Source organism: Rosa rugosa, chromosome 1 (genome assembly GCF_958449725.1).
Source record: "Rosa rugosa chromosome 1, drRosRugo1.1, whole genome shotgun sequence".
Taxonomy (NCBI): domain Eukaryota; kingdom Viridiplantae; phylum Streptophyta; class Magnoliopsida; order Rosales; family Rosaceae; genus Rosa; species Rosa rugosa.
In genome coordinates, this window is record NC_084820.1 from 22559622 (window position 1) to 22630494 (window position 70873).

The 70873-nt window shown below is 38.8% G+C and overlaps 5 protein-coding genes, 1 non-coding gene and 1 pseudogene across 11 annotated transcripts; 5 read left to right on the forward strand and 2 right to left on the reverse strand.

Moving 5' to 3' along the window:
- Nucleotides 1-3836, forward strand: part of LOC133724677 (linamarin synthase 2-like) — a 17519-nt pseudogene extending 13683 nt beyond the window's left edge.
- A 13739-nt stretch (nucleotides 3837-17575) lies between these two features.
- LOC133724691 (linamarin synthase 2-like) lies at nucleotides 17576-19523 on the forward strand (the record flags this gene model as incomplete). The annotated part of the gene is made up of 2 exons (XM_062151491.1): nucleotides 17576-18143; nucleotides 18390-19523. Coding segments are annotated over 2 exons (1494 nt in total), but the record flags the coding sequence as incomplete, so codon positions are not given.
- A 7918-nt stretch (nucleotides 19524-27441) lies between these two features.
- TRNAY-GUA (transfer RNA tyrosine (anticodon GUA)) lies at nucleotides 27442-27532 on the forward strand. The gene is given in 2 exon segments: nucleotides 27442-27478; nucleotides 27497-27532. It is a non-coding gene; the product is annotated as a tRNA-Tyr (tRNA).
- A 114-nt stretch (nucleotides 27533-27646) lies between these two features.
- Nucleotides 27647-29662, forward strand: LOC133711293 (wall-associated receptor kinase-like 20). The gene is made up of 2 exons (XM_062137642.1): nucleotides 27647-28604; nucleotides 29185-29662. The coding sequence occupies exons 1-2, from the start codon at nucleotides 27707-27709 to the stop codon at nucleotides 29238-29240; spliced, it is 954 nt and encodes a 317-aa protein (XP_061993626.1). The 5' UTR covers nucleotides 27647-27706; the 3' UTR covers nucleotides 29241-29662.
- A 1410-nt stretch (nucleotides 29663-31072) lies between these two features.
- Nucleotides 31073-33652, reverse strand: LOC133712013 (uncharacterized). Its single transcript, XM_062138396.1, has 4 exons — nucleotides 32888-33652; nucleotides 31810-31902; nucleotides 31595-31662; nucleotides 31073-31479 (listed from the first exon to the last, which is right to left on the reverse strand). The coding sequence occupies exons 1-4, from the start codon at nucleotides 33512-33514 to the stop codon at nucleotides 31317-31319; spliced, it is 951 nt and encodes a 316-aa protein (XP_061994380.1). The 5' UTR covers nucleotides 33515-33652; the 3' UTR covers nucleotides 31073-31316.
- Nucleotides 33653-38733: 5081 nt separating this feature from the next.
- LOC133723966 (pentatricopeptide repeat-containing protein At4g39952, mitochondrial-like) lies at nucleotides 38734-44145 on the reverse strand. 2 transcript variants are annotated; one of them, XM_062150834.1, is made up of 2 exons: nucleotides 41507-44145; nucleotides 38734-39372 (listed from the first exon to the last, which is right to left on the reverse strand). In XM_062150834.1, exon 1 carries the CDS (start codon nucleotides 44003-44005, stop codon nucleotides 41672-41674), a length of 2334 nt encoding a protein of 777 aa, XP_062006818.1. In that variant the 5' UTR covers nucleotides 44006-44145; the 3' UTR covers nucleotides 38734-39372; nucleotides 41507-41671. The 2 variants fall into 2 exon arrangements, with proteins under 2 accessions (XP_062006818.1, XP_062006822.1); XM_062150838.1 differs by lacking the exon at nucleotides 38734-39372 and adding an exon at nucleotides 40203-40912.
- Nucleotides 44146-50252: 6107 nt separating this feature from the next.
- Nucleotides 50253-58369, forward strand: LOC133723983 (probable LRR receptor-like serine/threonine-protein kinase At5g10290). Of its 5 annotated transcripts, none has more exons than XM_062150856.1 (13): nucleotides 50255-50470; nucleotides 51322-51458; nucleotides 51857-51989; nucleotides 52127-52198; nucleotides 53612-53755; nucleotides 53887-53958; nucleotides 54139-54204; nucleotides 54356-54426; nucleotides 54522-54662; nucleotides 55393-55734; nucleotides 56100-56494; nucleotides 57056-57371; nucleotides 57820-58369. In XM_062150856.1, exons 2-12 carry the CDS (start codon nucleotides 51374-51376, stop codon nucleotides 57368-57370), a joined length of 1836 nt encoding a protein of 611 aa, XP_062006840.1. In that variant the 5' UTR covers nucleotides 50255-50470; nucleotides 51322-51373; the 3' UTR covers nucleotide 57371; nucleotides 57820-58369. The 5 variants fall into 5 exon arrangements, with proteins under 5 accessions (XP_062006842.1, XP_062006840.1, XP_062006841.1 ...); XM_062150853.1 differs by having other exon boundaries at nucleotides 50257-50438; nucleotides 57829-58369; XM_062150848.1 differs by having other exon boundaries at nucleotides 50258-50470; nucleotides 57829-58369.
- Nucleotides 58370-70873: the final 12504 nt, after the last annotated feature.

A 70873-nucleotide genomic window follows, 5' to 3' on the forward strand; every position in this document is an offset into this window, starting at 1 on the left:
AATGTGAATGTGTGTTTTAGAATGAGAGGAGAAGGTGTTTATATAGGGAAGAAAAAGAAGAGTGAAATGATGAGTGGAAGAAAAATAATGAAAGTGGAGTATGAAAGTGATTTGTAAAATATGGAAAAGATAGAGAAATGATGAAATGAAAGCAAAGCATGAAGGTGTAGAAACATGGAAGTGATGATGATCTATTAAAGAGATTGTAGTAGAAAAATATATCCAAGGAAAAAAAGAAAAGCATCTAGCTTTCTTCATGTGGGTAGGAAACATGAACATGTGAATATTGAGCTGGTTTTAGGTCAGTTTCTGCCCCTTTATTCCTTCAATTATTTCTCCAACAAGAATTCCGATTTTGACCGTGACCTCTTCATAACAAATGTTCCACTATGAGTGTAGATCACCCTGGTCAAATTTCAGAGCTTTTCATATAGTGGTTGGGCCGGAAACGCTGCTGGACCTCTTACAGGTCCAGTTTTCCAGTTTTGCTTCTGCAAAAGATTGGACTGATTGTTTGAAGGCCTTCCACTCAAAAATATCTCTGGCACTCTTCATAATAAATGATCCTTGGGCTGTCTAGAATGGATCTGCAGAGTTTCAGCTCATTTCAAGTTCATTTGGTCAGTCTGCCGCCCCTCTTTCCTTGTTTAGCTCGGTTTCTCCTAGCCGAAGTAGGAAAATGTGCTAAAGTTAACTTTTCATGCTTCCATGCTTCCATAGTAGGCTTTATTTAGCCTCTAAATATATATTTCGAGCTTGTCGACAATATATAGCTTGAGCCACTGACATTGGCTCAATTTCTCCAACACATGCCTTGTCAGGCCAAAATGTTCATTTTGGGTCCAAACAAATGGTATTAAAAAAAATTAAAAAACAAAAAAAAAATTAAAATGGGGTATTAGGGAAGACCTTCGTAGAGTGTTTTGGGTAAGAGAGAATTAAAAAAACTTAATGGGGTAAGTGGGAAAAAAATCTCTAAAAATGGTGTAAATGGACAAAAACCCTTTTTTTTTTATTGTTAAAGTTCTATAATTAATGTTACGAATTGACAAATAAAAATAATTTTAAAGGAAGATGGAGGTCTCAGGCAAGGAGACCCTCTTTCTCCCTATCTGTTCCTTTTATGTACTGAAGGGTTTTCCTCACTCATTCAAAGGATGCACAATAATGGCTCTCTAGTGGGGATTAAGATATGCAAAAGAGCTCCGGTTCTTCACCATCTCTTATTGCAGATGATAGTTTTCTCTTTGCCAAGGCTACTCCTGCCAGTTGTATTCAGATCAAGGAATTTCTTGAAGTGTATGCTACAGCTTCAGGTCAGCTGATTAATTTTGGGAAGAGTAGTGTTTGTTTTAGTCGTAATTTATCACTAGAAGGGCAGCATGATTTAGCGGATTTATTGGGAGTTGATTTGGTGCCGTACCATGAAAAATATCTTGGGTTGCCTACTCTTGTGGGGCGCTCCAAGAAGAATACTTTCTCATATTTAAAGGATAGATTGAGGAAGAGGCTAGCGGGGTGGAAAGGAAAATTTTTAAGTGGTGCGGGAAAGGAGTTATTGCTGAAAGTGGTGGCTCAATCTCTTCCAAACTACGCTATGAGTTTCTTTTTATTACCTCAAACTTTTTGTAATGAGCTGCAGCAAATGTGTGCCAATTTTTGGTGGGGTGACTCAGAGAATGGGAGAAAAATTCATTGGAGCTCTTGGAATAATATGTGTGCCCCAAAGGACCGAGGAGGGTTGGGTTTTCATAATTTTTATGCTTTTAATCTAGCCATGTTGGCCAAACAAGCTTGGAGAATTATAGAAAATCCAAACTCACTTGTGGGAAGGCTCTACAAGGCACGGTATTTTCATTCTAAAACTTATTGGGAGGCTTCTTTGGGGGGAGCTCCTTCTTATTCTTGGAGAAGCATTTTAGCTGCTAGGCAAGTGGTTGAGCTAGGCTCAAGATGGCAAGTTGGAAATGGTGCTACTATTGCTATTTGGGAGGACAGATGGATGCCTAGGCCTCATGGGTTTCGGCACTTACTACCACTTAGGAGCCCTACCACTTTGAGGTATGTTCATCAGCTTATATATTAATGTGGCTAATGGTTGTTGGAATGTCCCTTTATTGGAGAGTTTATTCCCTAGTGAGGATGTGGAGGTTATTAGCTCAATTCCTTTGAGTTTTAGATGTCTTGAGGATAAACTGATTTGGCATTATGATAGTAAGGGAGTTTTTTCAGTGAGTAGTGCTTATGTTGTGGCTAGAGACAGTTTGGTCCTCCCAGTCATGGTTACTTCTAGCTCCTCTCCTCATCAGTTTATTGATACTTTTTGGAAGAAGTTTTGGAAGTGCAAGGTGCCAAGTAAAGTGAAACTTTGCTTATGGAAAGCTTGTCAAGATTTTCTCCCTACTAGATCTAATCTAGTTAAGAAGAAGGTGGAAGTGGAGCTTTTTTTCCCTTTATGTGAAAATGAGGAAGAAACCCCTCTTCATATTTTTCGTTATTGTCCTATTGCAAAGCAGATGACTCATCATTTGTCTGGTATGTTGGGTTTTTCTCCCTCGCTTTCTCTTAAGGAATGGTTGCAACATTGTATGGAGAAATTACCTCAATCATCATTTTGCCGTCTTTTGGTGAAGCTATGGTTTTTGTGGAAAGCAAGGAATGATAAAGTGTGGGAGAATAGAAATTGTGAGCCTCAATCTCTCCTACTTAGTGCTCAAGTTTGGCATGCCAATTATCTTCAAGCAAATATTTCACCCCCCAAGGTCCCACGTAATAAGCATGCCTGGAAGAAGCCTCCTGTTGGTTGGTTCAGTGTTTGCATGGATGGAGCTTTTGATGTGCACTCTCATTCTGGTGGTGCAGGAAATGTGGTACGTGATGCAAATGGTTCTTTTATTTGTGGGATGGCCATTAGTTTTGATCAGGTTTTATCTCCTGCTCAAGTGGAGGCACTAGCTGGTAGAGTAGCTTGCAGGCTGGTTCTTGACCAGGGTTTGGGTCCAGTTCGTCTAGAATCGGACTCCTTATTGTTAGTACAAGCTATGCATTCTATCCAAGATTCTTTTATTCAGCTCCGGGTTGTTTATGAGGATGTTTTGGCTCTCTTTTCTCAGCTGCCTGAAAGTACTTTCTCACACTTGTATCGGGAAGGGAATACTGCTGCTCATTCTCTTGCTCGTTGGGCATTATGTAATAGGTCATGCAATGTTGTTTTTACTTCTACACCTCCCTTTCTAGAGGAGATTATTTCTAGAGAATGTACTTAATCTCTTTGCATCAATAAAATTGTCGTTTCTTCTAAAAAAAAAAGGAAGATGGAGGGATTGATCTTCCTCATCTTCCCATGGAGGAGGCAGTATTGAAACATATTCCTATTGCCAAGCCTACAATTCGCTGAACAAATGAGGCCTTAGGATCTCAATGAATTTCCAGTCATGGGATGGGATTTAAACACCAAGGCCTCCCTATGAATAAAAGTATAAAACTTTATAGTTGAAGGATCTTTTTAAATTAATGTCTTTTAGTCTTATATATATATATATATATATATATATATATATATATATGCCCCCACACCTGCTTCATAATAATTATGTATAACCCCACAATTTCACCTTCCTTGCAATTATTCAGATGAATTCATGCATGATGGTACACTGGATACACAAATTGACTGGATCCCAGGCATGAAAAATGTCAGGCTCAAGGACATTCCTAGTTTCATCAGAGTTACTGATGTCAATGATATAATGTTCGATTTCATGGGATCCGAAGCACAAAACTGTTTGACATCTTCAGCAATCATCTTCAACACATTCGATTGCATTTTTAATTAATTTTTAATTACACATTCGTTCATATCAAGTACACTTGATATGAACTCATATGTAAACTGTTTGCCTTTACATATGAGTTCCTATCTTAATTTCATTTTTAATTAATTTTGATGTATTATCGTTTTTTCTTTTGGAAATGATGTATCATCGTTTTATGAATAAATCAATATTTCCCTTCATCATTTCATCGATTCTCTCTTTTTTTTTCTTTTTTTTTTGAGAGAAGGAGGTAAGCCCTTTATTGAAGAAAATGTAGATTACACCACTGGAACTTCAGCTGCAATAGCAGCTGCCACGAAACTAGGAACTGAAACGTAAAAACAATCCTGCATCATACAACTCCCATGAGCAGCCAGTGGCGTAGCCAAAAGTTTAGTTAAGAGGGGTCAAATTTATATAGCTAGTCGATTAAGTTTAAAAAAAAAAAAGTGGTTTTAAAATACTCTATAATAATCTACAAATAATCACCTATGAAAGTTTTTTAGCCCCAAACTATTTTCCTAAGATGAAAAAAAAATAAAAAGAAATCTGTACATAAGGATAAAAAAACTTAGGTGATTATTTTAGAATAAGGTGTCATAAGCTAGCTAAAAGTAATTATTTTAAACTAACATCAAGGAGAGGAATATATATAAAAAAAGAAACACATTTATTTTTTAGAATAAGGTGTCATAAGCTAGCTAAAAGTAATTATTTTATTGTTTTAAAAGGGGCAAATTGAGTCAAGTAGCTCATATTTCTCTTACATAAACGCAAACACTCAAGACATGATGGAGTTTATCAAGATGGTGAGCAGGGTCAAGTGACCCTTCTGATGTCCATGTAGCTACGCCCTTGTGAGCAGCTAACATATGGGCCACTACATTGGCCTTCCTACTAACATAGCGAACTTGCAAACTATTATAAGAAGCCAGAGTTAAGCTCAGGTCCTCATATAATCGTCCCAACGCTGAAGTATTAACGCTCGCTTGGGCAGCGAGCTGACATTGCACCTCTTGTGCATCAGTTTCCAAAATAGCTGGAGTGAAACCATGATCAATTGCAAAATTAACTGCAGACCTGCACGCCAAAACCTCGGCATGCTCAGATGAAATCAATCCCCGTAAAGGGCCTGCGCCCCCAGCTACCATTGCACCACTGGAATCTCTGATTACAAAACCGAAACCACCTGTTCTAGTGGTATGATGAAAGGAGCCATCAACATTGATTTTTAAGACACCTGCTGATGGAGCCCCCCATGCTTGCACTCTTCTTCTACGAGCAGCCCCCAGAGTAGAGTTTGTATTATGAACACGAAACTCACGTAGGCGAGAATCAGCTCGAAGAAAAACATCACAGGCCAATACACTCTTTCCTTCCCATACTCTTGAATTTCTTTCCTTCCAAATGCTCCACAATAGAAAAATCAAAACCCCCAGGTCTGTAATAGATAAAGTCCTCACACAATATCCAAACCATGTCAACAAGTCACAATCTACAACCTGTGGATCTACACACGTCCTCTTTAGGATCACATGTCCGTGCAATACCTGCCTCGTAAAGGGGCAATCTCTACACAAATGTAAAGTAGACTCACCACTACCTCCACACAAAACACAACCCAGAGATTCTACTTGAACATGCCTTGTAGCTAGTCTGTCCAGAGATGGTATAATGTCGTGACAAACCCTCCATGCAAATATTTTTGCTGCATTAGGAACTAGCACTTTCCAAATCCTTTTCCAAAAATTCCCACTCACCGCCAGAGGAAAAGGGCTACGACAAGAAGAGTGTAAAAAAGCAAATCGGTAAGTAGTTTTAACAGAAAACTCACCCTTCTTTTCCAACTTCCATACCAACCTATCAGGTATATTTCGGTGGCTAAGAGGAATGTTTAAAATAATTTCTGCCTCCTCCCTCCCAAACAGCCTTCGAATCAAAGCCTCATTCCAAACTCCCATATACGTAGCTGACAACAACTCACTAACTTTGCTAACTTCCGCCATTGCTAAAACATTGGTACTCGGCCTCCCCTCATGCAAAGCAGGAGCCCAACAATCTGACCATATAGTAACCTCCTCCCCATTACCAATCTGCCAACATGAGCTTTTCTACAAAAGATCCCTAGTAGAGCTAATACTTCTCCAGGATTACGAGGGAGAAGTATGGATCGGAGCCTCCCAAAAAGAAGTCTCTGGAAAGTACTTTGCTTTATAAATTCTTGCAATAAGAGACTCTGGTTGATGAATCACCCGCCAAGCCTGTTTTGCCAACATTGCCGAGTTGAAATTCGTAAGGCTCCGAAATCCCAAACCGCCTTCCTCCCTTGGATTACACAGAGCATTCCAAGTCTTCCAATGTATTTTCTGCTTATCCAATGTAGATCCCCACCAAAATCTGGCACACATCTGTTCCAAATCCTCACAAAAATTCTTCGTCAATTGGAACACACTCATTGCATTGGCTGGTAAAGCTTGAGCAACTACCCGAATCAGGATATCCTTCCCCGCACCACTTAACATCTTCCCCTGCCAACCATCTATCTTCTTGGCCAAGTTATCTTTAATATATTGGAATGTAGCGGTCTTCTTCCTCCCCACATAAGTAGGAAGCCCAAGGTATTTCTCATGTGACGCCACCACTTCAACTCCCATTAAACTAGAGACCTCCTCTCTCATCTCCTCCGAAACATTCCTACCAAACACAACAGAACTTTTACTAAAATTAACCAACTGACCTGAAGCTCGCCCATATGTCTCAATAACATCCTGAATCTCATAACAGGCCTCCAAAGACACATTGGCATAAAGCATACTATCATCTGCAAACAAAAGATGATTAACAGGGGGAGCATTGTCACATACTGCGATTCCCGGCAAAAGACCAGTATCTTGTTTCCTTTGCAGTAAAGCCGAAAAACCTTTGGCTCCAAGCAAAAATAAATAAGGAGATAAGGGATCACCCTGTCTCAAACCTCTGCTCGGACAAACAAAGCCCCGCGGCTTCCCCCGAATCAAGAAAGAATATCTCACCAAACTGACACACTCCATCACCATGTCAATCCAGTTTTGTGCAAACCCAAAACGAACCAACACCCTTCGAAGAAAAGACCATTCCATCCTATCGTAGGCTTTACCAAGGTCAAGCTTCAATGCCAAATAACCTTCACTCCCTTCTCTTTTGTTATGAACATAATGAGCAATCTCATTAGCCACCAGAATATTATCAGTAATTAATCTCCCTAGCACAAACGGACTTTGAAAAGGAGAAATCAACTCAGGTAAAATCAGTTTGAGCCGGTTAGCCACCACTTTGGAGCAGATTTTATACAACACATTACACAAAGGAATAGGCCGCAAATATGACATCTGTTCGGGGTCATTCTTCTTTGGAATAATACAAATATGTGTGAAATTGATTTGTCTTAATAACTGACCTGTATGTAGGAAACTTTGCACCGCCAAGGTTATATCCTCCCCAATTGTATCCCAATAATGTTGGAAAAACAAAGGTGGCATCTCTTCCGGGCAGGGAGACTTCGTAGGGTACATCTGAAACAAAGCATTACGGACTTCCTCATGAGAGTAAGTGGCACACAACTGCTCGTTCATAACCGGGGTAACACAAGGTTGAATAGCTTCAAGAGTTGTATTGACCGCATCCATATCTATAGCTTGGGCTTCAAACATCTTTGTGAAATAGGTAGTAACAATGTTTTCCACCCCTGCATCATCCTCAAACCACACACCATTCTCATCATAGAGACCCTGAATTCGATTTTTACGTCTCCTATTAGAAGCTTTACGATGGAAAAAGCTCGTATTCCTATCCCCCTCTTGAAGCCAAGTAACTTTTGAACGCTGACGCCAAAAAGTCTCTTCCTGAGAAAGAAGGACTTGGAGTTGGTCTTGCAGATTCTTTTTCTCCAATTGAACTGCTACTGAGATAGGCACATCCATTAACGCTTCTAATCGGGAACGAATACCAAGCATATTCAATTGCCTCGCCCTAAAGGCCTGCTTTTGCCATTTATCTAACTTCACTCTAGTGTGCTTAATTTTCTGCGAAGCACAGTACATAGGAGTACCCGTAACATCCGTTAGCCATGCCTCCTGTACCACCCCAGCACACTCTGCGTGTTGCAGCCAATAAGCTTCGAATTTAAAACGATGATGGCGTGGTCTGTGAGCCAAATGCACCAAACTAGCCTGAAGCAGAATAGGGATGTGATCGGGGTCACTTGGAGGAAGATGACGCAACCTTGCATAACCAAAAATATCACACCACAAAGGTGTACACACTGCCTTATCCAAGCGCAACTGCGTTTCCGAGTTCCACCAAGTACACAATGGTCCCAAAAACCCTAGGTCAAGCAAATCGCCATAACCAAGGGCTTCACGAAAGCCTCTCATCTGACGCTCGGCCCGGACCGGTCCATCAATCTTCTCACTACTATTCAGAATCTCATTGAAATCACCTATGACTACCCAAGGTAGAGAGTCAAGATCGCTAAGATCCTTTAGAAGCTGCCACGACCGATCCCTATCTCCCGTACGAGCAAAGCCATAGAAACCTGTCAAACGCCAAGAAGGTTCCCCTGGGCCGCCTACAATAACTAGATCTATATGATACGCAGACGAAGTTCGTTCCTGCACCACCACATCTCCATTCCAGAACATCCCTAGTCCTCCCGAGTTTCCATCACTCAGAACCTCCTTGAAGTGTTGAAAGCCCAAGGCGGTATAAAGATTAAGGAAGTCTGCCATTCGACTAATTTTCGTCTCACAAAGAAAGACAATTTGGGGACGATTCTGGGATATCAAATCCTTCAGAACCCTCTTAGTTGCATCATTGCAGATTCCCCTACAATTCCAACTGAGTATATCCATGTTCATGGTAGAAGATGGTCAGCAATCTAGATATCTAGACGCAAACCCTAGGTGTGTTTGTCTAGTCGTGTTTATTATTTTTTTAGTGGGAATATAGAACAACAAAATTTTCCCAATTTTCACTTTATGCAGAGCTAATTAATAAATGGAGCAACTCTTCTCTTTATTTCGTAACGCTAAGTTGTCAACAATTTTCTCTTTGTTTTCTTTCTTCCTCCTATTTTCTATCAGTTTAAATGGACTCATGGAATATAAAAGAATAATGCATCTTTTTTAATAGAAGGTGATTCTTATTCAATAATCAACAGCCAATTAGCCATACCTTACAAAACTTACATAAGAATTCTGGCAAGAAAATTCGGTAAAACCTATCCAAGCTAAAGCAAACTAATAAACATCATTGCGAAGCTTACAGTTAAGCAAGCCTATTCAAGAATGACAAAGTTTCGCCTCTTATATAAAGAAATCATTGAACTAGCCCTCCCTTGCCAATCACGCAATTGTGGTACAAAAAACAAACTAGAATCATCATAGAAACTGGCTTAACCCTAGCCAGAACGATTAAACAATAAGTAGCTCATTCCCATTCGAGTTTGAGCATAAATCCACACCTGCATTATTATCTTCCGCTTTCTCAGGAGATAATATGCGTTTAGCCCCGCGTCCAGACCGACGACCCCTCTTCTTTGGAGCTGGCCCCATTGAAATCGGAACATCCACCAACTCGCTAAGTTAGAATTCCCGAGGTATAATTGTCAAACTAAGTTTAAACATCTTCTTTCTCACAACTAATCCCAATTTTGAGTTTTTTTTTTTTTTTTTCCATGGCAAGCCTAGCAGACCCCACGATCGCTACAAAGGAAGCCTGCGGTCTAAATGCCAATTCCAAACCCTCACAGCTCGATTCCAGATCATGACGGAATTACCACCGTAGATTCTCAACATACATGCGGGTGCGTGTTGAGAATATATATATATATATATATATATATATATATATATATATACATATATATATATATACATATGGACCTTGCTTGTGGGTTTATAAGGGTTTCGGTCACTTCATCCATTGCCAGTTGGTTTTGGATGTGAACCCCAAATCTACTCATACTTTATACAATGCATAAAGCTTTCACAAGAACTGTAACTTACCTCTTGCCTGGGTAATTTTCCAAACATGCATGGTTGAAAGTTGAAACTGAAGCCAGAACACAACCCCATGTGGTTTCTGCATATTAGCCCCATGATGCAACTGGCCAATTAAGTTTAAGAGGCTTCTACATAATGTGATGCACACCCAATCATGATGTGATGCATACCCGAATACCTTATCTATGATCGATCTAAGAACCGAGCTAGGTAGGCAGGCACATTTTCTATAAGATGCCGCAAGAGGAAGCTACTAATATTGGACGGTCATCAAATAATAATTTGCCTGCCACCAGTATGGTTAAGGACTTATACATTGGTTAAGGACAGGCTCTCAAATATGGTGGGTGACTATTAAAATCAAACACAGGTTTGGGTCACTTTTAAGACACGTCGAGTGTGTTAAGTTATCGATGTTCTCTAAATATACATTTCTTTTATCTTGTATCTCATACAATATTCAATATTGCTTGGCTAATGAATAAAACTATAGTTTCTTAATTTTATCATTGTCTTCGACTTTCCCTTTAACTGCATATTAATTAGGGGCTTAACTAAAGCAAAATCTTCCATCTTTTTCTTTATTTCTTGGTAACATTAGAGGGGATCGAAGATCTGGATTTTCGGACAAACCCTAGCAAAGCCCGGCTCTGAGAAACCAAAGCATTGGCGTACACACGGCGGCCTGAGACGGCATGGCTTTTCGGGTTTTGGCCTGGAATTGCCGGGGCATTGTAGGGAATTACCGGCGTAGGGCTCTGATCGATATCATCAGACAGGAGAAGCCACGAATCCTATTTCTTTTTTAGACTCTTTGCGATGCCACAAATCCTATTCTTTGTGTGGGAGAGTTTTTGGCATATGTATCCCTCTTTCATCTTGCATTAATTTTTTCTTATTTTAATAAAATAAAATACAGAAAGGGGAACTGAGTTCTCAAGTATAGTTCATCCCTCTATTATAAGGAGGATAATTGCCTTGCGTAATAACTGTTCACTACGACTAATATCGCTCAATTTTTTATTTAAATTATAAAGAATTATTTTATGAATAGATCAATACTTCCTTTCATCATCTGTAAGACCCCGGAAATTCGTTATTAATTTCTAATGGTTTCCGGGAATTAATGAAGTGTTCGTTTGTACGAGTTCGTGGTTCAAGGGTGGAGTGGAAGTGTTTCGGACAAATTTTTATTCGGAAAGTATGACTTTAGGAGGGGCGCAAAGGTTGACTTTTTATACGTTGGGTTTCTCCGAAAACTTCCTTCACAAAAGTTGTAGAGCGAGTCGATACGAGTTCGTGGACATGTGGAACGCGAGAATCGGAGTCCGTATGAGAAAGTTATGAGCAATTGAAAATTGGGAAAATTCTATAAATATAAGAAAATTTGAGAAATTTGCAAAGAAGGACAGAATTTCCAGAACTCCAGAAATCCCTCCCCATTTCGCTCCCGAGCCCAGTTTCGCCCAGCCGACTTCGCCGGCTTCGTTCTCCGCCGTCCGGCCACCATAGGCCGAGATTCTTGTCCCTATCTCTTCGCCTCTGTCTCAAATTCATCTCCGTGAAGTTTCATGGTGTGGGTAGACCTGTGCACGACGCTACAAGGCCGAGAAGTTGCACGGTGGAGCTGCAACAAATCACCCAAATTCAGGGCTCACCTTTGTCCGGCCATATCTTCTTCCACAGGCCTCCAATCGAGTTGATTCCAAAAGGGATTTTTCTCGGCTTGATCTCGATTACAACTTTGTAGAAGACATCGATGGGAAATAACCAACGTGGTAGCCGGTACTAGTCGAAGAACATGGTGCAGTCGAGCTGGAAATCACCTCCTTTCCCCACCGTCGTTCTCCCTCCTCCGGCCACCTTTTGCCGTGATTCTTGAGGGGATTCTGCACTTCTGGGGATGTAGATCATTTCCCCTAAGCTGGGTTGCAACGATTGGATCTGAGGTGATCGAATTTTGGAGCTTTTGAAACTAGGGTTCATCCGATCTGAAAATTTTGTGAGGTAAAATTCGACTCTTTTGCCTTATATTCTGACTTTGTGCTAGTTATGAATGTTTCAATTGGAGTTGAGATGAAGAACTTTTGTGTTGAAAGTTTTGTCAAATTTTGACTTTGGGCCGGTGGCGGTGCCGCCACTGTGGTGGTGTTTTCCGGCGGTTTCCGGCCACCTCAGGGATGGTTTCTGTTCCTGATTTCGATCTACTCGTCGATACGAGCATTTCGATATATAGTTTGTAATTTTTGGAAATCGTATGAGCATGTTATGAATTTTCCAAGTTTTAGGGTTTTCGGTTCGATCGGTTTTCTATCCGTGAGGATTTGGCCGTCCGATCGACTTGTAGTTTTGATTTGTTGATCGTAGAAGTGTTCCGAAGACGTTGGATGGTCTCGGATGAGGATCCGACTGTTGGATCGTCGTATAATTGTGTTTTGTGAATTGTGTGCTTTGTTTTGTATTGAGTGTGGCCTTGATTTGGTTAGGTGATTGATGGTTTGAGTTGGCGGACGATTGTGAATTGTATCTTGGCTGTTAGAGAAGACGCAGCAGGATTTGGAGGTGAGTAAATCTCACGGTGTTTCGGTTGATAAATTAGTTATGTTTTATTTTAGTATATTTTATTGTTAGCATGCAAAATCATTTATCAAAATAAATTATTTGTTTTAAAATATATGAACTTGATCGACAACGGTTCATGGGTAAGTTAAAACAATATTTTGTTATAAAATGATTTTCGAGTAGTTAATTTATAAAACTATAGTTGGTATTAGTGGTCATTCTTGCGTGAATGACTACGTATATATATATTTACGTGGAATATATATATAGATGGAGTGGCGTTGTGATATGTTTATGTTTGATGGTTATATTGTTGAAAGAGTGAATTGAAAATGTGATGTGACATTGTGAGTCGTGTGGGATTTCCTTAAAAGGTTTTGTTCTGAGGGCCAAGTGGTCCGAGGTCCGACGGTTACAGTGGTAACCTGTTAGGGGGGTTTGTTCTGAGGACCAGGTGGTCCGAAGTCCGATGGTTACAGTGGTAACCTGTTGTTAAGTCATCGGATGCTTCCACTTTGGTCAAGGGGGCATGTTACGATACAGTTATCGGATGCTTGTACGTTGGTCAAGGGGGCAGGTTACGATACAGTTAGGGTGTAAGTCATTGGATGCTTGCACCTTGGTCAAGGGGGCAGGTTACGGTTCAGTTATCGGATGCTTGTACCTTGGTCAAGGGGGCAGGTTACGATGCAATTGGTTGTTGTGAGATGATTTTGTTGGGAGTTGATGGGTGATCATCTACTTTAGTCAAAGTCGATGGGTGAACATCGACTATCGACTTTAGTTTGGAGTTGATGGGTGATCATTGACTTTAGTTTGAGTTGTTTGACTTCTTCATTTATTTTCCTTTTCCTTCTAATTGTTGAATTTTATGTAATCTCCTGAACTAAGTTATATGCAGGGATTACTGTCTTTTGAATTGTTTGTTTTAATGTAAATTCCTGAACTAAACTCTATGCAGGGATTTATATGATTTCTATTGTTTATTTTTAATGTGATTTCCTGAACTAAACTCTATGCAGGGATTTATATGATTTCTATTGTTTGTTTTTAATGTGATCTCCTGAACTAAGTTTCCATGCAGGGATTACTGATTTTACTTAATTCAATTGTAAGTGCGGTTGTGGTTTGAGACTTGTAGTGAGTTGTGAATGAGTTGTGAGGTCATCGTTTTGACAAATGCTTTATGTTGAAGGGAAGTGAGTGTGATTTGTCGTTGTGATGATATGATATGATATGATATGAACTTGATGTTTGGTTGTGTTTTGTGGAATTAAATATTGTTGCTTTAATTATCTCACGAGCTGAGAAATTATAAGCATGAGTGTCGTGAGTCATTTTAATTGAGTTTACTCATACGGGCTGAAAAGCTTACCAGGTTTGTTTTGTTCATTCCCAGTGCACTATTCTATGGTGTAGGGGTTTTTGTGCAGGTTTGTTTATCGAGTGATCATTATCAAAGCTGAGGTGAACGTTCGATGGCGTGGACGTGGAAGGGTGCTCTTAGTTTTAAGTCTTCCGCTGGGTAGTGAGTTGTGGTGGGTGTGTTTACTTATTGAATTGTCATTCAGTTTGATTTGTAAACTATCTGTAGTGTAATATGTGACTCTAAAGAACGAGTCGGTATTGACATTGTGAGTTCAGTTTGTTTGTTGCTTAGTTTAAATGAAAATTTTTCTATATGTGTTTTCTTGTGTTTGTTATCGCGTTTCGGATTTGAATTTATTTATTCAAAATTTGGAGCGTGACATCATCATTGTCATCTATTCTCCAAATGCGGTGGGAGTGTGGAACACCAAATATTGACAATGTACCAGTTTGAGTTATTAAAGAGCTAAATACAGCAATTCTTCTCTCTTTTTCTTCTTGTTGACTTGTGCTAATGATAACCCAAACCTCAGTGCCAAAGTCGCCAACAATTTTCTCTGTTTTCTTCCAAAGAGAAGATGTGTACGAACGAGATATCCTTCCTCTTATATATCTTCTCTCTGTTTTCATCAAAAATAGACCCATGGGATAAAAAGGATGCAGCATTCCACAGAGGTTTATATATTACTAAAAGAAAAACATAGGCGGATAAAACTTGGTGTATAATGGGACAGAGATAAGGCTATTTCCAGTAGGAGAGAGCTATATTGGGGTCAGGGCTAGCCCCCAGAAATATTATTCTCTATTCATGAATAAGTGAACCATCTCCAATAAGGCAGGGCTAAATTTTAGCCATTTCAATTTTTTTATGATTTTACATTTTGTTTTTCAATATTATAATTTTATGTTATTATAATAATATGGGGCCGTGACCACTTACCCAATAATATTTTAGTTTAGACTAAAATTAATTTTTGAGACAAGAGATAAGAGTCACTATTAGCAGCCATATTTAATTAAGCTTCAGGGCTATTTAATTAATTTTTATGATGTTCGTTTTCTGTGAGTTCCACAAGAGCCAAAGAGCCACCTTCAGGACTATTTTCAACCCTCCCCACCCCCTTTAAACATAGCCCCATTTATAGGTCTTTGGACCTTTTGTTGTTGGAGATTATAATTTAGAAAAAAGAGCTAAATATCTCATTTTGGCTCCTCTTATTAGAGATGGTCTAAGATTGCTACGCTATGAAAGAAAAACGGTAAGATCACTAAGGCAAAAATACTAGAACATCTATAAATAATCACCAGTAAAATTTATAACAAATTACATATGAGTTATTGACAAAAGATGACTTAACAAATATATCCTCTAAAGATTGAATTAAACATATAAGGACTAAATCTTACAAATAAAGACAATGTGCTCTCCACTTGCCACATGTCATGAGTTAATTTACTTTTTTATCCTTAACTACTTCTTTTAACTTCTAATCAATTTATAAGGATCAAATCTTACAAATAAAGATAATCTACTCTCCACTTGCCACATGTCATGAGTTAATTTACTTTTTAAGCCTTAACTACTTCTTTTGACTTCTAATCCCCTTATGTTACTTTTTTTTTTTTAGAATAATCCTTTTATGTTATTTTTTTTTCTGAGAATAATCCGTTAATGTTACTCTTTTTTTTTTTTCCTTGAGAATAATCCATTTATGTTACTTCACAAAACCTCACTCTCCTACTACTCTCATCTCATCATCTAATCCTGCTATTGCACTCACACTCGTCCAGTTCTGCTACTCGTTTTCTGCTACTGCACTTGTCATCGCCTAATCCTGCTACTGCACTCTTCCAACCTTCTACTGCACTCATACTCGTCCAGTTCTGCTACTCATGTTCTGCTACTGCACTCGTCATCGCCTAATCCTGCTACTGCACTCATACTCATCCAGTTCTGCTACTACACTTGTACTCGTGTTCTGCTACTGCACTCGCTGCACTCATACTCGTTCAGTTCTGCTCCTACACTTGTACTCGTGTTCTGCTACTGCACTCGTCATCACCTAATCTTGCTACTGCACTCGTCCAATCCCGCTACTGCACTCGCTGCACTCATACTCGTCCAGTTCTGCTACAGCACTTGTACTCGTGTTCTACTACTACACTTGTCATCGTTTAATCCTGCTACTGCACTCTTCATCATCTAATCCTGCTACTGCACTCATACTCGTCTAGTTCTGCTATTGCACTCGTACTGATCTTGATTAAAGAGTTTGATAATAAAGGACGCGACAATACGAGTTTGTGGGAATTTTTAGGGAATTTTTCGGATACCCGAACTAATTTTTATGAATTTTAGCCGTTTTAGTATTAAAGAAATTATTTCAGAAAATAAAAAAAATTCTGGCCCAATCTGGTCCGTGTGTTTTATCCATTGCTTGATATCAACCGTTGAGATCAAGAATATAGTGGCTGGAATAGGGCCGAGTACACCAGATTTTACCAGAAGCTTCAAGCTTCTTCGACCCCGATCGACGACCCGCGACCCGAATCAAGATCCGACCGGAATTCTTCGCTCCGACCACCTCCGGCCGGGAAACCTGGCGCGTTCGGTTATTCACACCGTCGCAGTCACGTCTGTAGTTGTGCTTCATCTGATTGTGCACCGTGGACGGAGTACGATCGCCAGAAAGCGTATAGCAGCTCCGGCAGGTTTTGCATTTTCCAGAGCTTCGAGTTGGACTCGCCTAAATCTGACGTGAGATCAACCACCGGCACCGGAGCTGTGGCAGTGTCCGGAGTTGGACGAGGCGACATTGAACAAGAATTGGAGATCTCTTCCTCGAAACCTTTCATGAACGAGTCTATTGCCGAAACGGGATCGAAATCGTCGAGGAAGTCCAGTAGGTCTTCTCTAAGTCGCTTAACTTCGACCGAGTCTCCGAGTCGAACTCGTAGCTCCCAACTTGCTTCTTGATATTCATGTCTTCCATTAGAAATCGAAGAAAATCTGATGAAAGATGAGAGATGATAATGGCAGTAATCTGAAGTTTTGGTTTGATAATGGCAGTGCAGTAATTTTAATGAAAAATTGTATTAATTCGTAATTACACATGAAATTTCAGAGGTTAAGTCTACTCCATTCTCTTTGGGTTTGGACTTTGTGTCCTTAATTGTATAAATCTAATACAAGATGGGGTTTCTATTTTTGTAAATTTGGTCTGTTACTTGTATGTAAGTTTCTATAAAATTTACCTTTTAAAAGTTGCTTATTTGTATTTTACATATTCGATGCATGAAAGCTTTCATAACAACTGTAATTTAGTCGTGGCCTTGTTAATTTTTCAAGAATAATGTAATGTATACCACCTAAAATTTACCTAGATAATGTGGCGGAAAGAAAGCCTCTTTTCGTCTTTTGGGAATTTTCTGTTTTCTGTGGCGGAAAGACCCGTAATCCGTAAGAACGATGCATATCATTCCACCTTGCCCATTGCCATTGGCCTAAGTTGGTTACAGAGGTTTATCTCTTACAAAAAGTTAATAGAATAGAAACAAGATAGGGACAAGATCACCAAGCTATCAGAACAAAAATGATAGGATCACAAAGAAGAAGGTATCAGAACAATAATGACTCATCACTGGCATGGTGAAGGTTTCGTTTATTAAATTGCTCATTCCATTCATTGGACCGAAGTTATACCTTATAGAATCCATTAAGCTTTCACAAAAACTGTAATATATATATATATATATATATATATATATATATATATATATATATGATAAACGTTCAATCCATCAGCTTGCGTCTTTTACTTTTGCCTTGTTAACCTCCCAAACATGGTTGAAACTGAAACCAAAACACAACCTCATGTGGTTTGTGTTCCATACCCATCACAAGGCCATATTAGCCCTATGATGCAATTAGCCAAGCTCCTAAACTCAAGAGGCTTCCACATAACCTTTGTCAACACTGAGTTTAATCACAAGCGCTTAATCAGGTCCAGAGGGCACACATCATCCCTTTGCCGCCTGCCGGATTTTCGGTTCGAAACCATACCAGATGGACTGCCACCATGTGACAAAGATGCAACCCAAGATGTTCCAGCACTGAGTGATTCCACCAGAACAAACTGTCTTGGTCCATTCAAAGAGCTACTAATCAAGCTTAACCAGTTGTCCGAACTGCCCCCGGTTAGTTTCGTAATCTCAGATGGGGTTATGGGTTTTGGGAGGGAAGCTGCTGTGGAATTGGGTATTCCAGAGGTTCAGTTTTGGACTGCCTCTGCTTCTGGCTTCATGGGTTACTTGCAGTATGGTGAACTCCTGAAAAGAGGAATGGCTCCATTCAAAGGTATTATTATTTTCTAGGATCCTTTTTCTTTAATATATTCTCATCTTGATAAATGGATCGACATGCATTAGTAACCATTATGCAGTAAAAGTTACACTGACTTGTGTAGTATATTGTCTTAATGAATGAATACAAGTATTCAGAAGCAATAGTACTGCATGCCTTCCATCAATTAGTTGAAATTCTGCAGTGCTACCCCTACTAATAATTACTCTGATTACAATTTCATTATCAATGTGTTTTCAGATAAAGAATATAACAGCGATGATCCGGTACTCAACACACCAATTGATTTCCCAGGCGTGAAAAATGCTACTCTCAAAGACATCCCTTACCATCCGAATGAAATAATGTTCGATTTCATGGGATCAGAAGCACAGAACTGCTTGAAATCTTCTGCAATTATCTTCAACACCTTCGACGAATTTGAACATGAAGTGCTAGACGCAATCTCATCTACTTTCCCCAACATTTACACAGTAGGTCCACTTTCTTTGCTATGCAGACATATACCAACTGAAACCCCAATCAAGTCACTCAACCCGAGCTTATGGAAAGAAGACCCAAAATTACTTGAATGGCTTGATAGATGGGAACCAAACTCAGTTGTGTATGTGAACTATGGCAGTGTGACTGTGATGACAGACCAGCATTTACAAGAATTTGCTTGGGGCTTAGCAAATAGCAAGCACCCATTTTTGTGGGTAGTAAGGCCTGATGTGGTAAAGAGTGAATCTGTAATTTTACCAGATGAATTTCTAGAGGAGGTCAAGGATAGGGGATATATAGCAAGTTGGGTACCACAAGAACAAGTGTTGGGGCATAAATCAGTTGGGGTTTTTCTGACTCATTGTGGTTGGAATTCTATGTTGGAAAGTGTAGGTGAGGGTGTGCCTGTGATTTGCTGGCCTTTCTTTGCTGATCAACAAACCAATTGTGGATTTGCTTGTGGACGTTGGGGCATTGGATTGGAGGTCAAGCATGATGTGAAGAGATGTAAAATTGAAGGAGTTGTTAAGGAAATGATGGAAGGGGAGAAGGGGAAGGAGTTGAAGCAAAATGCATTGAAATGGAGGAAGAAGGCAATTGAAGCTACTGATATTGGTGGAGCGTCTTATGGTAATTTTGATAGAATGATGGAGCATCTTATTAAAAAGGTGGAGATTGGTTGAAAGAGTGACATACCTTAAGAAAGACCCCATTGCTCTGAGAAGCCAATGAGGCGGTAATTCACACCAACCCTCGCCCTTTTAGCCCCCAACACGTTCGGATTACAAGCTCCCGTGAGTCGTGACAGAGCTCGGCAAACTAAACTCCAAAGTCTTGTATTACTAGTCTTCTTCATAGTAACTTTGCGTGTGATAGCTTTTTTTTTTCTTTTTTTTTTTAAGAAAAGAAAAAAAAAAATGAAATAAAACAGTTATTGCAAAAAAAAAATAGTGGGAGATAAGTCGGGATTGTAGAATCATTTCTTTTTAATTGTCATATTTACTCTTGTGATTTAATTTGTTCTTAAAGTTTTTTAATCCTTCAGAGTTAAGTCTGTCAAAAATTTTAGTTTTGGCTAACAAAACCTCTTCTCTAAATAACAGTACTAGCAGTGTGCCTGCGTTTTTCACCGGTGATATTTTAAGGTTAATGAAAAATTGGTTGACTAAAGAATAGTGGTTTTTTTTGGCTTTTCGGGACATAGAATAGTGGTGGTTGTTAAAGGAAAAACATATTGTGTGCCTTCATCAAAGCAACTGACGGAGAGGGAATCAAGGAATCAGTGATTACCATCAATCAGCACAATTACGGATCAATCAGCATTTAGTATCATTAATGTAATCGATATTTCCGTTGTAATTCTATCCCTATATAAAGGGACTATGAAATGAAATGAGTAGACCAATTCCAATTGTCATTTTACTTTAACACGTTATCAGCACGCTCAGAGCAAATATCCAAAAGAAAAAAAAAAACTAATTTTCTAGTTTATTTCTTCTCTCCGTCGAAAACAAAAAACCAAAACCCTAGAAGAAAAAAAACTTTTTCTTCTTATTCTGCCGCCACCCTAAACAAAAACAAAAAACAAAAAAACAAAAAAACAAAAAATAAATAAAAAAATCCCGTGCAGCAACCTCCACCCTCGGCCTCTCCGGCCGAGCCCAGCAGCCAAGTCACAGCACCATTACACCCCCGGTCTGCAAACCGGCCTCACAAACCACCTGCGCATATCCCACACTGAGCCCAGCAACCCAAACCGGCCTCTTCCCCTGCGCACAACCGGCCTGCAGCAGCCCACCTTGCAGCAGCACCCCGCCTCCGATCAAGGCCAGCCCGCGCACCAGCGCAGCCAAGCCCCCCTCCTCGCATCAGCCCCGCCTACGCCGATCCCAGCAGCCCTCTGCATTGCCGCCTGCAATACACCGGCCTGCAGCACACCACCGAGCCTCTAGCATGCGCCGATCCCGCCTGCAGCAGCCCGAGCGACTGCCCAGCCCCGGCGATCCGTCGCAGACCAGCGTGACAAGCAGCCACCTTCACCGATCTGCTCCCACCGATCACCTATCCCAGCAGCCCACCGATCACTGCTCACCTGCTGCTGCACCCAGCGCGCCTCCTCTGCAAACTAGAAGAAGACTCGAAGAAGACTCGAAGGACTGAAGGAGGAAGAAGAGAAAGGAAAAAGAAAAAAAAACCCGGCCTAAAGAAAAGGGACCCGGCCAAGAAAAAAAAGAAAAAGAAGGGCCTAAGTATACACCCGGCCCAAATCAAATCAAAAAAAAAAAAAAAAAAAGCAGGCCCTGCAGGACCAGAAACGAAAAAAAAAACAGAGACAGAAAAGAAAAAAAAGGAGAAGGTCCAAAGTAAAGATCAGGCCCAGAAAGAAAAAAAAGTGCTAATTCTCAGCCCAACAAATCAGCAGGCCCAGCAGAACCCGAAAAAAAAAACATCACTACGCACGCCTGCATCAACACGCGCGTGCGCTAGGATCGTTTTATTTACTCAAAATCAAGTATGTTTTCTTTTATTTATTTAATTTCATACTATGGTATATTTAATTAGGATTTTTGAGCATGCCTTATTATTTATGTTTTATATGATTATATTTACGCATGATTTACAATTATGTTTAAGCATGCTTTATATTTTATTGTTTATATTTTATTATGAAATTTTGAGCATGTTTTTTATTTACGCTTATATAAATTATGCCTACGCATGCTTTGTATTATGCTATTGTTTACATTTTTTTTTATGCATGATATATTCTTGCTATTATTATGTGTAGTATATAATTTGTTGTATATTTGTGAAATTTGAGCCTGCCATGTAGTTTATTTTTATATATGCTATGTTTAAATATGCTATGATTAATTTTTAGAATGCAACATATAAAATCCGTTTTGCCATGATAATGAAAATTCATGCGCATTATCCATACACACTTACTGTGATAAAGTGTGACCATTACGAATCTTGGTCTTGAAATCTAATTCATACGTTTGGAAAATAATTCGTGTGGATGTCTTTATGACTGCGTAATTTATTTCTTCTCTCTTGTTTATGTAGATGGCTGATCCAACTCGACCTGAATTTGACATCTTGGACTCAGAAGGACTTGAGTACCATCGTTGGGTTTCCGATATGGAAACTGCCTTTGTGGCAAAAGACTACACTGCCACCATTACCGACCCCAAAGATGATGAACTATCTAACAAGGTGAAAGCAAATGCCTTAATGTTTCTTAGGCGACATATTGGTCCTAGCCTACGCTGGGAGTACCTTCAGTTGAAGACACCCAAAGAACTGTGGGATGCCCTTAAAGGACGTTTTGGGAACATTCATGACACTTTGCTCCCAGAACTGGCTGTTCAATGGAATGGAATCCGCTTGCTTGACTACAAAAAGGTCAATGACTTCAACAAGGACATGTTGCTCCTAAAGGCACGTCTCAATTTCTGTGGAAGGGAAATCACAGAAGATGATATGATCTACAAGACTCTTTCTACCTTTCCTACTTCAGCGCTTATACTAGCGGACCAGTATAGGCTGGAGTATGACAACAAAAGAATCACAACCTTCAATAAGTTGATCAGCCTACTGCAAGTGGCTGAGAGACATAAAGAGGTTCTCTTGAACAACAATGCCAGGCCCACTGGGACAAAAAACATTCCTGAGGCTAATTATGGAAAAATGAAAGGTGGTAAGAACTCCAATGCAAAGGGGTTTAGACGTACTGATCCTTACCCACGTGGCAACAATGCACCACGTGGAAAGGGACATGGGGATCGTGGAAACAAGATGCAAAAGGAAAGAGTTGACAATGAACCATGCTATAGGTGTGGATTCATTGGGCATTGGTACAAGAACTGCCAAGCAAGTAACAGAGTAGCAGCCAATTACAAGAGGTATAGAGAGTCTAAAGAACAAGAGGCTCACTATATGGAAGAAGGAGGTCATGACCTAGACGTCAACCTTACAATTGCAGACTTCAATGGCAAAGAGGAACTTGCTAAGTCAATGGATGCTCTCAATCTTGACTGATCTGCTTTATTCATTTTATTTTCCAAAGACAGTTGTGAAGGCATAATGCCTCATTTTTAATTAGACTACTACTTGGTCTTAAAGTTTATTTCAATACTGGTTTGATGAATTAGAACAAGACCTTGATTTGATTATCGTTGGCTTATTAATAAATTTTGAAATTTATTCTGAAGCACTGAATTTATTCAAAATTATTTACTACACATATTTACATGGTTCGAAATAGCATTATAAAGATGTAAAGCAATACATCTAGAGAAAAATTATTAGAATGAAAAGATTATCATTCTACTAAAATAGAAAGACTCTAAAGAATATGAGATATATTTAAAGACGCTCTGTATGCACCAAGAGCTAATCGAACCTTGTTAAGTATCAAAGATATTCATGCCAATGATTATCATGTAAAAACACACTGTGAGAATGGAACTGAATACCTTTATATTACCTCTAATGAATGTGGAAGGAAACGCATTTTAGAGAAACTTATGAGTTAATCTAGTGGACTGTACCTCACTACAATTCGGATCATTGAATCCTATGTTGTCACCAACAATGAAATATGGGACTCTGACTCATACAGGCTTTGGCATGACCGCCTAGGGCACCTCGGTCGTGACATGATGATCCGTATTTTAAAGAACTCATATGGACATCCCTTCTTTCGAGTGAAAAATAAAATGGGACAAAAATCCGTCACACTGCAAGATGTCGGTCCTAGTACTGCTCAAATACAGTCATTGCCTTCTGAAGTACCAGAAGCACTACCTACCTCCCATTATGCCTCATTGACTATTTCAAAGGCACATCACTCGTTTTTGCAAAGCCTGCCCTTTAGCAAAAACAGGATAGAGACCTTCCTATGCTAAAGATACAAAACAAAATATTCCATTCTTACAAAGGATACAAGGAGATATCTGTGGACCTATCCATCCAGAATGCGGACCATTTTAAGTACTTTATGGTTCTGGTGGATACTTCGACACACTGGTCACATGTCGCTTTAGTGTCCACAAGAAATGCTGCAAAACTCCTAGCACAGACTATACATTTAAGGGCTCACCACCCTGATCACCCTATCAAGTCTATAAGGCTTGATAACGCTGGAGAGTTTACATCAAAAGCATTTGATGAATGTTGCATGTCTATTGGGATCGATATAGAGCATCTTGTACCCCATGTGCATACACAAAATGGTCTCGCAGAAGCCACCATCAAAAGGCTACAGATGGTGGCAAGGGCATTGGTTATGAGCACCAACCTGCCTATATCTGCATGGGGTTATGCAATATTGCACGCAGCTTTACTTATTCGTTTCAGACCCACACCTAGCCAACCATTTTCTGCGTACCAGTTGATAACTGGATATGAGCCTGACATTTCACACTTACGCATATTTGGTTGAGCAGTATATGTGCCTATTGTGCCCCCACAGCGCACCAAAATGGGTCATCAGAGACGATTAAGTATTTATGTTGGATACGAATCCCCAACAATTATCCGCTATTTGGGAACCCTTGACAGGCGATCTCTTTACCGCTAGATTTGCGGATTGTCACTTTGATGAGACAGTCTTCCCGTCGTTAGGGGGAGATAGGAAAAAGGATTTTCCAAGGGAACGACAGGAATTGTCGTGGTTTGTCCCCACTCTGTCTCATTTTGATCCCCGCACTTCACAATGTGAAAGTGAAGTGAAAAGAATAATCGATCTTCAGAACGTAGCAGATTCGATGCCTGATGCGTTTACTGATATCGCAAAAGTGACGAGATCACATATACCAGCTGCAAATGTGCCTGCAAGGTTAGAAGTCCCCAACAAGGGGCACGGTGCCGCAGATAGAGGCACTGCAACCGCACTTAGTGGAGGTGTGGTTAAGGTCGTGGCTCCCCAAGGAAGAGGGGGAGGTCACTTGGTTCGATTGACACACACCCAAGGAAGAAGAGGGCGAGTAAGGCACAAACCAATCATCAATGTATAGAATCCCTCTCATGAGATTGTCTCTGATTATAGTTGTGTCCATGAATCAATACTGGAGGACGCTCCGATGTTTAAAATGATTCCAGAGAACAAAGAAATCTCAAAGGATTGTGAGAGTGCGTATGAGTTGATAGAAAGATCTTCCATACACATTGATGATATATACTGTCGCTCAAGGAATCATAGAGCACAATGATATCGAACCACGCTCTGTTGCAAAATGTCAACAAAGAGCAGATTGGCCTAAATGGAATGAAACAATCCAGGCAGAATTAGATTCTCTGACAAAGAGACAGGTATTTGGTCCGGTAGTGCTAACCCCACCAAGTGTAAAGCCTGTAGGACATAAATGGGTCTTTGTCAGAAAGCGTAATGAGAAGAATGAAGTCCTGAGGTACAAGGCTCGCCTTGTGGCGCAAGGTTTCTCACAACGCCCTGGAATTGACTACGAGGAGACATACTCTCCCGTAATGGACGTTATAACGTTCCGCTACTTAGTTAGCATAGTAATTTCCGAAGGACTGGAAATGCAGCTCATGGATGTGGTTACTACATATCTCTATGGGGATCTAGATTCAGAGATATATATGAAAGTGCCTGATGGCCTTACATTACCCAAGTCAAGTGACTCTAAACCACGGAGTGCGTTTGAAATTAAGTTGAAACGTTCACTTTACGGAATGAAACAATCCGGGCGGATGTGGTATACCCGTCTAAGTGACTACTTGATTGGGAAGGGATATAAGAACGATGAAGCATGCCCCTGCGTATTCATAAAGAAAACAAGTTCCGGATTTGCAACTGTAGCTGTATATGTCGATGATATGAACATAATAGGTACTCTTGATGAAATAAGAGAAACCGCGAGCTATTTGAAATCCGAAATTGAGATGAAGAATCTTGGGAAAACTCGATTCTATCTAGGCCTTGAACTAGAACACCGAGTTTGTGGAATACTAATCCACCAGTCTGCGTATGTCCAAAAGTCAGGCGATATAACATGGACAAAGCGCATCCTGCTAGCACTCCCATGATCGGTCGAAGCTTGGATGCAAGGAAAGATCCATTTCGTCCAAAGGAAGATGACGAAGAGGTGTTGGGAGCTGAAATTCCCTATCTAAGTGCAATAGGCGCATTATTGTACCTAGCCTAATGTACTCGACCAGACATTGCATTCTCAGTGAACTTGTTAGCTAGATTTAGCTCAGCGCCAACGCAGCGTCACTGGAATGGTATCAAGAACATCTTCGATACCTAAAAGGAACCATTGACTTGGGACTGTTCTTTCCCTACAGAGAGACAAGAGGGACCGCAGATGGAACTGCAATCCCTAAAGGAAATGTTGATGGCGAAAGCGCCACTCCCTACACCGAAACGCCAAATGACGTTTTGGTTGGTTTTGCTGATACTGGGTATCTCTCTGACCCACATAAAGGTCGTTCCCAAACTGGTTATGTATTTACCAGTGGGAACACGACGATATCTTGGAGATCAACCAAGCAAACCCTTGTGGCTACCTCCTCGAACCACTCAGAGATCATTACTCTACATGAGGCGGTTCGTGAGTGTGTATGGTTAAGAGCTATCATCACACATATTCGAGGGACTAGTAGTTTGAGTTCTACCACTGAAGAGCCTACTTGCATTAATAAAGATAATGCAGCTTGCATCGAACAGATGAAGCTAGGGCATATCAAGGGTGATAATACAAAACACATATCACCAAAGTTTTTCTACAATCAGCAACAACAGGCCCTCCTCAAGATTCAAGTGAATCAAGTAAGATCTGAGGAGAATGTGGCAGATTTGTTCACCAAATCATTGCCTAAGGCCATATTTGAGAAACATGTGAAAAGCATAGGAATGCGAAGACTTTCCAAGCTCCCCTGATTAATGTAAGTATCAGGGGGAGGTGTAGACGTCAGGGGGAGTCTAACACACACATGTCATCCTCAAATGTAAAAGGTGCGTTGTGCTCTTTTCCTTCGACCAAGGCGTATTTTTTGTCCCACAGGGTTTTTATTGTTACTTGGCAAGGTTTTTAGTGAGGCAACAACTCATGCACCATTTCGCTTTGACTTGGCACAAGGGGGAGTGTTAAAGGAAAAACATATTGTGTGCCTTCATCAAAGCAACTGACGGAGAGGGAATCAAGGAATCAGTGATTACCATCAATCAGCACAATTACGGATCAATCAGCATTTAGTATCATTAATGTAATCGATATTTCCGTTGTAATTCTATCCCTATATAAAGGGACTATGAAATGAAATGAGTAGACCAATTCCAATTGTCATTTTACTTTAACAGTGGTTTGGTTATTTTTTTAATTTTACACTTTTGTCTATTTAAATTTTATTGGCTAACTTTAATAATTATGTTAAGAAATGATATTATGAGAACTTTAAAATTTGGTAAAACTCTTTGACACTAAAAGAGAGCCTGCATTTATAGTAGTAGAGATAGATAAAGTATGCCACTTATGTAGAGTTTTGCAATGTAAGATCAAAGGCATAAAATATTCTAGCCAGCATGTACATAAAACGTAAAAATCCATGTTTTATCCACCGAGATTGGAGTTTGATATATATCGATGGTTATTATTGATTTATTTCTTGAAGATTCCCCCTCCTTAACTACTTCTTTCGTAAGATGCTCTAATCTGCTTTACTAAAGCAAGCGAGTTGCCCAGTATAATTACAGCGGAAGGGAGAAAAGAAATATCGAACAGCAAAGCAAATTTGTATATTAGATAAATAAGAAGCCGTGCAACAAACGAGCAGGCATCCGACCTTAGCTCAGTTGGTAGAGCGGAGGACTGTAGTGGGTTAAACCGTCAGATATCCTTAGGTCGCTGGTTCGAATCCGGCAGGTCGGACTTTTTTTTCTCTTTCTCAAATTACTTGAATTTTTCATTTCTTTTTTCTTAATAAATATTGTTATTTGACCAAAAAAATAATGATAATGACATTTCTCTTGCAATTTGAACGTTATTAGATGATGCATGTAGCTCATAAAATTCATAACACCAAAACAGAGAGAGAAAAAGCCAATGGAACCACAGCGAGCATCATTAGCTCTTTCACTCATCATCTTCAACCTCCTCCTCACCACCACAACTCAATACCCTTCATGCCAATCCACCTGCGGCTCCCTCCACCTTAGCTACCCCTTCGGCTCCGGCCCCGGCTGCGGCTCCCCAACCTTCCAACCCTACATAACTTGCACAACAACCACCAAGCAGCTCCTTCTGACCACTCACACCGGATCATACCCCATCACCTCCATCTCCTACTCCACCAACACCCTAACCCTAACACCACCCTCCATGTCCACCTGCACCTCCATGCAACCCTGCCCCTCCAACCTGGGCCTCGACTGGGCCAGCCCGTTCCAGCTCGGCCCATCAACTTTCATCCTCCTCTCCTGCCGACCCCCTACCTCCTCTCTCACCCTCAAAGACTCCTCCTCCCCAATCTGCGACCCCTCCTACTCCCACCTCTGCGCGGCCATCTACACGTGTCCCTCCGTCACCGGCCTCAACCTCCCTCTCTTGCCTCCCACCAACACTTGCTGTGTCTACTCCCCGGGAAACCTAGACGCCAAGAGCGAGCTAGACCTCCGGGGGCTCAAGTGTAAGGGATACACCTCCGTCGTGTCGCTCGGGGATTACCCAACCGACCCGAACAAGTGGGAGTATGGGGTGGCTCTGAAGTATAACCACGGAGGCGAGTTGGATGGTGGCATTGTGGAGACGAAGTGCAAGAGTTGTGAAATGAGTGGTGGCGTTTGTGGTTATGCTACTTCTGATAATTCGTTTCTTTGTGTTTGTAAAAATGGCGGCTACAACACCACTTTGGATTGTTCTTCTGATAATTACAGTGGCGTTCAAGAACAAGGTGTCATATGGAGTCCGGAATCTGGCTCTGATTTACCAGCTTCTTCAGCTTGTAAGTTCTTCTTCCTCTCAAATTTTTAGTTTGATTTAAAAATTAAAAAATACTAAAACACAAAAGCTATTGTTCTATAGGAACCTGATGCGTTAACTTTATTTTAGTGCAATCCAGTTTTACAGAACTATTTATGTCCGTGTCTTAGACTTGCAACGTGATTTTCTTTTTTGGAGAATAAAGCTAACTTTAATTGTGTTACCAAAAAAGACGTTACTTAAGCCTTCAGGTCGAAATTGCAAGACGCACACAGTAATTTAGCTCCTTTCATGTAACGAATCATTAACGAATTGCGGTCTTTATACGAAAGTACTTATCACGTTTCAGTAGTTGCTCATTATCCCTATGCAGTACTGGACTCTGCACCATAGTAGACACTATAAAATTGTCTATCACTACATGGAGTTAGTGTGCCATTGCATCAAACTAATCTTACTCTTCTTACATAATCACAGAATAAAAACATTGATATATTAAGGCGTACCTAAACGAAGCTCACCTTTAAAAAGTTGTGAATGTTAAGGACTTTTTCCTTGGTGAGCTATTTTAATGCTAAATATCAGTCTTTTCAATTTTGTAGGGAAAATATGGATTGGGCTCTTGGCTCTGGCTGAGCTGATCATTTTAACAGCTTGAGAGAGATGGCTTTGGTTGGGAAATTGGATTATTCCTCTGCTTGTTTTTATCTTTGTAAGCTGTACTATAATAGGACTTTGAAGGACTTCAAAGCAGTGAATTATTTGTGAAGGAAAAAGCAGGGAAAGTAATAATGAAATTGTCAAATGGAAAGAGAAGTGGAATAAAGGTGTGAGCAAAAGAACCAGCATCTTGTGCACATATAGGATGTGACATCCTCCACTTTAAAGTTGCATTAAGTTGGGTGGTTTAGATTCATTGAGTATAACCAAATTTTAGGAATCCTCGGTTCATTCTTTACATTAGGATTTTTGCAGAGAGCAATATTGGTTATGCACTGTCATCAATTGCAACTGTTCAATGGTGATGATCGAAGCAGAGCTCAAATCTTCTGCGTTGTACACACCTTTTCGTTTTAAATATATACATGGGCTAAAGTCTGTTTAGTCCATGTACTATGCCTCTCTCATCGTTTCAGTCCCTGACATTACAATTTAATCTGAAAAGTCCCTAAGGTCTCAATTTCCGTCTAATAGGTCATTTCCGCGGGAAATTAGGAATTGACCTTAGATAAAATGTCTAATATACCCCTCAGTTATTTCTTTTTTTTTTTTTTTCCTTTTTAATTTATTTTTTTCCTTTTTTTCTTTTTCCTTTTTAATTTCTTTTTTCATTTTTCCTTTTTAATTTATTTTTTTTTCATTTTTTTTCCTTTTTAATTTCTTTTTTCTTTTTCATTTCTTTTTTTCTTTTTAATTTCTTTTTTTCCTTTTTTATTTTTCCTTTTTAATTTCTTTTTTGCTATTTCTTCTTTTTTTCTTGTTCCTTTTTAATTTTTTTTCCTTTTTAAGTTCTTTTTTCTTTTTCGTTTTGCCTACTTTCTACTTCCTCAACCCACCAATCTCATTCCGATCAAACTCCAAAACCCATCTGTTTCCCAATTAGCTCGGAAATTCGCCGCTAAACCACTCCCCTCTTGTTTTCACAGCCTACTTCTCTCTCTCCCACTCAAATCCCACTCTCTCCACATCAAGCCTCAATTTGGAAACTTTTTTTTAACTTTTCACTGAAAACTACCATTTTTTCAAACTCTGAGGTTTTTGGGTCTTGCTCAAAATGGTGATTTGGATTTTGGGTTTGGTTGAAATGGTGATTTTTGATGGCCAAGTTGACAAAAACCAGAAGTGAAGAAGAAGAATAGTGATGGAAAAGAAAAATGGCCGCTGGCGTGGAGAACAAGAATTGGGGTTTCGGGTCGATCTGGATTGGTTCGCCAACGTGGCGCTACTGATGCAGCAGAATACGATGGTCATTAAAAAGGAAAAAGAAAAAAGAAAAAAAATTAAAAAGGAAAAAGAAAAAAGAAAAAAAATTAAAAAGGAAAAAAGAAATTAAAAAGAAAAAAGAAATTAAAATGGAAAAAGGAAAAAAAGAAAAATAAAAGGAAAAAGAAAAAAGAAACAAGAAAAAAAAGAAATTAAAAAGGAAAAAGAAAAAAAAATGAAAATGGAAAAAGGAAAAAAATAAAAATAAAAGGAAAAAGAAAAAAAAGAAATTAAAAAGGAAAAAGAAAAAAAATAAATTAAAAAGGAAAAAGAAAAAAGAAAAACATTAAAATGGAAAAAGGAAAAAAATAAAAATAAAAAAAGGAAAAATGAAATTAAAAAGGAAAAACAAAAAAGAAAAAAAAGAAATTAAAAAGGAAAAAGAAAAAAAGGAAAAAAATAAATTAAAAAGGAAAAAAAATAAAAAAGAAATAACTGAGGGGTATATTGGACATTTCACCCAAGGTCAATTCCTAATTTCCTGCGGAAATGACCTATTAGACGGAAATTGAGACCTCAGGGACTTTTCAGATTAAATTGGAATGTCAGGGACTGAAACGATAAGAGAGGCATAGTACAGGGACTAAACAGACTTTAGCCCTATATACAATATGACTACTGATACAAAACCAATCAACTTGGCCATATAATGCACAATGCAAACCCACATGTCTCCAATACAGTACTGTAAGGTTTAATTGATCGAAAATCAACAACTCGTCTCTATTTTGTCACCTTTTTCTTTCACATTTCAATCCACCTTGTGGCCATTGCTTTGCTTTTCTTGTTTAGGCTGAGGGAGTGGATCAAGGAGGAACGACTTCATGTACTTCTGCATCTCTTTTGGTTTCTCTACATTTATAGCATGTCCTGCATCCTTTATGGTCACTAGTTCTGCACTCTCACCTATTTGCCTGCACAAGATGGTCAGGACAAGAACAGTAAGACCAAGAAGCGTATGAATCAGAAAGAAATTGACACATTACTCGTTAGTGATGTTATCCAACTAATTAAACCCTTCTGAATTACCTTTTTAATCGATGTGCCAATTCCATTGGAAATACCAGGTCATGCTCCCCCCAGATTATTAGTGTAGGCTGCATAAACAAGAAATTAGGTACTCTGACAAAACCAAAAGCCTAAGCATAATGACCCCTTGATGGATTGAGAAGTTAAGAACTACTGAGGCGGATACCGGACTCTACAAAAAAATGCTGTTGTGATAAGATAGATTAGAAAATTACATGATTTATCTTGGGAAGATCAGACATTTGTCTGTCCTTATGTAATGCTTGAATAAGTTCCCTCCTCTCTTGAACGTGATCTGTGCACATTACCTGCCAGTAAAACCAAACTCAACGGTGAGACTGATAGAGAGTATCTCTCATCAAATCTTCGGAAAGCGAAATATTGAGCAACAATATAAAATTCGTATGTCCAAACACGAAGAGAACTGCAGTTCAGGACTATAAAAAAATATAGCTCTTAAAGACCTACATCCTGACAGCTCTGTGAAATATGGTAAACAAAAATAAATGAAAATTTTTGCAGTCTGCAGCCCCTAGCCTCAAGATTTTCCATTGACAACTATGCATGATTGATACATATCCCTGAATAACCGGGGGAATTTCTGTGTCTGAAATACTATATAGTTTGATGTGAGACAAAACATAGTCCAATACAGATGGAAACTACTAGAAAAGATGCAACTGAGGATAGTCATAGAGCACTAAACACTAATTAGTAAAAAGATGAAAGTGATTTCTGTGGAGGGATCAATCTAGATCCATATCTGCTATGCTGTTCATCCTAGAAATTGGAGCAAAAAGTAAAACCCTTTGAGCCCCATCAACAACCTAATGATTGTTTAATAAGTAAGACAAAAAAGTAGCATCTTTTCGTAATTTGAGTCAGCATCCGCCAACACCCTCAAGTCTTCGCTATAGTGTTCTTTCTTTGAGCGTGCTTCAGGCGTTGTAGTACCTCTTATGATAAGCCTACTAGCCGCTCTAGCCTGCCTAGTACTATTATTCTAATTCCCAACACACAATTATCGCTTCCAGTGTTTAGTTATTTCTATAATCAGCCAATATATTAGAATCGATTTGGATTTGTGAAGATGTTTAATGATCTAAATCCGTTTCGCTTCGTTGTTCTTTTAAAATCACATTTCCTTTGTGCAAGAAAGAATACTACTTTGAATAGTTCTCACCGAACCAAACTACTTCGAATATTCAAACATGGTCTGAATTTTGTTTTAGTCAAATCTTGAATTATCACCACAAACTAAATCAATCTGAACGAAGGAATTATGAATATTACCTCAATAAAATCGTTGAGAAAACAAGAGGGCACATTGGTCGCCGGCTTGTAAAACGAGATCTTCATCAACTGCCTCACCTGCGCCGCCCTCTGCGGCAGCAATATACTCACTGCCTCCTCCACACTCTTCACCTGAAACATCCCCTTCTCCATATCCTTCTCCTCGGCACAAACTCCAGCGCAACACAACACCAACCTCTCAATCCTCTCCCCATACTGAGCCGCCATGCTATAGGCCACGAACCCGCCGTAGCTGATCCCGGCTACGTGCATTTTTCCCCTGACGCCATGGGCCTCCATGAGGCTCATGACGCACTGGGCCTGGAAAGTCTCGGAGCGTTCACTCCGGGACGAATAGGAGTCCCCGAAGAAAATGAGGTCGGGGACGTAGAGGTTGAAGCGGGAAGTGAGAGGGGTGATGAACTCGTGCCACTGCCACATTGCGTTGGCGCCGATGCCGTGTATGAGGAGGAGGGTGGGTTTGGATGGGGAGGGGTGTTTGGGGACCCAGCTGTGGATGATGGTGCCTTCGCCGAGATCGGTGGTGGTGGACTTGAGGCCGGCGGAGGAGAAAGAGTAGCGGAAGCAGGAGTCGCGCGAGGCGATCAAGCTGAAGCACATCGGCATTTTTGAGACGGAGAAGAATGAGAGTATGTGGAAGGAAGAAGAAAACAAAGAAGGACAAAGGGAGTAAGTTTGAGGTTTGAGAATGGAGAATGGAGAATGGAGAATGGAGACAGGAATTAATGGGGAAATGGCGGAGCTGCCAATTACATAGCGACAAATAAGGTTTTTTATTTATGGGTCGGTAAAGGCGGGATATTAAAAAATTGTAAGTAAAAATCAAAGAGTGAATTGCTCACTTTTTGAGTACATGATTTCTCACTGTTTTTGTCTCATGAAAATTCTTCTATGTATCTGCCGTATTTATATGCAACTTTTTTTTTTTTTAATTATCAAAAAATATACTTGATATTATCTAACCGTTCGTTCCTATTAAATATTAATGCACATCACTTTGTTAGGTCTCAACTCTCGATATTCTCCTTCATCACTTGGACTAATCAGAAGGATTAGCGCTTAAAACCCTAGGCGACGCTCTGACGCCCCAAACCCTAAAACACTTCCTTGGTTCGAAAGCGATCACCATGACTACGATCGACGACGTTGCTGCTAGCTTCGCATCATCGCTGGCTCTTCTATGTGATGATGTGGTAGACATCTCCAAGTTACTAAGAGCCGATACCTGGCGTGGTTCTCAGGTTTACCTTCTTGCGCATTCACTGACTTCGAAGCAATTCACCACGCCAGATCTGCAACGCCATTTCAGGCGCATCTGTGTCCTGAACGCAACCTTCAAGGTGCAGGAGAGAGCGCAAAGGCTCTTTGTCATCTCTTTCGACCAGCGCAAGGACTGGAACAAAGTTCTTCGTGGCGGACCATGGTACTTTCAGTGTGCATTGGTCATTATTCAAGAATATGATGGCCTGAAATCTCTGGTTGCCATCCCGTTGAATGAGTTGTTCTTCTGGGTGAAACTGCGTATAATATACCACCGATGTTGGAAGTGAAGAATACTATCGTCAACATCGCTTCGATCGCTGGCAGGTTTCTGGAAATGGATGACAAGCTTTTCAAAGCCACTGGTGATATCCGAGTTCATGTTGCACACGACATTGCAAAACCCTTCTTGCTGACCAAAACCCTAAAAATGGCACCGGGGATCATTGAGGAGATCTCATACTTTTTTCAGAATTTGGTGGGACGCTGCAATGTTTGCAACCTTATATTTCATGTGGATGGGGTATGCCCTCTTGCTGCTCGGCAAACTGAACCACATCTGATCTAAAGCAAGGAGAACACCGAGTGGCACTACCTGCTTCTTTTGCAGGTTTTGCGCAGTGTAACTTCACCGGGGGAGCTTTCCGCTTCCAAGGTGTGCAGACCCCCATCCTCCCCCCCATTTCCAAAAACCTATTTGGCCCTAGCTCTTCCTCAAAGCTCCAAAAATCCATGGTGATTTGAAATGCAAATTTGCAAGCACTGACTGATGCAGATAAGTGGCTTGCATTGGTACCTGAAGCAGAAAAGTCGCCTCTAAAACGAGGACGGCCGGGTTCTCCGTTTGCCTCCCCTAAGAAACTAAAACTTACGCTTGGATACTTAATTAGTAGTGGGAGCCAATGGCTCACCGGCACCTCTAAAGAAGGCAAAAATACCTGCAGCTCCAGTCAAATTCTCAGCAAAATCGTTGGGACTGATTGAGACACCGAGGGGAATGCTTGTCCCAGCTGAGGTACGTGATGCAACCTAGGGGAGCATTTTCAACTGACTCTAGTGTGAAGAAGAAGAAAGGGAGGCCATTGGGGTCGAAAAACAAAAATCCCTCCCAAAAGAAGAAGCAAGTCTCTGCAGAGGATGTACTTTCCTATCTACACTCAGGAAAGCCGGCTAGCCCTAGCGGAAAGGCAAGGAAAAGATTTAGTTTTTTTTACTTTATTTTGCATATTACTATGCTTTGTTTCATAGTTGAATAGGCTCGCTGAAATAAGTGAGCATGACATGTCAAATGAATTGTCATATCCTATGTATCACCGTGATGTTTACTTGCATCACAACTTCTTGACTATCTGTACATGGTAGCGGAATGATATGTAATGGTCATTCTGGCCTTACCTTCTTTAATGAAATCAATATGATTATTTGTCAAAAAAAGAAAGTATTAATGCATGTCAATGCACTTCATACTCTTTCATGATATAATTATAAGAAGTGAGAATTTTTACTTTTTTGGGATAATGATCTATTCTTAACCTCCTCTGGGAGAAAGGATAATATATTTTACGGTAATTGTTCTTGTGCCTTGTTGAAGTTCTAACTAAGAATTAGTTAAGGTAAATAAGGTTTTCAACCAGGTAAGATATGCTATCATTTAACTAACTAAGTCCTCAAGTACTCCTCATTGTGGTAATGGTATATATCTCATGTATGTTAGTAAGGTTAGAAAAATCTTTACAGAATAATTGAATACTATAGTGAAAAGGATCACTATATCAATGACATTCTGAATCTAAACAAAAAAAAAATGTCTCAAACCTCAACAACTATTATAGTAGAAAATGACAATTATACTAAAAAATTATTGCAGCCAAACAAGTTTCTAAATATATATTGTCAAAATGGAATATGATCCACTTTGATATAAAACTATAAAAGAGGATTTTCAAATACATGGGTTGTTCCAACTTACAACGTGGTCATTAGGTGATACATTTTCTTCTTCTTTTTTTAAAAGAAAAATTACTTATAATGGAATCTCAATCAAAGAAGATCAAATGTGGTTCATAACCTATTAAAATTAGTCCACCAAACCCCAAAAGAAACCCATGAATGGTCGCAAGATCTAGAGCATGCATAGGCTCGTGATGTTTTCTCTCTATTTTTTCTTTTATAAATAGTTTTTTATTCATTAATGGGTAAAACAAATAGAACTAGAACAAAACAATTTTTTTCTGCATGTTTTTGAATCTGGTTGCCAAACTGAAGCTTCCATCCAACTATATATTGACTTGACCATAAGTGTTCGTAGAAAGAAAAAAAAAACACCCAATTTGCTCATATATTTTCATTATTTTGTCAAATTGCATCTAAAAGTTTTTGCACGCCGTTGATAATAAAACAAAAATCATGAGGAAACTTCAATATTATATGATCAAGCTCGTTAGATGTGATTGACCGTTGGAGAAAATGGGCACAAAACCGCAGCCTCAAAGATTCAATTTTAATCTTAAATGGTATAACTGAAGCAACGGTCTCATATGGTCACTATTGTATTTGTTCTTCAATTCTCTAGTCTGAGTTTTAATTTGGCCGGTCGTATCGTCATATATTCACATTGTTTGTACCAAACCCACTTTGTTTATCAATGGCAGGCCAAGATGTCAAAGATGCTCTACATGAACCAAAACGTTTTTCTAGTGCTTAACTAACTAAAATAAACGTTGAATAGAAGTTACCAAAGACCCTTTTAAATCACTAAAACAACCATTTTAGTTTTGATTGGGTAGAGAACGGTGATTTTGGATTACGAATACTAGTAGTCAAGAGTTTTGTGGAGATTAGAGTCCCTAATACGAGCCGCTAAAGAAATTTCTAGCAAAAGTAGTAATGAGCAAAAATAATTTGACGCAAAGCATTCTCAAACACAACCCTATTTGCAAAAATCATTTGAGATTTCAATGAAACTTCTAAGTTCTAATCGTGCTTCTAGTTCCCAGTTAAAGACGCTTCTTGAAAAAACATTTATAGGTACTCAGTTCAAAGTACAACAACGTACAAACGTAATCGATTTTTAATTTATCTGATTCTAACAATATAAAACGCCTAGTAAGTACAAAAGCGCTTCAATTCAAGCCGCCGGATTGCTTCAATTACCAACTTCTTATTAGTTTTCTCCTGGACAACTTCGTTGTCAGCTCCGGTATTAGTTTGATCTGCAGATATAATATTAAGTTGGAGACATGATTATTAGTAATAAAAAATTACACATTACACAAGAAGAAGACCTAATCACTTACCAAGACCACGCCAACGACCAAAAAGTGGTCAGAGTTAATCAGCTCAACTTGCCAGGTAAGGTTGTGGCCTGTGGTGTGGGTGTGTCCCCATCCAAATCAAAGATGCACATTTTTTCCATAGACTACTTGTTTTGACTGAAGGTTAGTCACCTGTTAATGATATATAATTAGTTTGTTAACCAAACTAGGATTCTTTCACTTTGTGATTGTTAAGTCACCTAACCTGAGTTTGTCCCTGTACCAGAAGGCTCTTCTGGCTAGGGTTGTCATCTTCTGGATTCTTCAAGTTAGGTTTAGGGCTTATATTCTCAACACTTATTAATATGCAGGTGAGATGCATGGTTTTTTTTTTTTAGTTTTTTCATTACTCTGAAGAAATACAAGTGGGTCTGATCCTATTCCTCACTCTCTGCATAAACAAGTCGGAGAGTCTTGTGAATTTTCACTGCTTGGTTATAAGTCTGTTATTACAGATAGTTGTACTGAACAAACTAATTTAAACTTCGCTTTTGTTCTGCCTTTCCCCTTTGGTTTTGGGTGAGTTATTTGGTTTGCTATCTTGCTATCATGTACTCTTAAGCTTTTGGTAGATAAAACGGGATATTACAGAAGAACCTGCGACGTTAAGTAGTTGAAGAGGCTAATCTATGATGAAGTGACGAGAGTACCAATAGTCCGAATAAACAGTAGTAGTGATATGTCATATCCTAATCAGTGTTGGATACAGGGGAAAGCTAGGCAATAGATTTCAACATGAAAACCATAGATCCATGACAGTAAGAAGCACCAGAAAATTTCAACTACGATATTGGATATTGTCAACATCACTAGTAAGAAGAAGGAAAGAGTGAAGGTGGGTTGCAGTACCCTTCATGTTGTCCCATGACCTATACGTAGATCAATGCCACCTTCGCTGCTCTGATAAGCCAGCAAGGCTCACGTTGCAGATACCCTAAACCCTAAACAGTAGTAGTGATATGTCATAGTGTTGGATACAGGGGAAAGCTAGGCAATAGATTTCAACATGAAAACCATAGATCCATGACAGTAAGAAGCACCAGAAAATTTCAACTACGATATTGGATATTGTCAACATCACTAGTAAGAAGAAGGAAAGAGTGAAGGTGGGTTGCAGTACCCTTCATGTTGTCCCATGACCTATACGTAGATCAATGCCACCTTCGCTGCTCTGATAAGCCAGCAAGGCTCACGTTGCAGATACCCTAAACCCTAAACAGTAGTAGTGATATGTCATAGTGTTGGATACAGGGGAAAGCTAGGCAATAGATTTCAACATGAAAACCATAGATCCATGACAGTAAGAAGCACCAGAAAATTTCAACTACGATATTGGATATTGTCAACATCACTAGTAAGAAGAAGGAAAGAGTGAAGGTGGGTTGCAGTACCCTTCATGTTGTCCCATGACCTATACGTAGATCAATGCCACCCTCGCTGCTCTGATAAGCCAGCAAGGCTCACGTTGCAGATACCCCCAGACCTCCCTGCACGTTATTGCCCCCATCACGTTGCCCCCATCAGAAGCTCCCGTGGCAGAGCTCAGCATACCAAACCATAAGACTCGGTAACATTAGGTTAGTCACCTATGCAGAATTTCCCGATGTGGGATTCCAGAATAGCTCAAAGAAAAAAGTGAAGGTTGGTTGATGACTGAGCACGTTCCGGACATCAGTATAAAGCTCTCAACAACCCCCAGATATCCCTGAACCTTGTTTCCCCCAACACGTTTGGGTCACAAACTACCGTTACAATACTTGGCATGCTAAACACCAAGACTTATTAGTATTAACTATGTCACTTAATGCAGTTATGCAGGGTTCTCCGGTGGGATTACAATTTAGCTTGAAGAAAAAACTGAAGGTTGAAGAGAGTAGCCAAGACAGCTATCTGAACAGCATCACAAACCCTCCTCATCAATATATAACTGTAAAGTAACAGCCAAAATAATATAAATTTAACTAGCAAAATGTGATGAAGATGGTCAGGTTTGCAGCAAAACCCGATAGAACAGAGAAATAAAAGCACAGAAACGTCCAACATAAAATTTTGTGGGAATGCTGAATGCAGCATTGCACACAATTTACTCTAGGTTTTTCTACTTTGCCATCACCAGTTTCATTTACAAAGCAAGAATAGAAGTCACATTTATATAGAATTCAGAGGAAATCTAATTAAATAGCTAGTTACTTCCCTGTGGAAGATTTAAGGTGGTCACTGGCTGTTGCAGGCGATGCAAGAAGCTAATATGACAGAAGTTGCAAAAGATGCATGTGTTCAGAAGGATCGTACCAGAATTGCAGTTCAGGAGACAAATTTACCATGTACAAAATACTTTGATCGTACTGATGGAAGTTTCCTAGCATGTCAAAAGTGTCGTAGCTGTATTATAAGGAAGGCATAAAACTCAGAGGTCAAAGAAGATGAAAAGATAAAAGCGGCCAGCTTCACGGAAATCAATTTCAGTATGCCATAATGTGGTTCTGCTGACAGATAATTAAATCATTCTATATGGATTAATGTTTCTGCAGTATGTCCAACATTCTGTACACAACAATGAACAAAAATGTACTGAACAAACGTCTCCCTGCTCAGTTATATATATGCGAACAAGATTACAATCCTGTTATTCCTGTGATGGTAGTTGAATTAACACACACACACACACAATATAATATATATATATATATATATATATATATATATATATATATATATATATATATATATTAACCAAAGGCCGAATCTATCTTGTTTTCGAAAATGATTCGAAAATGGCAAAGAACAAAGAATTTTCAAAAGTGAAGGTTGGTTCAAGAGTGCTTTTATTGCATTTTCTGGACCTTAACATCACTAGCAACCTTCGCTGCTATAATAAACCAAAGAGGCAGTCCTCGAACCTTATTACCCCTATCACATTTGGTTCACAAGCTGCGGTGACGAGCTCAGCATGCTAAGACTTGCAATATTAAGTAGTTCACTTATGCAGAGTTTTCCGATGTGGGATCCCAATTAGTGAAGGTTGGTTGAAGAGTGAGCACTTTCTGGACTTTAAACATCACTATAAAGCTCTCAGATCTCCCTGCACCTTATTTCCCCGAACACGTTTGGGTCACAAACTCCTGTGACAGAATCGATTGGCATGCTAAATCCTAAGACTTGGTGATATTAATTATGTCACTTGTGCAATATGTGGAATTCCAATATAGCTTTCGACCTTTCGTTGAAGAGAGTAGCTAAGACAGCTATCTGCATATCAGCACCAAGCCACCAACCCCGCGAACACGTTTGGGTCACAAACTCCAGTGACAGAGTCGATTGGCATGCTAAATCCTAAGACTTGGTGATATTAATTATGTCACTTGTGCAATATGTGGAATTCCAATATAGCTTTTGACCTTTCGTTGAAGAGAGTAGCCAAGACAGCCATCTGCATATCAGCACCAAGCCACCAACCCCTCCCCATCAATAAAGTAACAGCCAAAATAAAATAAATTTAACTAGCAAAATGTGATGAAGTTGGTCACTTTTGCAGCAAAGTCTGATAGTATTGAGAAATAAAAGCACAGAAAGGTCTAACTTAAATGTTGTAGGAATGCAGCAATGCACACAATTTTCTCTAGTTTTTTCTACTTTGCCATCGCCTGTTTCATTTCCAAACCAAAATAAGAAGATACACTTGGATAGAATTCAGAGAAAATCTAATTAGTTAGTTACTGCCCTGTGGAGAGTTCAAGGTGGTTACTGGCTGTTGGGGGCAATGCAAGAAGCTAACATAACTAGCAAAAAATGCATGTGTTCAGACACAGGAACCTCACCATACCAGCATTGCAGTTCAAGAGACAAATTTACCACGTACAATAGAGTTTGATCATAGTAATGAAAGTTTCCTAACATGTCAAAAGTGCCGTAGCTGTATCCTAAGGAAAGCATAAAAATCAGAGACCAAAGAAGATGAAAAGATAAAAGCATGGCTAGCTTGTGCAGTCCAACATTCCATATACACCAATAAACAAATATGTACCTCCGGTGCAATTAGTTGACTAGCCGTTATAGCCTCATTTTGGCTGGTGGGGCAAATTGCAGGACAAAGGAGGATCAACTTCTTCAGCTTCTATCAGCGCATATGAGGTAGGTCCTGGTTATCCCCTAGTAAACTTATCACGTCCATGGGTGAGTACAACCCAAGTTACACCACACTCCATGCATTTGTCTTTCCCACACCCTTCTCCTGCATCATTTTTCTCACACTTATAGCATCATCCCACCTTCCAATGGAACTATACAGGTTGGAAAGCATTATATAATAGCCGTCATTTTCTGGATCAGATTCTATAGCATGCTTAGCAACCCTTGCACCCATTTCAATTTCATTGTGAATCTTACAGGCAGCTAACAGAGATCCCCATACACCACCATCAGGAGTAATGGGCATTGACAGAACCAAATCTTTAGCTTCTTGCAGTTTACCAGACCTTCCAAGAATATCTACCATACAAGCATAGTGCTTCAAATTGGGCTTTACAGAAAATTCCTGCATTCTACCAAACAGATACTTCCCTTGTTCAACAAGCCCTGAATGATTACAGGCTGAAAGAAGAGAAAGGAATGTTATTTCATTTGGTTTAACATTTGAAGTTTCCATGTTGTGGAAAATTTCTATTGCAGATTCTGCATGTCCGTGCATAGCATAACCTGAGATCATGACATTCCAAGAAATAGCATCCCTCTCATTCATTGAGTTGAACAGTTCTCTAGATTTCTCGAGCTCCCCACATTTTGCATACATATCAACCAATGCAGCGGCAACGGACAAATTGATCTCTATCCCTCTTTCCTTAATGTGACAGTGAACTTGCTCTCCTTCTTTAAGAGATGCGAGATGAGAGCAAGCAGAAAGCACCGTTACAAATGTTGCCGAGTTGGGCTTCACCTTCTCTACGATCATTTTATGAAATAGGACTATGGCCTCAGCAAAATTTCCATTGTGAGTGTAAGATGACATCAATGTGTTCCATGTTACAATGTCTCTATGTGTCCCACGAAAAATTCTCAATGCAATGTTCAAATAACCACTTTTTCCATACATATCTATGAGTGAATTGGCTACCGAGACATTGTCATCCATCGAAATCTTAATCATGTAGCCATGAACTGATTGGCCAAGATGGATCGCCCCCAACTGGAAGCATGAACAAATCACAGACACCAAGCTACTAGAATCAGCTTCAATGCCTAAATATTGCATCTTCCCAAAAATTTCTATACATTTTGCAGGCAGTCCCACCTTAGCATAGCCACAAATCATATTATTACAACACTCTTTGTCCCAATGCTGCATTTCACTAAGAAGCTTCTCTGCAAGAGTCAATAACCCAAACTTGCAGTACATGGATACCAGTTCACTATAAACCATCTGAGTTGATCCATAGTTTTGCCTTGTCACTATTCCAAGGAATGCTTTTCCTTCCCTGATATTTGTCAAATTTCTAAACCCTGAAAGCATGCAACTGACAACAATTTCATCCGCAACAATATCACTACCCTGCATTTCCCAAAATAAACACAAGCATTCTGCCACTAACCCAGATCTAGCATAAGCACCAATAACCGACGTCCATGATAGAAGATCTCTATTTCTTAATTCACGAAACAAAACCAAGGATTCACCAGGTGTCCCACATCTGGAATACATAGACAAAATCAAAGACTTAACAGCTTCTGAACATCCAATTCCACTTTTCACAACAAAACCATGTAAACATCTACCTTCTCCTATAGCTCCCATACCCACACAAGCTTGAAACCCAACTTCCAGTGTCCTAAAATTTGGCCTCTCACCATCTCCACCAATCCTATGCATCTCACAAAGACACTCCAAACCTTTCTCACTCTCACCATTCTGCACATACCCAATTATAACCGCAGTCCAACACACCACATTTCTCTCAGTAATTTCATCGAACACGACACATGCATCCCCCATTCGACCACATTTCGAGTACATGTAGACAAAAGATGACCCAACTGCGGGATTCCCCGCGAAAAGGCCGAGTTTTGAAGCCAGCCCATGAACAGTCTTGCCATGGTCTAGCAACCTCAACTCGGCGCAGGAAGCAACAACCATTGGAAGAGTGAATTGGTTGGGACCCAACTCGGAGCCTCGCATTTGGGTAAAGAACTCGAGGGCATTGGAGTAACTGCCATTGGAGAAGTGGGTTTTGATTATGGAGTTCCAGAGGAATGTGTCTTTGGGAGAAACTGAATCAAATACTTTGGTGGAAGATTCGGGTTTGGTGAGAGAGGCATAGAAAGAGACGAGCTTTGAGGCTATGAAAACGTTGTTTGAGTTTCCAGAAGTGATAATGAGAGCGTGGGATTGAGAGAGGTGTGGGAGAGTTGAAGTTTGGTTGGAGAGGAGAGATTGGAGATGCCAGTTAAGGTAGTTGGAAGGTGAAAGTGAAGAGAATGGAAAAGAGGAGGGAAAGCGTTTGAAGAGGTGGATGGGTTTCTGACTGAACATGGGAATTCTCTAAGGGCATAGGTTTGTTTGTGTAACGATCTAATACCCTATGAGGGCCTATGTGGCTTACGTTCATAACCACAAAAGATCACCTCAAAAATTTAAGTCATGTACGATTGCCTAAAATGACACAATCCGCCGCAACGTACCAAAATGGGTAAATGCAACTCAATGCATTCTAGTCGTGTATATATATACACTATATACGATCAAACGAAAAATTGAAAAACGAGCCCTTAATAACAAGTTAATTTTCACAATCATATTTAGTGCCAAAAATTGTGCAATATTTTTACAATTCACTTTTGTCAATTAGATTGTAAAATTTTTTGACTTTGTCAATGGGAACCCAAAAGCTTCCTAGACCTAAGATAAACTCATTCGGCGCATGTGAAATGCTTCAAGTCTCCAACTGTGCATTGCAGCACAGTGTCTCGCCATTTGACAGCTTCGGGGTTCGAACCTAGGTTAGGGAGCACACCCAACTAGGCAATAACCACTAGGCCACTTGCAGTGGTTAATTAGATTGTAAAATTGATTTGCTTGAAAACGTCATTTCTTGATTTTAATAAGATTAATAAAGAACAGAGTACAAAACTGACCCCTTTTGACCTCGCCTTATGCTTTTAACTACCTCCTTCACTCCTCTCTTCAACCCTCTAGCTTGACGCAGTGACGTCGTTGATATGTTTAATGGAGCTCGACTCCGCTTCCCTAAAAAAAACTTGGGAATTGTTAAGCTGAAAACCAACTAAGCAAGGGAATTGAAAAGAAAAGGTTGTCTGTCACATATCAAAATAACCAACTAAGCCAGGGAATTGTTAACGTGAAAGAAGAGGTTGTATATCACATATCAAAATACGCTAAGAATTTTTTAAAGAGAAGCACTATGAACTTTATATGTGAATACAAATTGGACATCGGCTACAAATGAAGCAACATTACTGACTAGTTAACCCACAGAGAGCATAAAGATCAATCTCTTATAACCTATGTCTTACCATTAAGTTTCCTCCAAAATCTCAATATATATAAATCACAACATTGTTTTAATCTATTAAACTTAACATACATTTTTCCTCATATATGAATCAGTGTGTTGAAGACTCATGTGTACGCTTTAATATGACTGACCCATGACATACACATCTTTGGTCAGTGAAAAAAAGTGTGTCTCTGCACATGATTTAGATCATGTTGTATTATTCATCATATAAATTACACTTAGTAAGCATCACACTCTCAAAAATTGATAAGTCCATTAGTCCATTGTTGAATGTATGATTCAGTACCAAGTAAGCCTACGAAGCAACTGCCATGTTGTACAATATGAGTCAATATCTTAAGAATATTGTGGTGGTTGATTTAATCTAGTTACTTTTTTTATTACAACCAAAATCTTTTTTTTTTTTATTCATTGCTTCTACATCTACTTCAGGAAGGTAATTCCTATAATAATAAAAAATGAGAATGTGAACAAAATAGAATTTTCTAAAGAATGACCAAAAATTAACTATAACAGTAGACCATTACTGTTTAATGTTTATATGTAGATACATGTTTGTCATTGACTAGAGTATGAGGCCATTATTGATAGGCAGTCGAGCTAAATAAAGCACAAAGATCAATATCTTATAATCATGTCATAATATTAAGTTTCCTCCAAAATCTTAATTTAAATCACAATATTTTTGTAATTTTCAAATTTAAGATACATTTCGTTATGATATGTTATAGTGTGTTGAAGACTCATATGTGGTCTTTATATAACTGATTCATAACATAATTGTGTCTTCAATGAAAAAAAGTGTGTCTCTCTGCACATGATTTAGATCGTGTCATATTATTCATCATATAAATTACACTCAGAGCATCACACTCTTGTAAATTAAGTTCATTAGTCCAATGTTGAATGTCCGTATTTAGTACCAAACTACCAATTAAGCATATATACAAAGCGCAACTGCCTTGTTGTATAACACAAGTCAATATCATTTCTTTCACAGCTAGCAATATCATTTCCGGTATGATGCTCTTCTCTTCCAATTACAATGGGAGTCTATGCACATAAGGAAATGCAAGTTTGGTAAGGCAAAGTCTTCTAAATTATAAAGGGGCATTTTCATTTGGTCCCAACGAAAAGGATTTCCTTGCATGCTAAAATGAATTCATGATAATGATATTCGGATGTAGAATAATGAAATAATGTAGTAATTGCTGTCAAAGAAGGAAGAAAGGAACTTGTATCTAACAAAGCACTGCATGCCTATTCTATACAATTGATTTGAATTGATTTATTGTCTTACATTTTGACTAAGTGAAAAACCAGACATTGAAGGTCCTACTATAATTAGGAAAAAGGAAAATTGCATTAGAATTTGTTATGATTTATTTTCATTGTGAGATGGGAAGTGCACTTGAAGTTGTCGCCTTGACTCAGAGCAAAACTTGGGGGAAAGTGGTGGAAAATGGACCGTCTTGGGAGCTAATCTTAATCAACTTGCTTGGTGATACGGTTCTGGCAGGAGTTAATAATTGTTTTTTTTTTTCTTTAATAATCTTTAGCCCACTCCACTCTTACATATGCCAGTGAGAAGACCTTTACAATGTTAGAATTATAACTTACCAACAGGTCACATCTCACCAGCAAGAGTTAATTGATTAATCCTCACAATACACACATGCATACATGAATTTTTTTAACAATAGATAAATCTCTAAGTTTGAATCTTCTTTTGAAATTTTGGCATAATGACAGAAACTCGAAGTTTAAATTTTCTTATCTTACTTGTGTTGCCTATTATTATTGATATCATATAATACTAATATTTTAATAAAGAGAAGAGACATGTGACCGTTTTTCTTACTAAGAGAGTTGGAGGTATAGAAGGAAGACCACTAATTACATATTTCATAGTTGTTATGTTTTGATTTTGAATGTTAATTTTCTCGATAAAACAAAATTAAATGTTAAAACTTTTTTTTTTCACAATTTTTTTTAAATTTTTTTTTAAGGGAAGGAACAGAAGGGATAACTCTTCGCTCTTATGCAAAATTATATTAATAAAAGAGAAAAGTACAAAAAGAAGGGCGGACTAGGCCAAAACAAATTCCACATGACATAGATCAACATGGAAAATACAAACCTATCAAAGGTGCTACTAAAAGAAGTAATTACAAAGAAGAAAACAAAACAATGACAATAACTAAAAAAAAAAAAAACCTCACTATCTAAAATGCTACATAATACATGAGGACAAATCACGACCATAAGCCCAACAATGAAATTGGAAAGTGTAATCCACCAAATAGAACCTGGATTGGTGGCTCCATATTTAGCTAATTTATCAAAATATTCTTAATTTGCATCGAGTTACACGATCTGAATAGAATTTTTAGTTTTTGGATTTGCAAATGAGTAGGTAGGTACACTCTATAGAGGTTGCATATACGTCCATAAAAGAGTGACCATCCATGTCGGTTGGCCAAGGGAGAGGTAAAGATTCAGTGCGAAGCTCGCATGCGGAAGAGTGAAGGCTGCTTTTGGTTTCAGCAGAGTGGTTGAGACTTTGCTTCACTCTTAAATAAATCTAACTAATTAGTTGACCAATATTAGTGAGGGATGTTAACTTTTGACCATTTAAGTTTGTAAAGGGAATATATATTCTATGCAAAATAATGTCCATGTATGCCAAATTTAGCTGTAACATGACTTGACCTTGTATGGTATAAGTGATCGAGTTGTTAGGAAATTTTTTCTTCTTTTCTAGATTCAACCATTGACAACCAATAAACAACTAAGATAGTGAAATTGAGAACCACCTATCATCAATGAGAAACTTGTATTAGATCAAATGATCGTAAGTAGTTAATATTAAACACGAATTTAATATAATTAGCTAGACTTTAATCTCTATTCCTTGTGTTTGCTGTTGTATATGCAACAAGTTAGCCAAAAGGCTTTGTTCCAATCAGAGCTTCTCAATTGAAACTTGAAAGGATGGGGACCTTCAAATTTGTTGAAGAAGGGGGAGGTCGAGTTTCTCCATGAAATGGGCGGCAAGGCAAGGCTCCTTGAACTGGTGGAGATGGTGATGGCGACTTATGGTTTTTGCACTGAAATTAGAGGTCGATGGCTCTGGGTAGTGATTGGTGGGCGATGGATATGGCTCTATGAGCCAGAAGGGATTTTGGAGACAATCTGAAATGGGTGGACGAGAATCTTGCCTAAGACACTATGCTTGTAGAATAATATCTTGGACTTAAGATTTTAGACGCCCCTTGTTAATGATTTTTCGTATATTAAAGGTTTAGATAATAGAAAATTTATGAAATTACTTAGATGATAACTCATTCACTCTAACAAAAACGATCTATCCATTATATGTAACTTTAGAATAAAATTGACATTTCCCCTAAAGAAAAGCTATATATAAGAGTCATAGACACAGATACAAATCATTGAATCCACAGAGTTCTCTTTCTTACTTCGAAAACGATATAACTGTAAAAGGAAATTGAGCCAATAGTTTATTGAGCATTTCTGCCTCTTCTGTTACTCTATATTAAGAAATGAGGAATCAAACTGCCACCGAGATCTTCATCACATTCTTAAAATCTATGATCATGTGGTATCATCTTTTCCCTCGCTGTCATGTGTTAATGGCTTGTGGGGTTTTCCACTTGAAAATCCTCTTTCACGTTTTAGGCATAGATTAGTTATGTTGGAGTGATGGTCCATATAGATTAGTTAGCTAGGCATCTTAATTTCAATTAGTAAACATTAACTATATGCATTTGGCAAATAGACACTAACTATCTGCACGGTGTTTTTAGTTTTAGCACATAAACAAGACATAATTTGAGCCATTTTTTTATGGCAAAGAAGATTACAATTTGCTGAATGCCATAGTATTGTAAGTCTCACCGCCACTTCTCCACTACCAACCTCCAACCACATCCGAACCATTTTTTTTTTTTAAGGGACCGGTGCGGCTGCCCTCCATACGAACCATTTTTGATGAACTGACATTTTGATTTGAGGGACCAAAGTATTGCATAATTTCACGGTTTATTAATAAGTTTTCGGTCAAAAATAACTGAAAATGATAAAAATATTGATGAATTCTTATAAAATGTAGGATGCGATAACTAAGCACTGCAATGTTATGTTAATTCGGTAAGTTACAAAAATGACACCATCTTTTGATGTCTGTCTGTCCAGTGACGTCATCCACCTAACGTTACAAATCTCGTAGTCCCTACAAATTGTAACTTTTAAACAGCAAGTATGTTGCTGACAACATTTCAACATGGAGGAGACGGTTCAAAATATCAAATTTAATTTCAAATAGAACAAAAAAATATAGGGAAAAAATCACAAATGGTCACTCAACTTTTACTAATTCGACACTTTGGTCACTCACCTTTTAAATATATCACTTTGGTCACTCAACTTTAACTCTGTTATTCACTTTAGTCACTTCGTTAATTTTTCTCATTAAAAAAAAATTATTTACCATAATATTAATGATATTTTCGTCCAACCAATTGTGAAAAATTGATAAATATGTATTAGAATGATTGAGAGAAGTGATCAAAATGAGATAAAATGTCTCTTGGGTGACTAAAGTGATTGACAGTGTAATAGTTAAGTGACTAAAGTGATATATTTGAAACTTGAGTGACCAAAGTGTCGAATGAGTCATAGTTGAGTGACCATTTGTAGAATTCTCTCAAAAATATATATACCTCATTTGTAAATCAAACTCAGAACCACTTAGAAAATAAAGACTCACTAGATTAAATCGTACTAAGCCAAAAAAAAATTTTGAACAGAAAAGATCTACAGTTTAAAGAAATAAGATCTGCTTCATGATTATTATTATTACTATTGACTGGTGAAATCTCAGAGGAACTCTTCGGAACTCGAAAATGGTAAGATGCATGTTCACCGAAAAATTACAACAGTAAAGACACAACAATCACGAGTGTCAACTTCAACCCCATAAAAATGATGGGTGACTCTTCACCGTCTCTTGCCAACTAGACTCATCAGTTTCTCCATTGAGCAAAAGGACGATTTGTCCAAGAAAAGACTCGGTGATAGCACTTGTCTTCCTCCCTGGCCAAACTAGTCGTTACAGAACCCAACAAGCAGCCACAGAGTAATTATTGTGAGTTTCTTTTTTCTTAGCTGCACTAACAAAAAAAATTAATAATAAAACTTTGAAAAAATGTGAATTAGAATGAATAAATGAGGAGCACAAAAGACAGAAGAGAAGCCTGTTTGACTCTTGCGAGTGTTTTTGTAGATTTGCTTGTTCAGCAGAGTCTGTAAATTTTGGAACTGCAGTTTCTCTCTTCCAGTCAGCTCGGGACCTGTGAAAAACAGCTCCGAAGCTTTTAGCTTTATTCAGTTTTTCCAAAACTGGTACGAAGTTTCATCCTGGTTTCTCTCCAAAGGTACTTGCTTTCTTCTTTCTTCTTGTTAACGACTGTGTGATTGGATGCTCCAGTTTGGTTTGGTTACTGGGACAAACTGATGGGTTTACGAGGAAAGATGCAATCAGGGGACATGGGTATAGAATTAGAAAGTCTTTCTGGAATTGAAAATTGAAGAATGGAGAGGCTTTTTTGTTGTTGTTGTTGTTGGTAGTAATGGGCTTCATTGCTTTTTATTGAATTTTCAATCTTTTTGATGTGTTGATTTGATTTGTTTTGTGGGTTGAAGGGATTTTGTGTTTCCTTCAGGTTTGATTGGTTTCTGTTACAGAAAGAATAGGGATAGAAGCTACTGGGCATCTAATGTTATGTTAAAGAACAAATAGGGAAGGAAAATTATAGCTTGATATGGTAGACTCAACATATAAGAAATTAACCTCCTCAGGGTGTGCACTTGAGCCTGCCAAAGGAAGATGGTCACCAATTTCTTTTTATCGAGAATGAAACTCGTTGTCATTTTAATTCAACCCTTAAGAAAAATGTTTGCCCTATACCCTGAAAACATTGCAGTGACGACCCAAGATTAAACTAGGCTGGAGCTTTGTTCCCTCCATTTGTTATAGCAGAACATGGGGTATAAGATTGGGTAAAAAAAAAAAGACTTCCTTATTATGCTTCCCAAAAAAGTTGTACACATAAAGATTTCCCTTTAAAATTGTTCCTTCCCATATTTTCTTTTCCTGATTGACTATTTAGGCAAGATGCCAATTGGCAAACCATAAAAGGCCTTTAATATCAGTTTGCCTCGGATGTGATTCTAGTTTGGCTTCTACTATTTATCTGAACATTTAAATGATGGATTTAATATGCAGATATGACATAGATTCATGCTTTTACTGATCATGCATTTCTTTGCACGGATCAATGGTAATGTTGTTGAAGATGGAGCTACTATTTGCAGTTCTGGCACTTGCTAGCTTGCATTCTTTCGTATTGCCAGATCCACAAGGTACAATTGGGTGATTATGTGGCATTATATATATGCATTTGGGCTGTGCTCTGCTCAATTATTATCTGGTTCTTTGTTATTTATATACTCATGATCATACACTAGACTGAGGTTATTGAGTTTAGTATTGTACATTTTTTATTCTACAATAGTGTGATATCGCATGCAATTATAATATATTGGTCCTGCTCTGCTTCTCTCTCTCTTACTTTCTCCATCGTCAGACATGAATCAGAGAGGTAGTGGACTCTCTTGAGGGTTTGGTATGGTGGACTATGTTTCAATATCTCTAACTTTATTTTGTATCTCTGTTTTTCACTGTTTATGTAAACTAGTGATACAATTCCGTTAACAACAATAATCAACATCCAACCAAGGAAATGCGATTTCTGTTTCAGGAGATGCACTGTATTCATTGAGGACTTCATTGATTACTTCACCCAATCAGCTCAAGGACTGGAATCCCAACCAAGTCAATCCATGCACTTGGTCCAATGTGAATTGCGACTCTAACAACAATGTCGTTTCTGTGTAAGTGATTTGTTGTATGTGATAATGCATTGTAGCCAACAAATCACTTTCTACGTAGTTTATGCTAATGCAAAATTATTCTTGCTCAAATAAATACCTTATTATTGGTCTATGCTTACTTTTGTCATTTTCTGCAGAACATTGTCAAATATTGGATTTAATGGAACCTTATCCCCTAAAGTAGGAAACCTGAAAACTCTTCAAACACTGTAAGTAAGGAGACAATGGGTGCTGTTTCTGTCATCTTAATTTCCATATTCTAGCCATTTCTCAGTGTCTACCACTTACTGGAGACAGTGGAAAGTAGATATCTATAGTTTGACGATTTTTGTTAAGAAATTTAATCTTCTGTTTTTTTGTTGCTTTTACCAATATGTTTAATGCAACTTAGGGGCAGGTGAAGAATAATGTTAGTGCCTCATTGGAAACATAATATATCAATGACCTGGGTTCTCTAGTTGAGTTATGAAAATTTTTATTTTGTCTCAGTCGTCCTTTCAAAATCAAATGTTGTACGTAAGTAAGGTAATTTTCAACTGAGTTCGGGTGGAATTAGTTCCTTCATTAACTTTCTAAATTTTAAACCTTTATAATACAACCAATCTTCTTACACATTAATAGTTAAAAAATCCTTGTTCAAGCTAATTTGGTTAAAGAAGGCATATTTCCTTTGCCATCATTGATGATCATATAATTTGTTTATAGGGTCCAGAGAATAAGAAAGATTGCTTATAATATGTCTCTGTCTATACATGTTGGTTTCAGCCTCACTTATTCCGCTTGAATTAAGTCACTATTTTGCAACATTTAAAGTTGGCTATTGAACTTGTGAGTTGAAGTGGGTTTGTGAGTCTACCTTTTTAACAGGAATTTACACCAGAATATTCGTAGGCTGGAAGGGATTGCAGTAAGTATAGTTGACTTGAGAAACCCATATACAAGAGGAACTAAATTTAAATTTACTATCGGGTCTAACACGTGTCACCTTCCCACTTGTCCTTTCAATTCCCACAACTTCTTTTGAATCAGGTCTTCTTACTTTCACTCTCTTTTCCTTCTAATTAGATATTATCCAGCCAAACCAAAAGAGTATCAAAGCATTTGCATATTTCTCTCTAGTTACTTAGAAACTGATGAAAAATTTGACTAAAATACGTTGTACTGAATTCTAAACCTGTGCATGAGGTGCTTGGAGAATGAAGGAAAAGTAGCTTTTGGATTACTTTGGTGTACAGGACATAACAGGGCCAACAAAAAGAGACGACACAAATTGCAAAACCACATATTAGTTCCATTAGTTTTTATGAAATATCTACTCTGTTTTACCATTTTCATTAACAGTGGAAGCAAAATCCATTAGGATGTAAGCATATAGACTGTAGATGACTCAGAGCATGTTAAAGATCTTCACTTGTGTTTTGTACATATTGATAAAGCTCCGCATTCTGCATCAGCTTAAAATGAATTGATTTGGAGTTGACTTTTTATTCACCAAGACAATTGTTGATATTGTTAAAAACTTTATTTTTTTCGTTTGTTAGGTTAACTGAATTCCTTAAGCTGTGAATGCCATACACTTACAGTATATGTGTACATTCTTATAAGCTCTCTTAATCTTGCAGTGCATTGCAAGGAAATGGCATAACTGGTGGGATACCAAAAGAGTTTGGAGATCTGACAAGTTTGGCCACCTTGAATTTGGAAAATAATAATTTAACTGGTGCAATACCATCTTCCCTTGGTAATCTGAAAAAGCTTCAATTCTTGTAAGTTATTGCACTCACTTTTTTTTTTTTTTTTTTTTTTTTTTTTTTTTTTTTTAAGTTTTCAGTAATATCTGCTCTCTACATCTTCCTTGATTTGTATTTGACAGTGCTTTTCATTATTATGCATACAGGACTTTGAGTCAAAACAATTTGAGCGGGAGCATCCCAGATTCACTTTCAAATCTTTCAACTTTGATTAATCTGTATGTTATCATATCTTGTCACATATGATATGAGAATTTGGAGTTATTCATTCAAGATATACACAGAGACTAAGTTTTTTTTTCCAGCATTTGGAATTCTGAAAGGTTTCTTTGACTGAAGTTGTATACTTAGCATCATGTCTGTTGTATTTGATGGTGTACTGGTAACTGTCTTTGCAGTCAGCTCGCCTTCAATGCTCTTAATGGTCAAATACCTGAGCAGTTATTTCAGATTCAAAAATACAAGTATGAATAGCATGTTAATGATATCATTTCAATTCCTGACACCTCTCTCTCTCTCTCTCTGTGTGTCTACTCAGATAGATCCACATATGTTCTGCATACGTTTCTCAGGGAGATTCTTGATTTAATTTGTGTTGCTTGTTGCTGGTTACAGTTTTACAGGAAACAACCTAAACTGTGGCATAAATCTTCCCCACCGCTGTGCATCCGATACTGATGTGTCTGGTAAAGGGGTCACATTGATCATATATGAAATTGAATTCTTCAGTTTTCTCTTTGTTGTAACGAGCTAACCGCTTAGGTTTTCCCACTTGTGACAGGATCTTCAAATAAGCCAAAGCTTGGAATTATAGTTGGAGTTGTTGGAGGGTTCATCATTTTACTTTTTGGAGGCTTGGTTTACTTTGTTTGTAAGCGTAGACACAAAGGCTACAAGCGCGAAGTTTTTGTAGATGTTGCAGGTTTGTGTTTCTTTCTAGTTATAGAACTTATTAAAAATGGAGGGTTATGCTCGATCTTTCCATTGCTGGTAAAACCTTTATTACCTGGTAGGTGAAAGAAGTATCATTGACTAGTAAAACTTGCTTCTGTGTCTGTCATCTTGTATCCTTCTTTTTCATTTCTCTTTCAGACCCAAAAATGTGCAGTTTTTTTAGCTATATTTCCCGGTTATAAGTTGTCATAAGTTTTCTTTGTGCAATGTTAATGTTAGCTATTTTTTTTTTTTTAATCTTGGAAACCTAATATTGCATAGTTTTAGATTTTATATGTCATCTCATGCATTTTTTTTTTAAAATAAGGGACCATCAGTTGCACTTAATAAACATCAGCACACTCAAATTGTTCTATCTTATTTCAGTTGACTCAATAATATTACTTTTTGTCAAACAAGTTATGGTTTTACCTAAGATTGCATAGTTCTTGCTTTTATATATCATCTCATGCATTTTTTTTTTTTTTGGAGAAGGGACCGTCACTTGCACTTTAATAAACATCAGCACACTCAAATTGTTCTATCTTATTTCAGTTGACTCAATAATATTACTTTTTATCAAACAAATTATGGTATTATCAGTGTCTCATAGTTGTAACCGAAGTTAAGTTAAAAGTTTGGCTTGGTAATGCTTTGAATCTGATTTTAATGAACTAGTGGTGCACTTTTTCTAATAAGCAGTTTTCAACTTGGCACAGGTGAAGTTGACCGAAGGATTGCATTCGGTCAGTTGAAAAGATTTTCGTGGAGGGAATTGCAGCTGGCTACAGACAACTTCAATGAGAACAATGTTCTAGGACAGGGGGGTTTTGGTAAAGTCTATAAAGGAGTGTTATCTGATACTACAAAAATCGCTGTTAAACGGCTAACCGATTATGAGAGTCCTGGGGGAGATGCAGCTTTTCAGCGTGAAGTTGAAATGATAAGTGTAGCTGTTCACAGGAACCTATTACGACTGATTGGATTTTGCACAACCCCAACAGAACGCCTTTTGGTGTATCCCTTCATGCAAAATTTAAGTGTTGCCTATCGTTTACGAGGTATAACCCTTTTACATCATATGCGTATTCCGGCTTTAATGTGTGTTGTAATTGGGTTTAATTAGGCGCCGTCACCATAGATGGGATTTTATGATTTTCAGATATTGTCTTCTTCCTTTAGTTAAATGATTAGGCGATTAACTAAACCATAGATGGGATTTCATGGTTGTGAGATAGTGTCTTGTTCCTCTAGTTAATATGATTAGGCATTTAACTAAGACAGTTTAAGCTGATTCGTACTGTTGTAGTTAGCAATTGAAGTCATCTTTAGATGACACATTGGTTAGAATTCTTGCACAAGTTGGAGTTTACTAATTATGTCTACTGGCCTTTGCAATGATATTTATGTGGCTTACAAATTGCAGAGATTAAACCGGGGGAGCCTGTTTTGGATTGGCCTACAAGAAAGAGGGTGGCTTTAGGCACAGCCCGTGGCTTAGAGTACCTACATGAACATTGTAATCCTAAGATCATTCATCGAGATGTTAAGGCGGCTAATGTATTACTTGACGAAGATTTTGAAGCAGTTGTTGGTGATTTCGGCTTGGCAAAGTTGGTGGATGTTAGAAAGACTAATGTGACAACACAAGTTCGTGGGACAATGGGCCACATAGCACCTGAATACTTGTCTACTGGGAAGTCATCAGAAAGGACGGATGTTTTTGGCTATGGGATTATGCTTTTGGAGCTTGTAACAGGACAGCGGGCAATTGATTTCTCACGATTGGAAGAAGAAGATGATGTTTTGTTGCTCGACCATGTAAGATACTTCTCTTTCTATCTGTCTCTCTGTTTCTCTGCCCCCAAAGTGTGACCTTATATGACTAATATGTTTAGTTTGAAGATATAAGTTGAACACGCCTTCTACTACATTCCATATCTCCAACTATAGCAACTAGAATGAAAACTTAAATAGGGGAGGGACATCTCCATTTGTGCTGCTAGTTTTGGATATGTCTTACCTTAATTATGTTTTCCAAAATTGGGGCATTACACATTTGAATTGAGAAATGAAAATGATGCTTTCTGGAGTTTCTGCTGATGAACTCCTGATGCTAAGACATGACCATCCTGTTGTAAAAATATAATACAAATTTAGAAAAGCTTTTGATTAATTATGTTATGACTTATGGTTGGCATGAATTTATGTTTCAGAGTTATTTGAAAGATTGATGTAGCTGTATGGTGAATGATTATTTCCTATTGTTTGGTATGGCAAAATGTACTTTTGCTCCTTCATGTGGTGACTTTTTCAATGACAGTGGTCCCATGCGTTTATTATACTCACTGTCCTAACTTTATTACTTCTGGGCTCCTGAAGGTCAAGAAGTTGGAAAGGGAAAAGAGACTGGATGCTATAGTAGATGGAAATCTGGATAGTAGTTACAACATCCAAGAGGTAGAAATGATGATCCAAGTTGCACTGCTTTGTACCCAAGGATCCCCTGAAGATCGTCCACTAATGTCGGAGGTGGTACGTATGCTGGAAGGAGAGGGTCTGGCTGAGCGGTGGGAAGAATGGCAGCATGTTGAAGTTACTCGCAGGCAAGAGTACGAGAGACTACAAAGGAGATTTGATTGGGGAGAGGACTCGGTTTATAACCAGGATGCTATCGAGTTATCTGGTGGACGATGAGGTAATGAATTTACTTGAACTCATTTCTCTTACACCACGAGCATGTAATACCTTTTGGTAGGCTAGCTTGATTAACTCGGATTGCAACTTATGATTTCATTATGGTGTGCAAAGCTAGGTACATAAATGGTATATCCATAATGTATATGTGTAATCACATAGTTATTATGTTATTTTTACAGTGTAAGACTACCATTTCTAATTGTTTAAGAACTCTAATTTTAAACCAGTTTCAGTACCAGTCAGTAATATAAGCAGCTAGCTAATACTTATGGCTTAAGATGGCAAAAGTAGAAGCATAACACTTAGGCCCTCGGATAGCATCTGTAAATATAACATGTTAATCTGAAACTGATCTCCAATTAAACACACCAAGGAAAATGTGTAGCATATTAATGCTGTTGCTCAAGCTCATTAAATTACTTCCCTGCAATCTTGTTTAACAACAGAAATTTCAGGTGGCGTGCAATTGAGGAACTCAGGCCAAGCTTCAACATTTGTCTTCTCTTGCTGATTTTCTACCGCCAACATGTTCTTCTCATTCCTTTCACTTCTGTCATTGGAATTTTGCTCAGCCAGAAGATACTGGGGTGTATGATCTTTGTCTCTTCCTTCCTTCTCTTCAAGGTTGATGTGGCACTTATTATAGTCTACGCCTGCCATTGCTAAAGCTTCAACCGACATGGCTTCACCTCTGTATGATTTTGTAATGAACCTTTGGGCTCTGTTTGAATTTGAGAGAAATTTTCAGTATCTGGAAGTAAAATCAGGATGAGTTTATATACATATACAGTCGATCCTTCTTCAAAGTCTGTGGTCCGCTGTTCATATGTGGTAGTAGTGTGGTACACCAACCCCTTTCTGTAAAAACAGCTCACAGGTTTCATGTACAAAGCTTCCATTTGTTATATCTGTGATCTCAACTACTCTCTGTCTACCTTTTTCAATTACTGCATTTTGAATAAGAAACATAAATATATATGATAGCTCTTTGCAATAGATGCTGCTCTAATTGGTAGACATATATGAGATTTTGGTAGTTCCATGAAAAGCACTTTGTTTTTACTTTTGAAGATGCTAAAGGCATAGGCATACAGTACATACATGTGAACACGTGATAGAGTTCAATTAGTTTCATTAGCTAGGTTTGAATCCCATTTTAGTACCCTATATTTACATGCATGGGATCATTTAATCCCCAAAAGCTGAAAATGTTACAAATTGAAATTGGACCCTTACAAATGTAATGTAATAGGAAACAGAGATGTCTTTTTCTTTTTCAAAGGTCCAAAGATGATGGTAACAATAGTGCAACTTAGATGTTGAAGGATATATACATATGAAGTTGTCAACAAGATGAGATAGTCGAACTGTCGAAGTCCCTTTTTTTTTTTTTTTTAGCAAGGTTAAAGAATTCATAAATTGTTTCAATAATTTTCACTTTTTTATTTTTTTAATTTATTTTTTATATGGGTTTAATAACTCACGAAGAACTGCTTTAATTTATACTAGCCCTTCAGCACATGTCGACTGGCTTAGAAAGAACATTACAGTCTCAGATCTCGTACTCTGTCTAAGAGTCTTAGTGACTGAAGAGTCTTTCGTAAGCATAACAAGTCACTCTCAGTCTATAGCTGTGCTATAGAAATGAGACTACTACCAAACCAAAGAAAGTGACATTACAAATACGCAATCAGTTAGCACTGTGTCAGCATCTACAGGAGGACTTTGAGCAATTAGCAGACACACATTACTGCATTACACATATGCATATACGCGAGCAGCACAGTCTCGCAAGTATACTACTCCCTGCATAAGTGAAAATTTGAACACACAAGTGATTTAACTGCAAAGAAGTTCATCTTCACTCATTAATAGTACTACCAATATTAATAGCATCCAACTGACCACCGTTCATATGTTATTATCCCTCCCGCTGGTCACTCCTACCGAAACGGTACAAGATAAATTAACCAGTTCAGCCTCCTAATAAAATCCAACATACAACATATCTTACAGAAACATTGGTAATATAACTTGGCCTAAGAGATAAACCCCTGCCAGTCGGCCGGCCAAGATCTTCATACTTCCTGATCGTCATCCTCAGCAGAAGTTCCTTTGATGCTATTTTCCTGATATGTAGAACAAGATAAATCACAATCCACATTAACCAATTATGATCTTCATCAACTTTCACAAAAAGGGCCTAGTAAACATGAATCCATCCATCTTCAGGACTACTTCTAGCAAAATTCTAACATTTTTTTTTTTTTGAAAGAACATGGAGGTTTCATAGTTAAAGCCAATTTGTCCATCAGCCGTAATTTCAATCTTGTCAATCTTATCCATCTGATGTAGTCAATTAACAAATGCAATCAAGGCAAAGTGAAGACCACATTTTGGGCTACTTCAATCATTTGAGCAGGCAACGACTATGATAAGTTTCGAGGCCTTTACATAAACTGAAGAAGCCGTACAACTATTAACTAACTATAGGTACCAGATTGACAAAATTAAAGCTATGGAAACCAAAGTGAAAATCGACACAAGCTATAGGTGCTAAGATTGTAATTTAGCACTTTTTGTGACAGCAAATGAGAAAACATAAAGATTAACGTGAAAAGCCCATAGATGAAGTAGTCCAATAGCTATTGTTTCATTACAAACTGTACCCAAAAAAAAAAAGATAAATCTTTGCATCTTACAAGGTTCAGCAGCAAATAACAGAAAGAAAAAATATGCAAATATTTTCCCTTCTATAAACAAGCTTTTGAGGTACCACTCCCCAACCAACAACCTTAGCCTATTAAGAGAAAGGCCAGGTTTAGTAACATCCGTTTAAGTTTAAGATGTTGGACAATCTCCTTTACTAATCAAATGCAGATCTCATTTACAATGAGATCTGTTATTCAGGTAAAAGACTGAACTCGCTAAGACCAAAGAACTGCCTTACATATGCATGCATACTTATATAAACATTGCCATCCTCAAACCACCTAAGTCGGTTGAACTGACCTAGTCGATCTAATTTGTAACTTCCAGTAGATGTTGACACACAAAGAAAGCAATGTCATAGATCCTATCTGGTAAAGTTTATATTGAAGACCCACAATGTTTATAGACCCTATTCAACCAAGCCAATGATTTCGATTTTAGCTTTCAATTGCTTTCCTTCATTCTCTCTATGGTTAATTTACTTTTACTTAAGACCATCTCACTGACAAGCAAGAATTGAGGCAAAGAAATCTGGAATCCGAACTTATAACTGATATACTTGAGAACACCACTGCACACAAACATTAAGAAATCAGGAAAGAAATGAGTGAAGCAAATAAATTTTTAGTAGTAAATATCAAACTATATATATATGTTGTTCAAGATAGATGGACAGAATGAGAAGAATCACATCCTTAAGTTGTGTACTGTAACTTTATAAGCAATAGACATATAGACAATCTCCTAGTCATGGAACAAAATTCTTTGTATTGGCCAGCCTGTTAGACTATTTATTTATATTATGCAGATAAATGATGAGCATGGAAGTAAAGCTGGAAATTAAAGAAAATCTAGTAATTGATAAACAAAACTTACAGATGGTTAGATCAGAAATGCACCAGTCAGGTCTGCTGTGCTGGTCCATGTATCATCTGGTTTACGCAGCTGCCTGGTAAAGTATCGACGGCGGTGGGTCCCGAGCAATCGGGTCTGGATCTCCAAGGTGGATTTGGAGTCGACAGTAGTATTACTAATAATGTCATATTCAAATGTTATGAGAAGAAGACTCCCCATGTTTCCACATTGAACCTTCCTTGTTGATGGGAAGACGAATTTGTGCAAAACAAGGCAGACTTTTTTAGCTCCGAGATGGACAAATTGAAAATCGGTAGAGAAGGTGTCATCATACTCATCCCCTCGAAATTCATAACACAATTCTGGCAGCTGAAGATGTTTGTTGATAGGATTAGGGCTGCCACTTGGTTTGGTAATTACCAAACCGACCGAATACCAACCGATGTTTTAAGTTTGGTAAACCGACTTTTTGGTAACCGATACTGATAAAACCGAAATCGAAAATTACCGAAAAAGTTTGTTTGGTTTTGGTAAATATCGAATCTACCGATTATCTAAATATTAGCTTTATATACTATGGTTTTCAATACACATACATGTATATTAAGAAATAAACATAAAATTTTTCATAATAGTATGAACATTACTACATATACTACATTAATAGTACATGTATTTTAAGTAACCTAGTCAAAGATAGTTAAATAACCTAGTTTTATTAAAAATGACTCAAACTTGATGTCATATATACAAAAGAAAGCTATAATTAGGAGATGAGTACAAAGTTTACGACTATAAAATTGAAGAATCTAGTTTTGTTCGTTCGAATTTTAATTACAAAGAATTAGTTATTCTAAAGTTGGTAATACCGAAAACCGAAATACCGAATTTGGTAGTTATGATTAAAAACAGAAAATTTTGGTTGGTAATTGGTAGCTCAATTTTGAAACCGAAAGCTTTGGTTTTGAAGTTGGTAATACCTATAACCGATTCGAACCGACCGAGTGACAGCCCTAGATAGGATGGAAAGAATCACATTTGTTTGGCATGAAAAAGGCGGATACAAGGAGAGGTGCATTGTCAGGATCATAGTTAAACATTAAGTTGAAAGCACCAAGATTGGGATGATGGTGGCGGATGAAGAATGGCCCATAGTCAATAAAGGGAAGGCTGTTTCCCAGACAAGAAGGTGACTCTATCCATCCATTTTCAGGCTTGGTGTCATCAAAGTAAAACACTCCAGGCTGATGCCACACCCAACCTAAGATTTTGTTGCTCCCCTCCAAAAAATACGCAGTGAAGTCCTCCGACTCTCTGCCGCGGATAAAGGGAGGCGCTTCCAGAGTAGAGTTGGCATTCATTCCCATTGGGTAATAACCTCTGGGTAATACCCACCCAATAATAATTTGTGAGTAATACCTAACTATGAGCAAACGGGGGTGGGGGGCGGGTTACCCGCGGGTTTTCCCCGCATTTGTCAAGCGGGGGCGGGGTTCCCCATTACCCATGCGGGTTCCCCATTTTACTTTTTTTTTTTTTTTTTTTTTTTTTTTTTCAACAGGGCATTTTTATAATTTTTTTTATTCCCTATGAGGATCCGACAGTTGGATCTTCGTATAATTGTGAAAAGACGATTCAAAAGGAGATCCGTGAGGATTCGACCGTTGGATCGTCGTATAATTTTGTGAGGATAATTCTGAAGGCGATCTGGGACGATCCAACCGTTGGATCTTCACATAATTTTGAGAGGATGATCCTAAGGGCGATCCGTGAGGATCTGACCGTTGGATCGTCATATAATTTTGTGAGGATGATTCTAAGGGCGATCCGGGACCATCCAACCATTGGATCTTCACATAATTTTGAGAGGATGAACCTAAGGGCGATCCGTGAGGATCTGACCGTTGGATCATCGTATAAATAGGTAAAGATGATCCTCTAGGTGATCCGTGAGGATCTGACCGTTGGATCTTTGTATAATTTTGAGAGGATGAGCCTAAGGCGATCCGTGGGAATCCCCCGTTTGCTCATTCTTAGTAATACCCAATGGGTAATACCCATTAAATAATTCGTGGGTATGAGTATTTACCCAACCCATTTCTAAATGGGTAAACCCATACCCACCCATTTACCCGTTTTCAATATGGGCAGGTTTTTTTTTTTTTTTTTTTTTTTTAAATGCTCACTATTTAAGCGCCTCCATTCTCCATCTGGGATATTTTCAAATAGTCGATTGAGTATTTCAAATACTTGAGACAGTGTTTAAGAAAGAAATTGTTGGTTTAGTCACGAGGAAGCAATACGTTTAAAACAAATATTTATTTCCGTAAAACAATTTTCACAACTTGGCGATTAAATGTAAAATAATAAAATTCGGTTCGTAAATGAACCATCCTCACGGGTCGCCTTTTGAATCGTCTTTTCACAATTATACGATGATCCAACGGTCGGATTCTCACGGATCGCCTTTTGGAATCGTCTTTTCACAACTATACGATGATCCAACGGTCGGATTCTCACGGATCGTAATTATACGATGATCCAAATGTTGGATTCTCACGGATCGCCTTTTGGAATCGTCTTTTCACAATTATACGATGATCCAACGGTCAGATCCTCACGGATCGCTTTTTGAATCGTCTTTTCACAATTATACAATGATCCAACGGTCAGATCCTCACGGATCGCCTTTTGAATCATCTTTTCACAATTATACAATGATCCAACGGTCGGATTCTCACGGATCGTAATTATACGATGATCCAACGGTCAGATTCTCACGGATCGCCTTTTGGAATCGTCTTTTCACAATTATACAATGATCCAACGGTCAGATCCTCACGGATCGCCTTTTGAATAATCTTTTCACAATTATACAATGATCCAACGGTCGGATCCTCACAGATCGCCTTTTGGAATCGTCTTTTCACAATTATTCGATGATCCAACAGTCGGATTCTCACGGATCGCCCTTAAGATCATCTTCTCAAAATTATATGAAGATCCAACAGTCGGATCCTCACGGATCGCCTTTTGGAATCATCTTTTCACAATTATACGATTATCCAACGGTCGGATTCTCACAGATCGCCCTTAAGATCATCCTCTCAAAATTATATGAAGATCCAACGGTCGGATCCTCACGGATCTCCTTTTGAATCATCTTTTCACAATTATACGATGATCCAACGGTCAGATCCTCACGGATCGCCCTTAGGATCATCCTCTCAAAATTATACGAAGATCCAACGGTCGGATCCTCATGGATCGCCTTTTGAACCATCTTTTCAAAATTATACGATGATCCAACGGTCAGATCCTCATCCGAGACCACACAAAGTCATCGGAACACCCCGTATAGGTTTTTTGCTTTTTTTTTTTGTTTTTTTAGAATAAGAAAATTATAAAAATGCCCCATATGTTGGTTGAAAAATAATAGTTCTCAATTAAAAAAAAAAATTGGGTGTGGTTTACAATTTTATATGGGTATTTGGGTAAAATTTGGGCACCCACGGGTATACCCATACCCCACCCATTTTTATACGGTATTTTGTAATTACCCATACCCATATCTATAAACTATGGTATTACCCATTAACAGATACCCAAAATGAATAATTACCCGCGGGTACCCGTACCCGTGGGTTTTAACGCCATCCCTATTCCAGAGGCCGCCACTTGAGGTCGTTTTCAGGGTCCAATACCTGAAAAGGCTGAGAGGGAGGAGTCATGCTAAAGGGGTTGTTGTCGATGCAATAGAGTTTGCGGTCCAGCTCCCCCAACAGCGCGGATAGTTTACCTGTTGAGAATCTCTTAATTTTGGTTTTCGTTGGGGAGGAAACCTTGAATTTCCCTTGGGTCGTGTCAAACCAATAAATATCTCTACGGCTAATAGCGGGACCCATAACGTCTGGCGGGGGCCTTCTACAGCCGCTGACGACAAGAATTTTGGAGCCGAAGCGACTGCAAGTGGAATACCATAAATTAACCTTGGACCTCTTATAAGCTGCCTCGCGCAACTCCACGGCAATATCATCAGCATCATCATTACTATTAACCTGACTCAATCTGATGGGGCGAATAACTTGATTCAGGTATTCAACCGCACCACATCGACTCGTGTTAGGGGCTCGACCCTAACTACTGGAAATCACAGGAAGAGAGAAAGGAGAAAACGAAAAGGATAAAGCAGAGAAAATGAACTTTTGTATTAACTTGGATAATTGCTTCTACAGGATAGCAGCATATAAAGCTGGACGTTGACATGCTGGACGCGTGTCGCAGCGACATAGGCACAGCACAATGCAAGATTCTTCTACAATGCTGAATTAAATGACATTACACTTAATGGAAACGCACCGTTTCGAAACCAAACGACCATAATGAAAATGCAAATAAACTGGAATGGAAATTAATCAACTTTCCTAGTCACCAGGAGTACCCACTAACTTTCATAACAATCCACCCCGCTTCAAAGAGAACTTGTCCTCAAGTTCTAAGTACCACCAGTGGTAGTCAGGGGCGGAGCCACGTGGGGACCTACTGGGTCCCGTGCCCCACTTTTTTTTTTTTTTTTTCAAAGTTATATAAGTAAAAACTGTATAAGAATTATAGAGTTTCTAAATATCAACGACAACCATGTCGGTGTAGTGGCAAGGCTTTGCATGTCTTTTGCAGCTGGTCCCAGGTTCGACTCATGTTGGAGTTGGCAAAAATTAAACTGATGGTTTTTCAATTTTTTATTTTTGAGAACATTAACACTTTTTTTTTTTTATAAAAACATTAACACTATTCGTCCTTATAGTTTCAAAAATAAAAAATAAATTATGTCCCCAATCCCCATAATAAAAAATTGTCTAATACCTAAACACTATAAATCAAATTTGTAATTTTAAGAAAAATATCAATCTTATTGTAACTTTATTCTAATGTATTATCTTTTATTAAAACTTTTGGTATATGTTTTAAATTCTAAATTTTTTTCTAAAACCTTTTAGTGCCCCACTTGAGATGAAGTTCTGGCTCCGCCACTGGTGGTAGTACCTACTGCCTGATCATGATCAAATTGAGGGTACCTAAGAAGAATGGATTCAGCATCTTCCCAAGTTGCCTCTTCAGGTGTGGTGCCAAGCCATTGGACCAGTCATTGAGTACCTGCAGCCCTTTTTTTTTTTAACATTCTTCTGGCCAATACAGCAATCGGTTCCCATTTGGGGTTGGCCGGATCATTGACAGATGGGAGAGTAGGTGAAGCAGTCACATTATCACCCAACTTTTTCTTTAGTAAAGACACATGAAAAACGTTTTGAATCCTTGCTGTAGGTGGCAACTGTAGCTTATAGGCAACGTTACCAATTTTCTCCAGAACTTTAAAAGGGCCATAGTACCTCTGAGATAATTTGTGAAAACCACTGGCATGCATGAAGTGTTGTTTGTAATGCTGCAGTTTAAGATAGACATAATCACCTGCAACAAATTCTCTCTCAGTGTGTTTTTTGTCATAAAACCCCTTCATCCTTGATTGAGCTAGATGGAGATTTCTTTTGAGTGTAGCCAAAAGGGAATCCCTGCTCCTGAGTTGTTGATCTACTGCTGCCACAGCTGTTGACCCAGGTAAGTAGGGAATAATGGAAGGCGGTTCATAACCATAGAGTGCTCGAAAGGGTGTCATTTGGATGGCCGAGTGATATGCAGAATTATACCACCATTCAGCCCAAGGTAAGGCTTTCACCCAAGTAGTTGGCTTCTCACTGCATACACACCTGAGGTACTATTCGAGAGTTCTGTTCAAAGTCTCCGTCTGGCCATCACTTTGAGGGTGATACGCTGAGGACTTATCCAGTTTGGTACCCTGGAGTTTGAAAAAAGACTCCCAGAAAAGGCTGAGGAACACAGGGTCCCTGTCCGATATAATGTGCTCCGGCATTCCATGCAATCAAAAAATTTCCTGTACAAACAGTTGAGCTACAGAAGATGCAGTATAAGGATGTGACATAGAGATAAAATGACCAAATTTGGTCAATCGGTCAACAAAAACCCAAATAACTGTTTTGCCCTGTGCTTTAGGCAACCCATCAATGAAATCCATAGAAATTTCAGACCATGCTTTGTCAGGGATTGAATTTGGTTGCAAGAGTCCGGGTGGCTTTATGGTCTCATAGTGGTTAGCCTAGCAGACATGACACTCTGCTATGAATTTTTTAATGTCCTTGAGCATACCCGGCCAAGCAAATGTCTTGTTGATTCTTTTGTAGGTTCTGGACCTACCGGCATGGCCACCTATGTAGCCCTCGTGCAGCTCACCAATTATCTTCCCCCTCCAATTATTGCTCAAGGGTACAAAAAGTCTATCTCTGTAGAGCAGCTGAGAGTTGACCAACTTATAGTGCTTTGGTGTATCAGACCCTTGTTGTAGTTGATGGAGCACGTGAGAAGCTTCAGTGTCAAGCAAGCAAGCCTGTTTGATTTCTTCAACAAAGTGATGTACAGGCTATGATACCCCAGAAAGAACACAAAGGTCAGACTTCCTTGACAGTGCGTCTGGAGCCACATTACTCCTCCCTGACTTGTACTGAATAGAATAATCATATCCCATGAGTTTCAACAACCATTTCTGTTGAGCAGGGGTTGTAATCCTTTGTTTTAAGATATGTTCTATGGTTCTATGGTCAGTGAATATTTTAAAGTGGCGTCCCAACAAATAAGGTCTCCAATGGTCCACAGCAAACCACAGCTAACATTTCTTTATCATAAACTGACATGATTGAGTGCTTGGGACCTAAAGCTTTGCTAAGAAAAGCAATTGGATGACCTTGTTGTGACAGGACAGCCCCAATACCTTTCTCAAAGGCATCACACTCCACAGTGAACTCTTTATTAAAATCTGGTATGGCCAAAACTGGTGTGGAAGTCATGGCTTGCTTGAGGGCCTCAAAAGCTCTTTCTGAGTCTTCACTCCACTTGAACCCATTTTTTTTAAGCATATCTGGCAATGGCTTAGCTATCACTCCAAAATGCTTGACATACTTCCTGTAGTAGCCTGCCAACCCCAGAAAGCCTCTCAGACCTTCGTTTTAGGTTTAGGCCAATTCCTAATACACTCAATCTTAGCAGGATCTACCGCCACACCAACTGCACTAATGATATGACCCAAGTACTCCACCTGTGGTACTCCAAAATTGCACTTGCTCTCCTTAACCTTTAAACAATTTTGTTGCAGCCTTTCAAAGACCATCTTGAGGTGCAGTAAGTGATTTTCCAAAGAAGAGCTATAAATGAGGATGTCATCAAAGAATACCAGGACAAATTTCCGTAAAAAAATCCCTGAGAATATCATTCATGATAGATTGGAAGGTGGATGGAGCATTTGTCAACCCAAATGGCATCACTAAAAATTCATAGTGATCCGAATGAGTTCGAAAAGCAGTCTTGCAAATGTCCTTGTCTTGCATCTGAATCTGATGATATCCAGATCTTAGGTCCAATTTGGTGAATATGGTTGATCCATGAACTTCATCAATTAATTCATCCACAACTGGAATAGGGTACTTATCCTTGACAGTGACTGAATTCAAGGACCTATAATCTACACACATTCTCCATGTTCCATCCTTTTTCTTGACCAAAAGTACAGGAGAAGAAAAAGGTGATATGCTAGGCCTGATGATCCCATTAGCCAACATTTCTTGGACAATCCTCTCAATTTCTGACTTTTGAAAATGGGGATACCTGTAAGGTCTCACATTAACTGCAGATGCATTGGGAAGTAATTCAATCCTGTGATCCTGGTGCCTTGTAGGTGGAAGAGATGTTGGGGTTTGGAATAAGTCAGCATGTTGATGTATTAGTTGGAGGATGTCAGGATGTATCTCTGCCTTGTCATTGGTCTCTTTAGCAGCGGAAATGGGGTATAGCTGTACCAGCATGGCTTCCCGTTCTTTTCTTAACAACCGGGTCATGGCTTTGCAGTTAATAACATCAGCCTGAGACTTGGTTTCACCTTGCAGTACATAATGAACCTTGGCACTATCAAATTGCATCCTCATTGCCTTAAAATTCCATGTGATATCTCCCAGAGTTTTCAGCCAAGTCGCACCCAACACAACTTCACACCCTGAAATAGACAAGATATAGAAGTCACTTGAAAATAAAAATTGTTGAAGTTGCATCTCTAACCTTACCAGTCCCTTAGTATGCATAATAGCACCACTAGCAAGTCTAACTTTCAAGGGCTTGATGTCAATGATTTGTGTCTTCAAATATCTTAGGGCCATAAGATGAATGAAATTGTGGGAAGCTCCGGTATCAATTAGTACATGGACTTTTCTGTTGTTGAGTTCCCCTTTTAATTGCGTAGTATCAGTGGTATTGTCCCCTCCCATAACCTGCAACTGAACCTCAATGTCTTCATGATCATCAACGGAATGAGTATCATCAATATTGTCTTGTATGGTAGGGTTTTGCAGCTCCACTTCTTCCTGTAATACCTCAATAACCATAGCTTGGCCTCGCCTACAATTGTGACCGAGTCGGAATATTTCAGCGCAAAAGAAGCACTGGTTCCTGGCTCTTCGCTCCTGATATTCCGCTTGGTTGAGTCTTCTATTCCCAGTGTTGGTCACACTGGCATGTTGACCAACGGGTGGAGCTAGCTCCGGGGTTAGAGCTAGGCAGTCTGGAAGGTTGTAAAGTATGAGTGAGTTGTTGTGGTGGTCTGTTGAAGGAAGAGGAACCAGCTGCACCCCCAATGGAAGGTCTCATTCCTACATGAGATTTGTTTTGGTTCCGGCTGATCGTCTCTCGTTCTTCAAAGATTTTGGCCAGCTCACATCCCTCATACAATGTCTTAGGCTTTTGGGCTTTCACATCAGCCCTAATTTCAGGCTTCAAACCTCCCATGAAGCAAGATAATAACACTTGCTGTGAGAAACCCGGAGCCCTCCTTGATAACTTGGTGAACTGTTCTTTGTATTGCTCTACAGTACCAGTCTGGTTCATCCTAGCCAAGGCTGCTTGGTAATCAATGACATTATGCCCACTAAACTCTCTCATCAAGAGATCGGCTAATCCGAGCCAAGTGGGAGGAAATTCATGGTGGAACATATACCACCTATCTGATGCTTTATCAACAAGATGCATTGTGGCAATAGCTAACTTCTTCTCCTCTGGTATTTGATAGAAAGCAAAAAATTGCTCTGTCTTGTTGAGCCATTCAGTAGGGTCACCACCACTAAAAACTCCAAATTCCAACCGCATTTGTTTCATAGTAGGTAGATTGGGATCACTATGGGGAGGTCTGGGTGAGGCAGAGAGATATGCATGGTGTGGATGTAGCATGTGAGAAGATGGGGGAACATGGTATGGTTGTGGTTGTGATTGTACTGGTGAGGCATGGTATGGTTGAGATTGTACTGAGTACTGTGGAAGGGAGGTATTTGTGGAACTGAGGTGTTGGTTCACGAAAGTAGGAACAGCAAAGGAGTGTGGATGTGATGAGAAACTCAAAGGAGTGTGGGAGTATGGACCTGAATAGGTCATCACAAATGGATCGGTGGTGCTTATATGGGTTGTGGGAGCATAACCATAGGCCTGTTGAACATTGTAGTGTGAAGGATATGGTCCAGGGAATGAGGAAAATGGTTGGGAATCAAAATCAACGTGTTGATAAAATGGACCTGACATCGGATTTGGCACTCGACCTCCAAGGACCACACTATCAGATTCACTCCCTATTGAGTTCCTTATACAAGAAGTGCGATTCAAAGGGGCAGTAAATTGCATAGAATCCACATAGTCATAGTCATCATCTCAGAATAAACTTCACTAGTAAATCCCAAAATCACATCATTAGGACCAAGTGTTAAAGGAAAAGTGGGTAGAGGTTTAGAGATACTACCCCCATCCGCTGTATGGGCCATGGATGATGTAGCCATG

Bases quoted from the DNA above. Each gene is read 5' to 3' on its own strand.
- LOC133711293 (XM_062137642.1), top strand. From the start codon at position 27,707: ATGGAACCACAGCGAGCATCATTAGCTCTTTCACTCATCATCTTCAAC. The intron at 28,605-29,184 runs GTAAGTTCTTCT...TCAATTTTGTAG, and splicing joins TTTACCAGCTTCTTCAGCTT to GGAAAATATGGATTGGGCTC.
- LOC133712013 (XM_062138396.1), bottom strand. From the start codon at position 33,514: ATGCCGATGTGCTTCAGCTTGATCGCCTCGCGCGACTCCTGCTTCCGC. The intron at 31,663-31,809 runs GTAATTTTCTAA...TTGTTTATGCAG, and splicing joins ATCTTCCCAAGATAAATCAT to CCTACACTAATAATCTGGGG. The intron at 31,480-31,594 runs GTAATTCAGAAG...CATCTTGTGCAG, and splicing joins TTGGCACATCGATTAAAAAG to GCAAATAGGTGAGAGTGCAG.
- LOC133723966 (XM_062150834.1), bottom strand. From the start codon at position 44,005: ATGTTCAGTCAGAAACCCATCCACCTCTTCAAACGCTTTCCCTCCTCT.
- LOC133723983 (XM_062150856.1), top strand. From the start codon at position 51,374: ATGGTAATGTTGTTGAAGATGGAGCTACTATTTGCAGTTCTGGCACTT. The intron at 53,756-53,886 runs GTAAGTTATTGC...TTATGCATACAG, and splicing joins CTGAAAAAGCTTCAATTCTT to GACTTTGAGTCAAAACAATT. The intron at 55,735-56,099 runs GTATAACCCTTT...TACAAATTGCAG, and splicing joins TGTTGCCTATCGTTTACGAG to AGATTAAACCGGGGGAGCCT.